This window comes from Alosa pseudoharengus, unplaced genomic scaffold (assembly GCF_046254945.1).
Source record: "Alosa pseudoharengus isolate Yale_2024_CS ecotype anadromous, Long Island Sound unplaced genomic scaffold, YU_APseudo_1.1 YU_APseudo_1.1_scf_15, whole genome shotgun sequence".
Taxonomy (NCBI): Eukaryota; Metazoa; Chordata; class Actinopteri; order Clupeiformes; family Clupeidae; genus Alosa; species Alosa pseudoharengus.
In genome coordinates this window covers 15,942,550-16,014,638 of record NW_027468620.1, presented here as the reverse complement: position 1 = coordinate 16,014,638, position 72,089 = coordinate 15,942,550, and the positions used below count along the sequence as shown (strand labels likewise).

The following is a 72,089-nucleotide window of genomic DNA, read 5'->3' as shown; positions in this document are numbered from 1 at the left end:
GATCCACTTGCACCACACTTCTTTTTGTCGTGTCGCATAGATGTCGCGCTGCCTCCCACGGTACCGATCCACTTGCACGACACTTCTTTTTGTCGTGTCGCATTCCACTCTAGTCCTATGGGTGACGTCAAGCGACTTTAACGCGCCCGCAAAGCATTCCGGGAAGGCAGCGCCGCATTTGAAATAATGTCGCGCGTCAAAAAGCTGGCCGATGCCCAGCTTTATGCAAATGAATCCGTTGAACGCGAGGCGACTCTCCAATGAAAGGACGAGTTTGTAGGTCCTTAGTTCTACCACAACGGTGCCTGTGAAACTTTGGTTCCGCTTACAAGACAAATAATGTTTTAACGATCTCTTCCACGACCACCTAGTAGTCCATAAAACAAACGAAACTAGGATTTGGATGAATATATTGACTGTTGGTGTTTCTGGTGAGGATTTGAGATTGCTTTGAGTAGTTTAAATAAAACAAGATTTCGAAATGGCTTGCATAGTTTGTTTAGGCTATTAATGTGTTGTATAAGGAATAAACGTGGATTACTAACACAGCCATTAATGTTGTGCATGAAATTCCTGATTACCATTACAATTCAATGAATTGCCACTAGATGGCGCCAGTGTATAAGGAATGACCAGACTGCTAGTACACTCGTGAACACAAGGTATTAAGTGATTAACTTGCCATTGCTACGTTATAAAGCATATTAATGCAACACAGTTAATGTCAATGTTAACAGACATTACTAGGATACTTCACACATGGAAAATGATGATTAATTAGATGAAGTGGTAAGCTAACATGTTAGTTAACTAGACTAGCTAGACTAGCCACAAGAACACAGGATATGGCTTTACTAATATTGTATGCAAACGTACAAATACAACAAGATAACAAGCTAACGGGTTCACATTCCGGTGACCTAATGATAAAAAGAGTAGGTAACTTACATTCTGCATTTACGCACACAGGAAATAGGTACATTGTTATTCACGGTTTTAGAGACAACTGCAACGACGGCAAAACGAGGGAAAGTAAAATGGGGGGAGGGGTGAAAGTCGATACTTGATGATGTCATCACTTCGTCTCTCCTATCACAGGCTTTCTCACACCATGGCTACGAGCACGTTTCGATTTTCCCCGCTCTTTGACTGGCAGTGGGCCCATGATATCGATGGCTACCCGCCCCATGGGAGCCCCGACTGCGTATTGCTGCAGCGGAGCGTGCGAGCGGCGCGTGGGTCCCTTCTTCTCTGTGCAGGCGTCACAGCAGTGAACATGCAGTTCAACGTCCAGCCTGCATCCTGGCCAATAGAAGTGGCTTCTGTGGTGATTTTATTTGATCATATACATGTGTATGCTGATTTGATTTACCAGAAAATTGATGTAATACTGTTTGTACAATGTCATGCAACATTTGCTGAAAAATTATGAGACTAAGTCATAAGACTGGACTGTCTGGAAGTCGTAAGATTGAAATGTCAAGGCAGGTAAAAAGAGGAAGTAAAATTAGGTGAAAGTGACACACAGAGCCAAAATGAATACAGGCCCTACCTAGCAACAAGTAATTACACAATATAACCTGGCTAAGTGCATTCTGCTGATTTTATTTGATCATAAATACATGTGTGTGTATACTGATTGATTTACCAGAAAATGTATGTAATACTGTTTGTGCAATGTGTGGTGATTTTATTTGATCATATACATGTGTGTGTATGCTGATTGATTCACCAGAAAATTGATGTAATACTGTCTGTGCAATGTGTGGTGATTTTATTTGATCATATACATGTGTGTGTATGCTGATTTGATTTACCAGAAAATTTATGTAATACTGTTTGTACAATGCCATGCAACATTTGCTGAAAAATTATGAGACTAAGTCATAAGACTGGACTGTCTGGAAGTCATAAGATTGAAATGTCAAGGCAGGTAAAAAGAGGAAGTAAAATTAGGTGACAGTGCTTCACAGAGCCAAAATGAATACAGGCCCTACCTAGCAACAAGTAATTACACATAGAACCTGGCCAATACATATTTTTAATGTCTAAATGAGGAGGAGTTTCCACCAATATCCCAAGTTCGTGAAACGTTCTGATTGGCTAAAAAGGGGCCTGGGTTCTTAGGAGAAAGAGACATCTCCCAGGCCCCTAGAAGCATAAAAGGTAGAGCGCAGGCACATTCAGATCAGATCTCATCGGGGAAGCAGCTGTTATCCATCGCTCTCTTGCCTGACGGTCCAGTCCTGACGCTGTTAGAATTGTATCTTCACTGCAAGACGGCAAATAAAGAATCAACAGTCTTCAGCATCTCTCGTCTTGGTGTTCTCCTTCGGGTCCTTTGACATCAGAGTGCTTATTGAGATTGGAGGTTCGAGAAAGTGGTTAATTTTCCACGACAGATCTGGAGGTTCTACCGAGATTTGAATGGATTCAACAAGGGAAGCGGTTCCGTCCTGGGTGAAGCAGACTTCTCCAGTGCAGCGTTCCAAAGGGCCCAAAGGTAGGCGTTTTGCTTGCAGTAGGGAAGGCTGTACTGGTGGAGTCGGTGGGTAGGCCGGGAAGGGCTGTTTTGCCTGAGTCCTCAAAAGAATAGTGGAGACACAGGACGGAGATTGGGTTGTACTGTTGATCCTAAAAGCGTTTTTCTTTTCTTTTATTATTTTAAAACCGGTAAAAAGTAATTGAAAACTGAAAAGGGGTGGCACGGTGTTTTATAAAAAAGGGTGGCATTCATGTCACTGAGTCAACAAGCCACGGCGTTGATTAAGTTACCGCTTTCAGACACGAAGTTGCAACACAAAGTTGAAAGTCACCTTTACCTTTTCCCATTAGCCAATGTTACAAGTAAAATTCGTGATATAAAGTAAGATAGATAACTGGCTGTTATTTCATGCATTTCTCTTGTGTTTAAACCACTGGAAGTTAATGACAAGCTCCCTTTGCTATTGTAGTCAGCAAGTTAATGTTAGGCCATAATATTAACCAACCAGAAATAAAGTTTCTTTTTTATAATTAGCTCACCAATAAAATACAATCTTGGGTAAAAAGTCATCACAACTAATTGTGGATGATGCTACATGGCTTCACATCCCAGACATAATAAAGTCCTTAGAGAAATAACTGGGCAAGTTTACTCTGACATATGAAATGATAGAGGGGGGAGTCCCCCTTCCCCTTTTCGAAATTATACTGGCATAGAGACGTGTACAGTAGGTCAATTAACTTTAAGGTGTATGTAGATACTTAACGAATGCTAAATAAATTGCTATATATTATTTCATTATAAGTAGTCTGTTTAAGATTTCATATTTCTTACTCTTTATGGTATACTAAAGTCCTAATGTGTGGCACTGCCTAAGCTCCAGTGGGTGTGGCTCTTCCCCAAATTAATGGATGCCAGTGAAACTATGGCAAAGCCAAAGCTGTAGGGTCCTGTCATCAAAATTGGATACAATTTAATATGTTGTCCTCACATTGTAGCCTAATATAGTCTAGCCCAGTGGTTCTCAAATGGGGGTACGCGTACCCCTGGGGGTACGTGAAGGCACTCCAGGGGGTACGTGAGATTTTAAAATACACGTATATTTAAAAAGTAGAATCCATGCAAAAATACTTTAAAAACAATTATTTAATAAATATTAAATTAGAGATGCACCGATTGCAATTTTCTGGGCCGATACCGATTTCCGATTTTTCATAGAGTTTGACCTGCCGATACCGATTTTGGCCGATTCCGATTTCATTTCTTCTAACCATTTTACAGCACACACACAAATAGTTATTTTCTATCTTTTCTTTGATAGAACATGTTAATATAGACATGTAATCAACTTATCAATAATGAAATGGCTGTTAAAAAAAATGGAACCGGTGAGCAGACAGATTCTTCTTCAAGTCTAACTTCAGCTGCAGTATCAAATTATGGATTAAGTTAAGTTATGGAACACCCATTTTATTCTTCTCACATCCAATATCCAACTAAAGATATAAGAACAATTTTCATGATAGGCCTACATTTGAACATGCTACCATGTAACATATTTTCATATGCATTGATGAATTTATGGGAGGGCGAGGGAAAAGTGGTAGTAGCCTATGCCATCACGCAAACACAGGGGAGAAGTGCTAATAGCGATAGGTGCTCCACCATATATGAACAGTGCACGTCTGTTTTTGCGGTGAAAAATTAAATCCAAATTCCGGTTAAATGCATCAATTAGGCTATATAAACTTTCAGAGACGGCTGATTCAGTATTCAGAGCATCAATTTTCTTCATTGTAGGCTACTAAAAGCAACTTTAACGTTTGTTTGCCTTTCTAATAGGCTATCGTTTGTTCACTTTCACGACATCCACTTCTCAATCTGATAGACTAGGGTATTTTAAGGCATAGCCCTAGTCTACGTGCAGTAAATAGTTCGAGTATTTTTTTTTTAAGTGGAGTAGAACTACTAGGGCTCAGTGGCGTAACTATAGTAGGTGCAGCAAGTGCAGTCGCACCAGGGCCCGTGACCTCCCGGGGCCCGTCGCTACCCCCGCCCTGCCTCCTTTTTTTTTTTTTTTTTGAACTTTAGAATGTTAGAGCACGGAGAGTGAAGCGTCACTTTGACGATCTATCGGAAGATGAGCGCTTAACCGATGCAGAGAGATACTTCAAAGTGCAGGTATTTAATGCAACTCTGGACATCATAATCAGTCAGCTCTCCCAAAGATTTGCAAGTATGCGGGAAACTTGTCATGTGTTTGAGTCTTTACGTCCTATGACCCTTCAACTCGCAGGTGATGATGAACTGCTTGAAAAGGCAAGACGTTTGTCAGACCATTATAGCAGGGACATTGCACCGACATTCCCAACACAACTCCTCTCATTCAGGTGTTGCTTTAAAGCAGAGATTTCACAGAAGTCATCTATTTTTTAACTTGCCAAAATGCTGGTGGTAGATTATGACAGTGTAACATCCACATTCGGGGAAGTGTGTACTCATGTTGTTTCTGACATTGCCTGTGACTGTGGCAACAGCTAAGCGATATTTTTCCAAACTCAAACTTATTAAGACCTATACCTAAGGAGCAGCATGGGGCAGGAGAGGCTCCGTGGGTTAGCTATCCTGTCCATTGAAAATACGAGAGCCAGAGCATTAAATATTGGGAACATCGTTGACGATTTTGCACAACGAAAGGCTCGTAAGATGGCCTTCTTCTAATGGCCTAATTCACGCATATTGGGGATTGTATTTGAATGATTTTATTTGGTTTCTGGACGGTTAAATAAGTTAGGCTACATTAAGTTTTGTTTCTGCGCAGTGCGAGTTTATAAGCAAGCAATCTACGCTTGCAGTTTCAGCAGAGGGTTGAAGAGGCGCATTGAGTGTTCCCATAATTCCATGCGAGTTGATGTTAATGCAGTAATATTAGATTACCCTGGCCTGCAGGCTGTTAATAAAATTATTTTTTTTATGTTTTCACATGTAATGGATATGTAGTCGTGTGTTTTTTTATTTGAAATTGTAATCTGTAACTACTAAACTACTTCGGTGCCTCAGGCCCTTTGCATAAACAATTGAAGTCACCCTTAATGTGTATTGCATGTATCAGAGCTATTCATCCTGGGCCAAAGTTCGTCGGTGTGGGGCCCGCGCATCGCTCTCGCACCTGGGCCCACCATTGGATTGTTACGCCACTGCTAGGGCTACTGTATGTCGCTGCTTGTTGACATCTTATTATGTAGCCTGATTGCTAAACTTTTATTATTTTTAATGTCGCAATCGGTTATCTCCGTTCAGCAGCGCTTGCATGCAGCGGCAGTGACGGGCGGTGATGAGCGATGTTTATGTAGCCTAAAGTGACAGCTTAGTAAATTCCACACAGTATAGGCCAATGGCAAAGCACAGCGTTTGCTGCATAGAAAAACTCAGTAGCCTATTAGCGCTTTCTTTGTAGCCCTACATCCAGCCCTGAGTGTTGGTTGCTAGGTTCTTCAAACTTTGCAAACTCAGCTGGGTGTTGTTACAATTGCGGCGCACGAGTGCATTTGACCGGCATAAAATCGGCATGTCTCAGACTGACCGGCCGGTCGCCGGTCATGGCCGATCACGTGAAAATCGGCCGAATACCGGTCACCAGCCGATCTATCGGTGCATCTCTATATTAAATATTATTTATAGTTCAAGAGAGAACACTACAAATGAGTGTTTTGCATATTTATGGAGTTTTAAATGGTTCATTTTATATAGTTTTAAATTAAACTACATTAGTTTTATTTGCAATATATTTAGTCATGGACTATTCAAATTTAAAATGTTCAAAATAGTTTTTTTCCAAATGTTTGAATTTTGTATGTGTTCATCAGTTCCAAAGTTTAATAAATTAGACACTGATGGCACTGATTTTAGTTTCTCAACTAAAAATGCTTTGTGCTGGTTAGGGGGTACTTGGCTGAAAAAATATTTCACAGGGGGTACATCACTGAAAAAAGGTTGAGAACCACTGGTCTAGCCTACTACAGAAGTCAGAAAAGCAAAATCCACATTTGGGCCATTCTGACATACTGACTACATTCAGGCATTTTTGTTCTCTCTTTATTGTGATTTATTAAAGTTGACTTCAACCATGTTTATTCCTTCTGGAGTTAACAATAAACTTAGATGAATGTAGGACTTAAATAGTGATTGTGTGGCCTATGAGGGACACCCAGTGATACCCTTAGTACCATCAAATGGTAGCCAATAGCGATATAGTTAGGATACACACCGGTATACCGTGGTCCGCCTTACCGGTGACCGCGTCGTGGTCCGCTTGATCACAGAATTTATAGTACCCACCTCTTTTTTTACCACTACATCCCTGATGATAACCCAGCAGGTTCGTAGAACATGCTAGTTGCCATATGACTTGATAAGTAGCACTCATAGATGGCTTGATTAGTAGCACTCATAGAGATTCAAATTAATGCAAATACAGCTATTATGGGATGCAATCACCATCATTAGGCAACTTACTTTACTCTATAGCTTACTGTACATTCACTAGTTCACATTCCTGAATTTGCATAAAGACATAAAGACATAGAGTCGACTGCGCAGGCAGGAGTCGGGCAGGATTCCGCCATACACCCCCTTATTCTTTAACTATGGAAGACGGGAGGCGTAAGGGGAGGTGGTGGGTTGCGAGCGGAGTAACACCGATGCTGCAACTTCGGCAGGTAGACTGCGAATAAATAACCTGACTGATTGAAGGAGGCGTGGCAAATTCCGTCACGCTCCTCCCGAACTTCCGTTTGTAAAACGCCATTTCACTAGTTCACATTCCTGAATTTTCATAAAGACATAAAAGCATAATACATAAAAGCATAATAGAAAAGCATGTTTGGCGAGGTCTCTGGCCATGGTCCTGAAGGGCTTCGCGGAATCGTGCCGGAGTCAACTGTGCAGGCAGGAGTCGGGCAGGATTCCGCCATACACCCCAAAAATTGCATTTGAAGATGAAGGACCCTATGGCAAGAACCACGCTGAGCAAATTCAATGGGAGTGCGTGAGGTGCGCTTCCTCAGATCAGAGATTTGATCTGATATATGAGTGATAGGCGTCGGAGGACCACCGGCCGAGAGTTTTGAGGGCTTGATCGGACAGACCGTTATTTGCCGCAGTGGTGGCTGCACCAATCCTAAAGAATAAGTTGAGTAACGGTCTGCTGGGATTCCGACTCGCGTTAGAACAGCTTTGAGCTGCATTTGAAAACAGAAGCAAGTGACGGAGCTTCCGTCATCTGTATCAAATGGGGGATCTAATGGGGATGCGATAGAGGAACGAATTGAATTAAGACAGCCAGGGGCGCCTGTCGTCTATGGCAGATGGAGGTCTATGGCAGATGGAGGTCTAAGATGATGCAAATGCCAATCTATGAGTTGACATGCAAAACAGCAAACTTGTTTGGCAAGATCCCTAACCAGGGTGAAGGAGTGCTTAGCGGATTGGTCAGACCACCAACCGCGGTGGTGGCTGTACCAATCCTGAAGTAATGGGAAGCTTGAGAGCTAACTTAACAGGCATGCACTTGCACACATACTGTAACATGCACTTAACATGACATGCAGGGCAATGAGCTAGCAGTTGCAGAGCTCGGGGTCAGTGCAGGGGAGTACAGCTTGCAGTTGCAGAGCTCGGGGTCAGTGTAGGGGAGTACAGCTTGCAGTAGCAGAGCTCGGGGTTAGTGTAGGGGAGTACAGCTTGCAGTAGCAGAGCTCGGGATCAGTGCAGGGGAGTACAGCTTGCAGTAGCAGAGCTCGGGACCAGTGCAGTGGGAATAGAGGACTGATGTAGTTGCTGATGCTCATGGCATGTGATTCGAAGATTTGTGAGTGATTCATAAAGTTAACATTCCAAATTACGATCTACAATTCTGCTGTTTGGCAAGATCCCTAGCCAGGGTCATGGAGTGCTTTGCAGGGATCTTGCAGGAGTGTACTGCGCTGGCAGGAATCAAGCAGGATCCATGTCATGTTATCACCCCAAAATATGCAACCCAATTGAAAAGACCCTGGCTAGGACCGTGTAGGCTATAGATAAGGTGATATGAAAGGTATCTAAGGCGCCTAGAGTATTCTACTACTCGGGTAGACCGTTATTTGCCTGAATGAAACCTAAACGGTCTGTGCCAATACCAATATGCGTTGGTAGATATCCGAGTTGCCCTTAAAACCAATGAGGGTTACATGTGCAAAAAATGTCAAATATATGCTATAAGGGGATCTTAGACATTACATAGCATACACATGGTCTGAATATAAGGATAGTTACTGAAAGGTGATAAATGGGTGTTACAGGTTTCTACTTTGCTGTATTAAGTTTGTAGAGAACACTGAGCTACCTAGCAATATGGTAGCCAATCTAGAGAGTAAATATGAACCTGTAGCAAACACTTAATAGAGGCAGTTCGCATTCAAGAGCATGAGAAGAAATTTAGAGAATGAGAGCAAGCGGCTAGGCTGGAGTAGGTTAGGCATTGACACGTAGATTAGTACAAGTGAAGAGCCTGAAGAGCCATCTTGAAGCGAAAACTGATTAATGGATGTTAAGAAACCCATGCTTGGCAGAGTCTATTGCTCAGCCAAATTGCTCTGGGGGGGATCGTGCAGGAGTCACTGTGCAGGCAGGAGTCAGCAGGATCCGTGTATACAGCCCAAAGATGAGGGAAACTAAGGCACCTTAAAAAATGAAGCAAAAGAGTTTGTAAAGAGCAAACATGAAGAGCGGAAAGAGAAGATTGTTAGAAGGATGCGGTGACCAGTGTTTCCCACAGAATTGAATTCCAATTGTGGTGGTTGGTTTGCAGAATTAACTTGAATGGAACAGTTTATCAAATTAGCACAGTGTGGTTATGATGCTAACCAAATTTAAGCACAATTTAATACAACCTGGAAAATCATTGTTTGGTGGTCAATGTTGATATTGTGGTAGGCCGCTACAAATAAGTCAATGTATGGGAAACACTGGGTGACCCCATGGGTGGTGGCACCAATCCAGGGAAAGAGGGGTGAGGGAGAACCAGGGACGCGGTCCCTGGCTGGGGAAGAGACACGGGCACGAACGCGGTTCACGCCGGTGGGAGATGATGGGGAATGGGAAAAGGTAGCGACGCGGTCGCTACAGGGGAGGGGGAGGAGGTTGCACAGCACCCTGGGTCTGCAAAGAGAAGAGGCTTGATTAGCTGGAAGAGAGAAAAGAGAACGCAGTAGTGGAAGGCAAGGTAGAGGGCTGCACGCGGGCACCCATAACTTGCTGGGTTGACAAAGCATGTTGCATGGACAAAGGGAGAGATGCCGGAGGAACGGAGCTCCACACTACGGCGCAGGTGCTTGGCTGATTGGCTAGCAGGAGGGAAAGAAAAAAGGATTGAGCTCAACACTCTGACTGAGGACAAGTTTCAGGAGAAAATCAGGAAAGTGTTGGCCTTGATTTGAATTGTTTAAGAATGTATGTTTCATTTTAGCCAACACCCATCAAGCAATTCAAAATGAGCAAATTACATTTAGCCACAAAGTACAATGGAGACGATAGTAGTCTAGTAGTTGTAGGCTGTTGCTTACAACATGCTTTGATGATACAGGCCTAACACCCCAGGATAGTGCATATAATTACATAGAGTTGTGATAATTGAGTTTGAGTAATCCAGGGATAGCAATAGCGCCAATTTAGCAATATGAGGTGCTATGGAAACCAGGATGTATTTAAAATACTGTAGCTAACAGCAAGAAAAGTGGTGAGCAGCACATTATTAGAGAGGATTCCAAGGAACAGCAGACCTACACGCTGGTGTACCTGTGCTCCCATGGTAAGCTAGGGAAGGCTTTAATATGCTGGCACTCTCAACACAGAGGAAGGCGAAAAAACTCAAACACTTTAAAGGAGAAAAAATTACTTCCTTGCCCTCTTAGCAATGAGCGACAGAGCAACAGCTCCTGTGTATCAGCTGCCTTACGGCCAAAGCCGGCATTGAGGTGGGGGTAAAAGCGGCAAAACTGACCTCAACTCCGCATCTCACACACACTGGGACTCCATATTTGTGCATGTCTGGATCAGAATGATACCAGATTGTTGCGGCACAGAATCTGGCCGAATGACAGTTCAGCTTGGTGTTCATTAAAGGTTAGCATCATGAACACCGCAGCGCAATGCGTTCAATACTAATGCATATTAAACTGTTCTTATCACAAATCAAACGCCGAGATAAGACTCTTTAAACAGGCAAAGTGGTAGCCGTCAGCAACATGTAGATGCGTTAGCTGTAGAACGCAGCTGAGTTTGTTAGCTGTTTGTTATGTAGGTCTACTACTGATCTTTAATGAGATAGAAACTCGTCACAGCAAGTGAGACTTTAAAGTTATTATTGAAATAATGTAGCAAGAATTAGCCTACAAACTAAGCTAGAACCCACTGCATTGGCTACTGAAGCAAATTTGAGTGACAAACAACTTAGGATAGACAACACGTTGGTTAACACAATTCCAAGCAAACTTTACCAAAGAACCACGAAGGACTGGAAGCCTGATTTATCAGAAATGTCACGTCTATATAACATGGCCGCTTGCAATGTTCAAGTGTTCAAGTGATTCACGGGATATTTAGCCTACACTGACTTCAGTTCACCCTATGCCTCTAGACAAGAACTCCCGTGAGCCTGTAACTATTAACACGGCCAATGTGACCGAAAGTTGTTAGCTAAAAACAAGTAAGGCAAATAGCTAAACAAGTGCCTTCATCTAGTAGGCTATAGCCTACATGTTTGTGACATGTATCTCAACATTCAGCAGGAACGAGTGGGCTTTACAAACAGCTCTAATACAAAGCAACAAGATAAGAACTAGCCTACCTCCCTGCAGTAGTTTCCCACGCAACCTAGACCATGAAAGTAACAGATAGTGAGCAGCAAGTTCTGCTTGAGACAGGCGAGCAAACCGGTAGTCACTGCGAGCGGAGTAACACCGATGCTGCAACTTCGGCAGGTAGACTGCGAATAAATAACCTGACTGATTGAAGAAGGAGGCGTGGCAAATTCCGTCACGCTCCTCCCGAACTTCCGTTTGTAAAACGCCATTTATTATTAACTGTATAATTAACCTGTCATTTTCTTTGCAGGACACTTTACCTGACTTATCACTGCATAAATTTAATTTTCATCATCCACACAACCCATAAACGCAGGCTACAGTCCTAAATTCTCGAAAATCTCTGTCTCAGAAATGATAAATCAGTTCTTACTGAGATCTTGCATGTATCTCCTATTTGGAAATGTGACATTAGACTTGGACAAGAAAGGGGCTATTCATCAGAATTTCATATAAAGAAATTAGGAGAACATTTTATATTGATGTTAATGAAGACTCTATATGCAATAGCAAAATTAGTGCTGCATAGATATTCATTGTTTACAGACGAATGACTTATAGCATTAGCTTGGCAAGCAGTCAAGTCCTCCAGATTCAGCTTGAGGTTAACTCCCTGACAAACACAGACCTATAGCCTAGTGTCTCCCATGAAGTGATGGCATGATTTTAAAATCCAATGGCGGAGGTGATGATGAAAAAAGACCCCTCCCAAATCCCCTCGATGAAATGAGTTATAAAGACACACCATACAAAGCAGCTCTTCACTCCACTGAGCAAGTGTCTTGAAGCTGTCTTTGGAGGTGAGTATCAGCTGTGCATCTGTCACAGGTGTATGTATTTCATTGGTGTTGTAATCATGTGGGTTTAGATAAGTTGGTGATTGTAGGGAATTAAATATGAGGTCTATGATTCTAAAGCCTGATTTGTCAAATTCAGCAAATTGTTCCTTATCTATCTGTTCGTTTAGTATTTACATTGAAAAAAAATGGTGTCTGAACACCTCCCAAGGAAAAATTGGAAAAACAGACCGAGCCATAATGTCCAAGACCATTAATATGGTGTGTCTGGAGCATATACAGAAGATGTCATTTCATGGCTGTTGGCTGTTGAGATTATAGCTAAAAATGAGTGGTCATGGTCAAATATAAATAAAGTTCAATATTTAATCATTCTTCTCAGACCTTATCAGACCTCCTCAAAAATGTCAATCATCTCTCTTTATCAGGGTGGAATGTTTAATTAATGTGTCTCTTCCTTTCAAGAGACAGCAACCTGAAGAATGGTCCGCAAACTGTTTCTGGTAATTGCGGTGAGTTGGTGTATTTTGTTGATCAAGTTTAATTTAGTGTTAACAGAATACCACGCTCTCTTCAGAACTGATTGCTGTGGCACCACCATACATTAGAGATTACGCCAGCAGATATCTTTGCCATGAAAATATTCATACAACAGCTGAGTGATTCTTTTTCACAGAATCATTTGCATCACTTCAAATTACTTTATTGTTGTGTAATTTCAAGGTCATTAGCATTAAGTAAATTGTATGACATATATTTTTATGCATATTTTAACTTCTATGTATAGTGATATGCAATCTAAATTTAATCGCTATTTTTCTCACAGCTCTTTCTCTTGGTGGGGGAACTTACTGGGCAACTGTCAGATGAAGATGGTATCATGCTGTCCGAACTTAACAATGTCCCAGCAGGTGAGAGTTTCAGAGATTTAATACAAAGAATAGACATTTTATATTTATAGTATGAATACAATAAGTACAAACAAATTTTTATATAAAGAAATCATCCAGTTTGTATTTCAATCTAATTTGTATTTCAGGTTAGTTAATCCAAACAAACCATCATATCATAGCACTAAATTAATGTGCAACAGTGCTTTTAAAAATGAGTGAATCATTCTCTTATTCAAGAAAATGTTGGCTGATACCTTTGAGTTTTTTTCAATACGAATTAACAATAACAATTTTCAATACAAAATAACTGGAGGATGTGTAATGAAATGAAAACAACATTGAGTATGGTGTAAAAGCATTTATTTCTTAGTGTTCTCATGTCATCATTTTAAAAACATTCTTTGCTTTCCTGCATCTGCCTCTGCTTTTGACCTCCTACTTCTGTAGGCTAACACTACAGCGATGTTAGCTGGACGATCACCATTTATATAATAGCTATCTGCCTGCCAATATAGTGGTGGACCTCAAAGTCAAACTCTTAAACAATAGTCATTAACAGGTTATTTTTAATGGTCTGAATTCTTGATCATAGAATATCCCCCGTTTTTTTTTATTGTTTTTATCATAATGTCGAACTTTGACAGTGTTGTCACTGTTAGTGTGAAGAGGTTAGTGAGGAACAGTACACCCAAACCACCTATGATGGGTCACATAGATTATAATACTGTAATTGACTCTATTCCCTTACACCCACAGGAAATACAAGGGTTTTACATACTGTAGCTTTACTCACATTTCACTGTAGAAATGTTGACTTCTGCTGACCCTTGGTCCTAAGTTTGTTGTTTAAAAAGTGTATTGTGGAGTTGTCAGTGAAGAAAGTAGGAACATTTTGAAAAAACAACCCCTTAAATGAGGACTTGTGAGTTTTGTGGAAAGAAATTTACATTGAGATAGATAGCGTAACGTTATTTATCTGAGAGGCCTTTCCAGATATAAGGGGTGAATAACATAATAATAATAATAATAATAATAATAATAATAATAATAATAATAATAATCAATTTTATTTGTTGAGTGCTTTATCACATACTCAAAGTACTGGCCATTGTTGAATAAAAAAAAATAGTGAAAGAAAGACAACATACAGTATTAGGGGTAAAAAAAAAACAAATAGAGGAACATTCCAAAGCTACACCAGCATGTTGATTTTCCAACAAGAGGAGATAACATCCTGGACCTGGTCTACACTACACACAAAGGAGCATACAAAGCCACCCCCCTCCCCCACATTGGACTTTCAGACCATATCACTGTTATGCTAATGCCCGCATACAGACAAAGGGTAAAAGTGAACAAACCGGTTCGCAAGCAGGTAAAAGTGTGGCCTGAGGGAGCCTCCGATGCTCTTCAAGACTGCTTTGACACAACAGACTGGGAAATGTTTAAGCAGGCAGCCACTTACAACAACCAGACAGACATAGAGGAGTATACAGACACTGTAACCTCTTACATCACCAAGTGCATCGATGATGTGACCCACACAAAAGACATCATCACTCGGGCTAACTGGAAGCCATGGCTGACAGGGGATGTCCTCAGGCTGCTGAGGGCCAGAGACAAAGCCTACAGAGCTGGGGATGAAACTGGCATGAGAACAGCGAGAGCCAACCTGTCCCGTGGCATCAAGGAAGCAAAAAAGGAATACACTCACAAGATAACCACCCACTTCAAAGACAGCAGGAACGCACAAAGCCTATGGCAGGGCATTCAGGCCCTCACGGACTACAAGCCCGCGCCACAGAGCTGCGAGAGCAACATCCCTCTGCTCAACAACCTGAACCGCTTCTTTGCTCGCTTTGAAGCACAAAACAGCACCTGCCCACAGAAGACCCATCCCCCTCTACATGAGCAGCCCCTGTGCCTCTCTGCCGACAGCGTGAAGAGGACACTTGCTGCTATCAACACCCGTAAGGCAACAGGTCCAGACAACATCCCTGGTCGTGCGCTGAAGGACTGCGCAGGGGAGCTTAAGGATGTCTTCACAGACATCTTTAACACTTCCCTGAAGCAAGCCATCGTCCCATCTTGTTTCAAAGCTGCCACCATCATACCTGTGCCGAAGAAAACTGCTCCATCCTGCTTCAATGACTACCGCCCTGTGGCACTGACACCCATCATCATGAAGTGCTTTGAGCGGCTTGTCATGTCACATATCAAATCCATTCTCCCCCCCACCCTGGACCCCTTCCAGTTTGCATACCGAGCCAAACGGTCTACAGAGGATGCAATCTGCTCTGCCCTCCACCCAGCCCTCACCCACCTGGAAAAAAGAGACTCATATGTGAGATTGCTGTTTATAGACTTCAGTTCTGCATTCAACACCATAATACCACAACAACTCATCTGCAAACTTGACAAACTGGGACTCAGTACCTACCTCTGCAACTGGCTACTGGACTTCCTCTGTCAGAGGCCTCAAGTAGTACGTGTTGGCAACAATACCTCAAGCAGCATCACACTGAGCACAGGGGCCCCCCAAGGCTGCGTGCTCAGTCCGCTGCTCTTCACCCTGCTGACGCATGACTGCACTGCAACCTACAGCAACAATCACATAGTGAAATTTGCTGACGACACAACTCTGGTGGGTCTCATCACCAAGGGCGACGAGACTCAATACAGGTTGGAGGTCGACCATCTGACCACGTGGTGCAGGGACAACAACCTCCTGCTGAACGTCAGCAAGACCAAAGAGATTGTTGTTGACTTCCAGAGAGGTCACACCCAACACCTGCCACTGACCATCGACGGTGCTGTGGTGGAGAGAGCGAGCAGCACCAAATTCCTGGGGGTGCACATCAGTGAAGACCTCTCCTGGACCACCAACACAGCATCACTGGCGAAGAGAGCTCAGCGCCGCCTGTACTTCCTGCGGAAACTCAGGCGAGCAAGTGCTCCACCAGCCATCATGACCACATTCTACCGAGGCACCATTGAGAGCATCCTCTCCAGCTGTATCGCTGTGTGGGGCGGAAGCTGCACTGAATACAACAGGAAAGCCCTGCAGCGCATAGTGAACACAGCTGGAAGGATTATTGGTGCTTCACTCCCCTCCCTGAAGGACATTTACACCACCCACCTCACCCGCAAGGCGACCAAAATTGTGAGTGATGCAAGTCACCCCGCTCACAATCTGTTTGATCTACTGCCCTCTGGGAAGAGGTACAGAAGCCTGCGCTCCCGCACTACCAGACTCACCAACAGCTTCATACACCAAGCTGTTAGGATGCTGAACTCTCTCCCTCCTCTCCCCCCTCCACCCTCAGCTACATAACATCCTGGACATTGGACCCACAAATGGCCGCCTGCACCACTCCACTTGCACACTTGTACACTTTGCAACTTGTTGTTGTTGTCCTGGAAACACAACACTTCTGCTGCTCTTACATAACTTGCACCACTATGCCACTTTATTTCTTACTTAGGTCAAACAGAACTACCTCAGCCTCTTATTGGCCTGACTTTGCACTAGTATTTTATTTTATTGACTGTCTATGCACAATTTCAACCAAATTTTGCTGCTCTTATTTTTTCATTATATGTGCCCTCTTATTTACTTATTTACTTACTTTTTTGTTTACTTGAATGTTATGTTTGTCTGTGGACTTAAAATTGTTAAAATATGTCTTGTCTCCACCGTGGGATAGTGAGAAACGTAATTTCGATCTCTTTGTATGTCTGGAACATGTGAAGAAATTGACAATAAAGCTGACTTTGACTTTGACTTTGACTTTGACTTGACTTTGAACATAAACACATAAATGAAACACACATAAAAACAGTGTGGTAATGCAGACATATGCCAATGCAATTAAAAGAGGGCCATTATAGAGTTACAGTTATAGAGCAGTGACTTAAAGCAGTCCACACTGGCAGAAGATGTTGTAGGACAGTATGGGTGAAGGAGTTCAGACAGGTATGCTGCGGCAGAGCCATGTAGGGCCTTGATGGTGAGAAGGAGGACTTTAAAGTCGATGGATATAACCCATAGTATATGATTGAGGAGCCCTATAAAGCAATATCATACTGTATAACATATCAGGGGTGGAGAACATAGCAGTGACCTTACACAGGAGCTTGGGCTTCAGGGCCCCCTGAATCCTTGGTCCCCTGGGCCTAGGCCTGGTAGGCCTGTTCAGTAATCCCCCTGTGGGCCCCCTCCCACATATAAGACAATAAGTAGGGGGCCCTTAATACATCTGGGCCCAGGGGCCCGAAAGTTCATAATCCGCCCATGTGTATTAGACATTCTTATTAGACATTCTCTGGTTCAATGTTCTTGCTTTTGCTAACGCCATAACATAGTGTTAACCTACGCTCATTGTTAAAAAAAAATAATTCAATCGAAAGTCACATCTAATGAGACAGCTCTCTATCAAGGTAGCAAGCTCCTGCCTTCCGTTACAAACAGAGCCAATTTTTCTATAAGTAAAAAACATCCATGTGGATCCTGATTGACATCTAGGGGTACTGAAACAGTGACCCTCTATCTTGTATGAAAATGTAATGGAAATCAGACCAGTACCCTAGTTTTTAAGAGTAGAACCCTGACAGACAGATAGACAGACAGAGAGGCACAGAGATCCAATTACAATACCCTCGGCCCTCTTCCAGGGGCAAGGATAGATAGATTAGGGTAGTTATATAACTATTTTCTTATATTCGGTCCCTTGACTTAGGGTGCTTTGTCATTTGGCTCATTTGGATCTGGAGCAGTTGAATGGAGTGTTTCCCACTAAAGATCAGTTTGTTTGGGTGTATGTGAACACAGCAATCACACTTTGTTGTGGAACAAAGGGATCAAGACTGCCTAGGAGGTGCTGAACATTACATGTACATCTGGAACATCATGTCAAAATCGAAGTATCAATCAAGCTTTGTTACATTCTAAATTTTACAGTGTGAATATGAAATGAACCCTGGGACAACCTCAAAATTGGTATCGATTTAGCCCGTGATATGGAACAATATACCCTTAGCCACAGAAGTCCCTTTGAGGAAAGTCATGGGAGATATCAATCAAAATATGTTTGAAATTGATGGAAACACCCTGACATAGTGGCAGAAGGTCAAACTGAAGGCTGAGAAAAGAGGAAGGATCAGACAGCAACAGTGGCTGTCTTGTAGGTCTAGATGATGATCATCTGTGAGACGCATCCTGCTACTCATGCAACCATTTCATCATGCCGTGTTATTCTCACGATAAATCCACATTACAGCCATACCTGCTTTCTTACTTCTGTACAATAACATTTAACTTCAATTTCAATGGTCCATTATGTGGCAAGTGAATATTATGGCAAGAAAGTTGTTTCTATTCTATTTATTCTTATTTTTCTTAATATATATATATATATATATATATATATTTAGAGAGAGAGAGAGAGAGAGAGAGAGAGAGTTAAAATTATTCATACCCCTGGAAATATTGAATTAATGTGGATTTTTCTCTTTATCAATATGAAAATGCCTGAGTTTTTTTTTTTTAGAGTGGCCCAGCCAGAGTCCAGACCTCAATTCATAAAAAAGTGAGCACAAGGCCAGAGTGATGGCAAATAATCGTTCCTGCCTCAAAACCCGGACTGCTGCTAAAAAGGTGCGGTCTAGAATCGTTGTGGAGACATGGAGAGGCTTGGTAGGTATTATAAGAACCATTTTAAGAGCTGTGATGGCAAATAAAGATGTTTCCATTGATTATTTAAAAAGGGTATGAATAATTTGGAAACACCATTAAATCAATATTTGCCCAAATGTGGACCAGTGTAACAACATAGGCCTAATGCATACAGTTCCATCAAAATGTTTCTAGATTCGTCACTGTAAGGAAGACAAGTTACCCATGTAACCGCCCACAATGAGATGAGCTTTAAAGACACCAACAAACCAGCTCACTCAAGCATACAAGCTTGTGAGGTGAGTATTTTAAACTGTACAAATGATGACTATTGTTTGTATATTGTTTGTACATTTTTTATGTTATTTCAGTCAAATGATAATGTCTTGTTTGTTCTTTCAAGGTCTCTTTCTTTCTAGAGATAAAATCCTAAAGCAGAGCATGGCTCACAAGCTGTTTCTAGTCATTGTGGTGAGTCACTGTTTTTTGTTAATAATGATGAACTAACTTCATTTCATTGGTATGACATCATCCAATTCTGTCTTTAGAACTGATTGGTATGACATCGCCTTACACCATATTTTACAACTAGTCGGGATTTTACTTTGGATAAACTAAAATCATGCAAATTAGCTGTGTTAGCTGAAAGCAAAGAGCACTAACTTTGACAGAATATCTTTCTCTGAATCATTTTAAATTTTATCTTTCTTTTTAGATAACAATGACATAAAACTCCACTAGCCATGTTCCATGTGTAACCTAAATACAGATTCTTCCATTATCACAGCTCTTTGTTCTGGTGGGGCAATTAAGTGGGCAGATGTCAAAGGAAGACGGGATCATCCTGTCTGAGCTGTACGATATCCCACCAGGTGAGAGTGTGGCCGGCAATGGGGATTCCAAAGTCACAATATGACAGAAAGAAAATGAATTGAAATGAAGAACATAACATGGTATGTGATACATAACATCACCTGTCCTTTATTTTATACACAGAGGAACTGCAAGATGCCAATGCACCGGTGCGTGACAAGCGTTTCTTGTCATTCCTAAAACTGGGCGGCCGTGTCATAAAAAAGATCGTCCACAAGATTCGCAATCGCCATCGTGGCTAACAGAGCCAAAAGAGAATTCTGTACACATTCAGATGAGAGTCTGTGAAATGATCACAATATATTTCTCCTGTGTGTGAAGAAATAAAAAAATTCAGAAGCCTTTCCCTTTTTGTGCTCATGGTTGTCTTCAGTAACTTGCTTACAGTATGCTACAGATATTTCAAAAAAATACAGAAAGGGTCATTGTTTTAAGTGTGGTGTATGCATATTTTTCATTTGGTTATCTAATCATGTGGACTACATGAAACCAATACTGTAACTTCCAGGTCAAGGAATTCAGGACATTGTCTTACATCAACAATTCATCTTAAAAGCTACATTGTGTACTTTTTTGAGTTAATTCTTAGCAAAAACCCATTTGTTCTTTCAAAAATATGTGCTCATTCATGTGTAATTATTTCCACTTACTAATCAAAGTATTCTCGTAAGTGTAGAATCTGCTATTCCAAATACATACGCGCGAGTCGCGCAAATGGCTGAATCCATGTTGCTCCTCCATCTTTGAAATACATTCGCCAACTAGGGACATTCCTGGAAATTCAGCTCCGCCTTTCGCGCTTGTAGGCAACACTCATTGCATGATCAGTCTACTCGCGACTGCCGGCAGATTTGAAAGTCTGTTGAAAATGGAGGATTACAACTATTCTCGAGGACATGAAAAGGAGTCGCCAAGGAAGCGAAAAAGAGAATTAAAACGCCAACGCGACCGGAAAAACAACAGACCAAAGTCAATATTGGAGTGGCTTTTCTAAGATGGAAAGAGCTCGTGAGGAGCAAGGATTTTAAAAGGGACGCCGAAATTGCCTGCTTTCTCCTCGACAGGTAATTTGGCCTATTCGTGTAAACATACAGTCTATGGTGTAAATTCGAAGTTTTATAGTTGCTTGGCTTAGTATAGCATGGTTGTCCATAACGCTAGAATGACGTCTGGGATACTTTTCCTCGCGTCGATGAAAAAGGATTGTAACATAAATCTGCTATGACGGATCACAGGCAAAGGGCACTAAATTGTAGTTATTTTTCATTGCTTTTGCTTTGTAGCCTAAATATTATATCCTAATCTGATAATGCTAGTGTAGCCAATTCCAAGGGTGACGTTCACATCCTGAGGCCTGTCCTGTAGTCTTATTAATTGTAGACGTAGCCTACTAAATTGTCTGAACGTTTTTCACTGCATGAAAACAATTGTTGATTCTATGTGATTGTTGTTTGATAATAACTGAAAGTATATTTTTAATATCTTGGTGTTTACCATTTTATGTACTGTTATATGTTGTGAAACGCTCTGCTTATTCATTTCAGATGAGCATCTTGGCGCAATTGCAGAAGCCCCTGAAATTGAGAACCTTGAACAGAGGTAACCCATCAATGCTCATAATGTCTATACCCGATGACATTCTCTATTGTATATTTTCATGATATAAGCATTTATATATATTTTTTACAAAGCCTACATGACATGAGCATCGTGGAGGAGGATGTGGACGAAATTCAATGGTCTTGTTATGTGATGCACGTGCATGCCTTCATTGTAACCTTGCCTGTAACTCAGTCTAGGCAAAATAGCACTATACAGATTAGTAACAATATGTTGAACTATATAAAATGGCGTGTATGTCTAACGACACTGCATGTCTTCCACAGGATCAGCTTTCCAGGAGACTGCAAATTTAGAATGATGGCCCATGTTGCTTCAAAGGCACCATACAAAAAGGAAGGGTTCATGTGTAAATACCATAATTTGTTAATTTCTGTAAATAAATATATTGCAAATAACATTGTTGACCATGTTACTGTCATTTGGTGTTTCAAAATGGTAAATTACCACAACTCCTTTTTTAATTATAAGTTTGTGGATGTAATGTATGAGGTACAGCATGAACAGTCTCTTATCAATTCTAAAAGTTTTTATTTTCATGAAAGCAAAATATAGCGATGTACCGGTGTAAAATAAATTAAATACAGTTTTAAAAGGAACAGGCAGTACAAGAACACTAATACAAAACTATTTACAATAACACAACATTACAACATTATAGGAAGGTGAAATAAATTCCAGAGATGTCCCTGAGGGTCAGGGAATTTATCCCTTATCCTACACACACAGCTTGGGATCACTCTTCTATTACCCTGTCCTAGAGACCCATGCTGCCAGAAAATGAAATGTCTGTAGGTAGCATATCTGAACTCTATTGTCATCACCTGGCTCTCTTACATGGCCTAATGCTGTGATGTCTGTGATGTACTGCCTGTGAATCTGGAGAAAACCTTCATCTAGGCAGTGCTGTGTGTAGTGAGGCAGAAGGCTCACACAGGTGGCAGGGTTTTGTCCACAGCATTTTCTCTTCTGATCGATTGGCATGTCTCTGCAGTGTGTACAACTACACCAAGGCATCCCTGGCACAGGTGGGGGGACGACATGTCTGCACTGATGCATCAAACACCAGACCTGGCTGCCTCACTATAGCAACTGTGTGGTGAGGTTCCTGTGCTCTTGCAGGCTCATTCCATCCACAAGTCTGAAGAAATAAGACACAAGAAATAAGATCAGATAGGCTTGTTTAGGTAGCAAAGTTAGATTGTTAGCAGAGTAGTAGTAATAGTAGCCTACTCTGTGTCATTTTTCAAGTGTTCACACAAAATGATGAATACTATGTATGTGTATGGACAATGAAAAGGTGAAAATGTTGTGTAACATTTTCTATAGACCATAACGTAATTATGTGTCGTGATTTCACTGGGAGACAACTCTCATCATGCAGTTGACTGGCAACAGCTAGAAATTGCTACAAACAATTGAGATACAAACAGGCAGGGAAGCTACACCAAGCGCGTGACTGAAGCGTTCCGTTCACAACGCGTAAAATCAATTTTAGATGAATGGTCTATTTTTTTTCTGCAGCAGACGCAACGCAAACGAACGTGCCTGGTGCAGCTTCCGAGCTAATTTCGGTGTCATTGACATTGATACTGTTCAGAGAAATATATTAAAAACACAAACCTCCGTTGCTTCTCTCCTTTGTCTTTGAAGTTCTTCCAGTCTCTCCTCGTCATCTTTTGGAGTCTTACTTTTTCTTTGCCTAGGAGGTCTCATCGATCCTCTGCTACCGGCTCTTGGCTTTTCTTTACCTTTCCCTCTTCCTTTACCTTTCCCTTGCACCTCCGTTGCATCGACTGATCTCTGACTCTGCTCACTGAGAAAAATAGTAGGCTACGCTGTAAACATTGCCTTTACACTATTAATCTCGCACATACAGAATAACGATAGCACTGAATCTACTGTACTATAACATTAGCATGCATTCGTTTGGGAACCTGATAGCTGATGCTAGCAATGAAATAGTAGCCTACCAAAATAATGAAAACGTAAAACTAGGCTATTCACTTTACATAGAGGTCATACCCAACATGTTTACTGGCTATATAACTAAATGCAATGTGTAATTGTTTTCTAAAGTAACCTTATAACTGTAAGGAACACCGGACGAAGTCGTAGTACTGGAAGCAATGTTAACTTTGGCATGAAACGGCCACCGTAGGAGTTAAAATGCGCTCGGAATGGGAGGGGCTAGAAAGTAATATTCAGTTGGTTGTCATATAGAATTTCACCGCTAGATGGGAGAAGTTCTTACACAAGGTAGCTTTAAGGCTATAAACTAAAATATTATTAGCGCTTAATTTGCACCTGTCTAAGAACACCTGAGTCAGGCTTCCCAAAACCTTCTTAATGCTACATAGTTATACCTTAAGCTCTACCTTAAAGTTTTGATGTGTTCTCTGAAATGCTTCTGTCAGTCAAATGTGTGAGCATGGTCTGGACCACCTTTAACCCTTTCAAATAGGAATGATAGATTCAGATATCCTTGATAAAGTATCACATTTTGAGTTATTCAAAGCTTTGGCCCAAACCCAAGAACTACTAGTCATAATTTATATGTTAGGGATAATGTATAGGATGCCGGATATTATCTGAAAATAAGTCCTGACAGGGCGAACAGGGCCGCAACGCACCAGCGGAGAACGTTTGGAAATCCCATTCAAGTCATTCTACTAGCATTGTGAAGAGCCGTGTAATAAAGACAACATAAGCTCAACATCTCTCTAGGGCTCTGGCTCATTGTGATCACACCAGACAACACTCAGATGTAGAAGTTACTGTTGGTGTTGACTAAGGAGGTAGGCCTAAGTAAGCTATATAAAAGCGTATCAGTGATGCTTCTGATCAAGTCAAGTCAAGTTTATTTATATAGCACATTTCATACACAGAGGTCATTCAATGTGCTTTACATAAACAAAACCAAACAATAACAAATAAAAGCATAAATAACAAATAACAAATAAAAGCATAGTAGGGCAATATAGTCAAAGAATAGTTCAAAAGGTAAAGATCATAATAAAAAAAAACATAAAACACACAAGTTAAAATTATTTAAAAATAGAGAATGATTAAAAAGACAAAATAAATGACACAAGGTAGAATAATTTTCAAGACAGATTCAGAAATTATAACTCAGTGCAGTTAGCAGAAAGCATCTGAGAACAGTTTGGTCTTAAGTCTAGATTTAAAACTGGCTACAGTTGGGGCCTTTTTAATGTCATCCGAAAGTTGGTTCCAGAGCTGAGCCGCATAGCAGTTAAAAGCTGCTTCACCATGTTTAGTTCTAACAGCAGGTTTTACTAACAGGTCTTTCTCTTGAGGTCTGGAGGGTGTGTACTGCTGAAGCATGTCTGGGTCCTGCTCCATTAAGTGATTTATAAACAAGCAGTAGTGCTTTAAAGTCAATTCTGTGACTTACTGGAAGCCAGTGCAGGGACTTATGAATTGGAGTAATGTGGTCAGTTCTTTTAGTTTTTGTGAGAACCCAAGCTGCTGCATTTTGTATCACCTGAAGCTGTTTGATAGTCTTTTTAGGAAGGCCTGTGAAAAGTCCATTGCAGCAATCAACCCTGCTGGAGATAAATGCATGAATGAGTTTTTCTAAATCATCTTTTGACATCAGCCCTCTAAGTTTGGCAATATTTTTGAGGTGGTAAAAAGCTGATTTAATTATCACTTTCACATGGCTGTTGAAATTTAGATCACTGTCAATTAATACACCACGATTTTTAACAGTATCCTTTGCTTTCAACCCTTTTGTGTCAAGGACAGTGCCAACCCTAAGTATTTTTTCCTTTTTACCAAATACTTTTTTTTAATACGTTTTTTCTTTGTTCAGCTGAAGAAACGTTTGAGACATCCAGGTGTTGATTTGTTCTATACACTGACACAGAGATTCAAGGGGACCATAGTCGTTTGGTGACAGAGCTAAGTAAATATGTGTGTCATCTGCATAGCTATGATATGAAATCAAATTATTTTGGATGATTTGTCCAAGTGTGAGAGCATATAGAGGTTGAATACTCTAGTATTGGCCCCAAGATCGACCCCTGGGGAACACAACAGGTCAAGGACATTGGTGTTGAGGTACAGTTTCCAATGATGTATAATTGATGTATAATTAGGAATCAGTAGTCTTATTTCCATGGCCCTCATGCAAATAATCTGTGTATAAGCACTTGGAAATGTTGTGTTTTGTTCCTCTATTTAGTGAAAAACAAAACATAAAACATGGCTCAAAAAACTTGCTCTGGTCATTGTGATAAGTAATTCTAGAATACTGTAGCTATGGCCATGAAATTAAATATGTTTCACTGTTATGCACATCTTCCTTTACAACTTCATTTTCATTTCAACTGATAGCCTTGGTGAACCCCCCAAAAATTAGAATTTGCTCTGCAGGTTGGTCTGGAAAGATGCCCATCAATGTCCCTTTCTGAATCACTAAAAACCCAGGAATATGTATTTTCTTTGGAATTGAGTAATCAACTTCATTTAAAACCTTAATTTACGGGAAAGCTATGTTTGCTGCACTTTTGAGATAATTTGATAAGATTTTAATTTCACTTCTGGTTAAGCCTGTGGAAGCAGTAAAATAGCAAGTTCTGAAACAGTTGTCAATGAGCTCTTTTCCAGACGGACATGCAGAGCAAATTCTAATTTGCTTACACGTTCTTCTGGGTTCACCCTGGCTCAAGGATTTGGGTAAAACATTAGGGCAATTAAATGTGTGTGAATTTGGACGTATTTAGCGTCTGTCAACCTAGCATTAAATCAATCACTTCTTCATGTTCTACAGTATAACAGTTAATGTTTATGATTATTGGGAGGTTATTGGATGGTTTTGATTATTGAAGGGGTTACAACCCCCCTACCCCCATAAATTACACCCTTGCCCAGGCTAGCCAACTGATGTATTTCCTTTAAAATGTGCTTGTGTCTCACTTTCACATGACTATTAATAAAATAGCTCTAAGGATGTAATAAAACCATAGTACCTACAACATACAAATACAAATTGTGTACATATTAATGTATATTTATAACCATGTTCATTGCACTGTGTGACTTTTCAGCTTTTTCTAGTGGTTGATAAGTTGGTTGGGAAAACATCTGCAGATAAGGATGTTGTCCTGTCCGATGCCCCAGAAGTGAAAGAGAAATATGCACACAGTGTGACCTTTAATTTTAATTTCACTTCATACAACACATAAAACGTAATTTTTGTTATTGATTTCCTTAATTTGTATTACATGAGTATGGAGACTGTATTCACCTGCTTGTTCTCATCTCACATCCCACCCCAGAAGACCTGGCCTATGAGGAGCACCCATGTGCAAAGCATGGTGGGAAATGGAACAGGTGAGATAATTTCCAAATAGAGCAAAGACTTATTTAAAGGAGCACTAAGAGGAGTTGCAGCAGGGGCGTCACTAGACCTTATTCACTGGGGCACGTGCCTTAGTAAAAGTCTCCAGTGCCCCAGTAAAATTCTAGCGCGGCTCTAGCTGGAAACGGCATTCATGAGCGCATCTCCGTGCCTGCTTTAATCATGGCTCGAGCCTGTCATTTACCACAAAAACAAGGAATAAAGAAAGGGGCCATAATAGCCAATCAGGAAATAGCACCTCTGTAGCTGGGTAAGATTGAACGCAACAACCAATGAAAATTGTTCACATGATTCTTCCGAGTGTTTCGTTGTACTGCACACACATACACTTTGAAATCCGCTGGAGCTCGTTACATCACTTTGAGCACAAGTAAGTCGTTCCCTGTTTAATGTTACAACAAATTCACAACTTGTTTGACAGAAAAAATGACAAGTTGATCGCTGTTAGTGTTACCCACATAACTAGCATCTGTTTTTCAATGCTTAGCGTCATTGTAGCCAAAATTTAGCAACAGTTTACCAGCTTGTGCTAGGCTGCATGCACACATGCGGACAATTAATAAGAATTTATACGTATACTGTAGAGAGAGTCCTGTAAAAGTAGCCTACAGTATACTGTTTGTGAAGCTGTTCTACTGTAAAACTAAACATAGCCTTCTGATAAACTATTCAGAGATGGACATCAGAAAATTCTTCCTGAACAGAGGCAGAGGGAGAGGAACAGTGAGGAGGATGAGGGAGGTATGATAATTTTGCCCACATTAACGGTAACATTAACATTTATGCTGGTAATAGCCAGTGCTGTGATTTGATCAATGGTTTAATGGCAAACTTAAATAAGTTTGCTGCATTTGCAAATGTGGCCTATAATAATATACACAGAATCAGAGTAGCCATCTGTGTAGATTATTATAGGCTACATTTGCAAATTATCACCAAAAGTCAGTATGAAGGCTTTAGTAGGCTATTTAAGCTACAAAGAACTGCAGTATTCCCAGGATGTCTATAGGACCCTTGCCTGGGAGGGAAGTATATCTCAATTTTGACTAAAAATAAGATTCCCTTGTGTTAGTAGGAAAGCCTATTAAATTCATGCAGTGAGTGTAGGCCTACTTATGCCTATGTGTTTGGATGTTGCTGGATAGTGGCTGCTACAACAATTGAGGGAGAGAGTGCTGGAGGAGGAGGAGAAGAAGGTCGAAGAGAGGGAGAAGAGAGGGGAGAAAGAGCACAGGCTGGGCAGTCCAGTACCAGGCAGGGGGAGGAGGAGGAGGAGGAGGAGAGAGACAGGCAAGAGACGGATGAGGACATGATGGGGGCTAGATGTAAAACTATTCAGAGTATGGAGGAGGATGTCTGTGACCTAGGGGAGATATGTGATGGTCCAAATCAGGCTAGCCATTTATTTCATATGCACAGTTAATTTTTTTTTTTTTTATGTATTGGGAGTTGGGGGGCTGTGCCCCAGCAAAGCTCTAGGTCTAGAATCGCCCCTGAGTTGCAGCAGAAAAAGTAGATGCAACATATTGGGTACTGAAATATTCACAAGAATCCATAGAAATTGAATCTTCATGTTGTATTATCCAATATTAGTTGTACAGATGTATAGTCTATCTTATACACACTCATTGAACCAACAAAGTAAATGCAAAAATAGAGACTTTTTTGTAATTATTCCATATTTTGTGTAGTCAGTCTATATCCGAACACCTGACATACAATCTAAATAGTCCACAAGAAACCTCAAAGTGTTACCTTTCATTTAAGACCAGGATTATGCTTCTACACTAAGGGGTTCATGTGCAGCATTTGATGGTTGGCCCAAAGAGGTGGGAACAATGCCCTTGTAAATACAGTGGGCACAGTGCAATTTCAGGCAAAAACTGGACATTTTTATTGAGATCAATGTTAATGAAGGATACCGCTATCAAAGAAATACAACAAAAAAGAAAACTAATTTCACTTGTAATGTTTTATTCAGATTTTAGATTATGGGAGGTGATCCACAAAAGCCTATATGGTCGAAACAATGGGATGTCGGAGCAGAGGGATTATTTTTATTTCGAAACAAAGGGACGTCGGACTAGTGGGCTGTAGGACCAAAGGGAATTTTTGGGGTTATTGAGAGTTCGGAACAATGGAGCGTTGAAGAAATTGGCAGTCCCCTAATAATATTTATTTATTTTCCCTGATAGAGGTTCCAGCATACAAAACAAGTAAGCAACAATGACAAAAGTAGATCACTCCCATAAAACAACAACAACAACAACAACAACAACAACAACAACAAAAATCAACGAGGCTGACTGAACTAGCCATAACTAACCAAAGAACATCACGTCACCATCATTTTTGACTCAGACTGGAATATTAGGGCTTGTTGGCAGTAGTGATGCAGGCAGTTAAATTCTGTGACGTTTGAACACTGAGTGAGCCATATCGGAGATGTGTGCAAATATAGCTATGTGCTAGCCTGGAAGCCAGCCGAACTTAGCCCCACCCACAAAATTGGAGGTTCGGGAAGTTAATTCTGGACTTGTTCCGTTGTGGAGCAACTATGCAGCAGTTTGAAGTCACGGTTCGGACCAGAACTCCTGAACGGATTTGTTCAGAGCTGAAAATGCAACTGTGTTTGATAGAGTGTGCAAGTGACGCCACTTCCACTTGCCTCCATGGGACCTATCTTTCAAAAAAATTTGAACGCCAGTCTATGGCGAAAAAGAAATTATTTTCTGGTCCCGGTTGACTTGTGCCTTGAATTACCCATATGATGTTTGTCAATTTTAAAGACAATTTTTCATGTAAAGACATTTGCAGTTTGTTTCGTAACTATTGAATTACAACATTGTGAAAGATCGTAATTCCAACGACTACAAACCCATCAGTCGCGCTAGTGACGTTAGCTCATTCACAGCCACACTAGATTGTACAAGCATACCAGCAACAGGTCTTAATTGGGCTTTCCTTGCCGATGAAAATACCATGAGTCAGAGGATTAAACACATCAGGTAAGTTGTATTCGTCCATAGACTGTACATTACATACTGTTAAGTGACAGCAGGCAGCAAGATGCAACCGTTAACTAGCATAACAGCTATCAGCTAGCTTCTAATCTTATCGTTTTATGACGTTGGTGACGTACATCGTTCGAGACGAGAGATGTAGTCCACTGAGCGGATTCGTACAAAACCAACATAACGTTTGAAGTCTATCGAACAACAGTACTTTCTTGACGTGAAAAATTATCTTTTAAATTCACACACATCATATGTGAAATTCGTGGCACAATTCAAACTGGACCAAAAAATAATTGTTATCGCTCCATTAACTCCCGTTCATATTTTTTTTGAAGACAGGTCCCTTGTAGCGGAAGTAAAACGGAAGTCACCTGCACACTCTATAGAGGACAGATGTAGGTTGCTAGTGACAAAACATTAGCTTTCAGTATGATACGATGTCTTTGTAAGTGACATTTAATTAAAAAGTGTTTCATTCTTCCCGTTTGTTCCTAACAAAAATGTTGTTGCTAAAGGAAGACATTTAGATTTCGCTATCACATCTGTTGTACAAGATATTGACAGCGCAATAACTAGAAAACAATGTTAAGGCATTTGTGGAGAAGAAGAATCCCTGTGTCGGTTGAAACACACAGGATAATCACATCCCAATGGAGCAGTATCAGACAGATGTCAGGCTAGCTATGTGCATAACATCTTTCAAAGTGTAGTTAAGCATCCCTATTATGTACATAATTGTATTATATTTTACATGCAGTCAAAGGTTGTGGTAGGCTACTGATGCAGCATCTCACATATTCCGAAATTTGAAGATAAGGGATAATGTATAGCACGCCGGTCATTATTGATAGATATTGTCTAGTTGTGCAGTGAAGTGATTTTCTGGATGGTGCTACTGAACTAATGAGATGTAATGAGTTTGAGTCCTGTGCCTCCTAGGCAGTACTATGTTATATCAAAGACAAATAATAGATCTGAAATTATGGGGCTGACTTAATTCATTAAGACATTTTGGTCAGTCGGTACCACTGGAGGGGAATAAGTCTCATGGTGATTTTTGTCAAGGACAGGTGTACCTAGAGTTATACACAAACTATGTGATAGCATTGCATTAAGTGCTAGATTTTTGTGTTTTTTTCACAGTCTATGTCTATTATATCTCTATGCAGGGATATATTTATCTGCTGCCTTTTTAGTTTTAGTCAGAATGATGGGGTACCTTAGATGTAAAGAGTTAACAAAATATTCAAAGAATAGAAAAAGTCAACCATATGCATGTGTTTTAATTAGGGATGTCCGATATTGGCTTTTTTGCCGATATCCGATATGCCGATATTGTCCAACTCTCAAATTTCGATTCCGATATCAGCCGATACCGATGTCGATATGTGGGTTATTTTTCCTCAAAACTAATTTAGGTAACATCACATATCTCCTGTTATGGAATTAACACAACATGCTTAATGTTATTGTGATGCCCCACTGGATGCATTCTTGAATGCAACAAGGCTTTCCAAATGTTAACATTGTCTGTGCAAAATAAGAAAAATACTTCAACTTAATTTAGGGAAAAAGTGCCATGTTTATTTTTTTTTTTAAATTGTCTCAAACAACAGTTTGGATTACACTCTCCCTGAGATAATCTTGACAATGCCCACAACAAATAGGGCAAATTTGACTTCTTCACAAATGATAAAACATTGTACCTGAACAACTATGTGCAACATAGCAGAATGTAAAGCCAACTAAAATAACAGGCATAGTGTATGACAGGCTACCCTTTTTCTGTGTTAAATGAGCCTGCATTTGTAGGATGCTTCATGAACTGTTTCTTTAACTAAAACTCAATCACCTTAATTGAATGAATGCACAAATATGAGTCACGGGTGTCTGTTTTTACAGACAAGACAGACCCTCACTCTAAACCCGTCCTTCCTCATATACAGATATCTAAGCTATATTTAACATTTATTTTATATTGGGCCTGTTATGAAATCATGTATTGAACAATTTAAGCACAGCTCAGCTTTAAGAAACTCAAATAGCCTAGATGCATGCTTAGCATTTTGTGATCATGAAGGCTACTTTCACAAACTCTTATAGTCAGCTGTCCTCTGATTTACCGATATCTAGGCGACATTTGTAATATTTGTTTTGTATTTGGCCCGTTATGAAATAATGTGGAACAATTTAAACACAATGTAAAACTTAAATCCCAAATTTGGAGACATCCATGTATGTTGAAATTTACTGCAAATTCAAAACGGGATTAGTCTGGAACGGCTAACTGTACAGGGGACTGCTTTACACCTTTCTGTTCGGTAAGGTCTGCTGTTTATTCTGATATATGGTTTGTCATGTGTTAAACGAAGGGTTCTGAAGTATTCCACCGAGATGAATGGGTAGGGAGATGGACGCAAAACCTTCGGTAGAATTTATGATTAAATTTAATGATATTTACTTTTCTCGCGAACCGTTCACCACAGCAATTAGCGGCTAACATCGATTAAAAGCTGAGAAAAAGCTCTTTCGAGTGATACTTGTGATGTCTATGTGATGAGTAGGATGGGTTAATTTGGACGCACTTTCTTTCTTGCGCTGTCACTTTCTCCACTGCGTAATTTGGTCATAGGCTAAATATATATCGCTATTAGTAGGACGCAAACCGTGGCCTGTAAACCTCTGATTTTCAAAGGGGCGTCACGGCCAACGCAAGGGGCTACTACGGCCACGAGCAAGTTTGTTACTGCAGCCATCCACGCTTGTTTGTATGCTTCAAGACGCAGATTGATGAGGTCATCATCTGTGCGCCGGTAAACGCTTCAGGAGCGCATAGGCACTATTTGTGTGTAACGCAAGCATTATGTTATCGGTTTTAAGGCAAAAAAAATCCGATAACGATATTAACAGATATTACATTTTTATGCTAATATCGGTTGGCCGATATTATCGGACATCTCTAGTTTTAATGCTCACATTTTGAAAGTGAAAGAAACTGTGGGTTAGTAGGCTAGGCTAACATATTTTGAAGGGTCATGAGACCTGGCAACACTGTGACCAACCCCTCTGGCTCAAGGACTAGTGAGATACTGTACAGTCAGGACTGTTGTACACAGTACATGTGACACTGCTATGAAGTAAAATTAAACAGTCAGGCCTGTGGGATTTAATTACCAACGTTTATTTTTTTTTATATTCCATTCCACTTTATTGCTTCTAATTGTTAAATAAAACAAAAAGGAAAAGCAGATAATGTTTTGTAGATTCTCCATGCATATTGCTTGGTATGTATACAACAGGTTTTGTGATGCAGTTTACACTCCTGAATATGAACATTTTATTCAGCATACAAACATTTCAAATCGAAGTCATAGAATGACTTTAAAATTATGCTTAGGCCTATATATGGTTCAACGATTTAGCTTAATCACAGTTTGTATGAGGTCAAAGCCAGGGAAGTCCATAGCAATGACTCCAAAACAAGATTCCTCTCGCAAAATATTCTTCTTCAGATAGTTACAGAGCCAAGGATTAACTTCCCTGGCTACACATTTAGGTGATAATAACATACCCTTTAATGTGCCAACCCCTGTGCCACTTGAGTAAGACAGTATTACTTTATCCCTACCACATTGATTCATGGCCTCTTTCAAATGAATCAGAATTTTGTCCTTTTTGTTACCAATATCAACAACCTTGTAATCCCCTGCCTTATCAGTACTGTGAATTGGAATGCCAAGGTCAAACTGGCCCTTCTGTACAAACACAATTTTGCCTCTAGCTTCTCCCATTGTTGGTATGTTTGACGTAACAATGATGTTGTCATAACCTTGAATGACTCTTTGAACTTTCTCTTTAACCCTTCCTTTAAATAAAAGGTTCTCTGGTTTTACCCTTAGGAGAACAGTTTCTCTCTTGTGGTCTTTTAGGAAGTCCTGGACAATGTTTATCACATCAGCGAAAGTGGCTTTCTGATACATCGGTCCGTGCACACAGAAAAGGCCTCCAAAACATGCTTTCGTTCTGATATCAAGATAGCGTATGCCGGCCATGAGCTGATCTTTCAGAGTCCAGGCCTGGCATATCGCCGCTGGACCTCCGTAAAGGGCCATGGTGTCATGGCTACCAGGGATGGTGATGTGAGAGATCATCTTACTGTCGTCAATGGATGCCATCCAGTCAGGGGCGTTAGATTGGGGTGGGTTGAAATCTGCCCTGTCATTGAAGTCTAGTGCAGCATTGCAGCAGCAATCATTCTGAAATGCACTGTCAGATTTTTTCAAAAGATTTTTTTCAAATGTTTTTTTTTTTTAAAGAGATGGTTTGGTAAAGAAATGTAAAATGCTATTGATAAACAATTACCAATGCATAGAGTACAACTCTCTCGTTCAATTAAAACACAGATGACAAGCTTCAACCTTGATTAAACACATACAGGTGAGTGGAATTTCTTACATCTTTTATTTAATACTTACATGAACAGTGAGGCAAGTAGGGCTGTCCAAATGAGGATGTTTCTCATTTTCTGGGCTTTGCTAAATTCACACATACGTCCATAATGATGGACATAAAGTAGCTGTTAAATCTTGTCATGTCAGTATATTATCTGTTTTGGCTCAATGAATGTTGCGTTAATGCAGATAACTTTTGATCTGTGTGCCCGATTTTCAAAAATGAGATACTGTTGCAATCATTTTGCCGAACTGCACCTGATCAAGCCCATTCTTGCAGTTACTCAGAAATGCAATTCTAGTTATTATTATTATTATTATTATTATATATTTTTTGTCTTAAAGCCTGCATACCTCAAACAATAATAATGGTAAAACTGCATATAAATTATTATTTGTATTACTTTGAGTTATAAAATTATATAAGAAATTACTAATTACTTAATTTGAGGAAACAACTTACCTTGTCTTGGTGATAAAATCTTTTTAGATGTGCAATTCTGCTCAGTAGCAAGCACAATCTTTATATTTTCTTGAAAAGGGGTGTGTCTAGCTGTTATCAGCTGGGTGGTGGTTGCGTAGTTTGCGAAGTGACTAATGAGCAAGGCACTTAACCCTAAGTTTCTCCGGGGAAAATGTATAAGTATACTCTTTTGATCCTGTGAAGGAAATTTGGTCTCTGCATTTATCCCAATCCGTGAATTAGTGAAACACACTCAGCACACAGTGAACACACAGTGAGGTGAAGCACACACTAATCCCGGCGCAGTGAGCTGCCTGCAAAAAGGCACTCGGGAGCAGTGAGGGGTTAGGTGCCTTGCTCAAGGGCACTTCAGCCGTGCCTACTGATCGGGGTTTGAACCGGCAATCCTCCGGTTACAAGTCCGAAGCGCTAACCAGTAGGCCAAGACTGTCCAAATGGCCCTTGTATAATTGACATATGTAGGTCGCTTTGGATAAAAGCATCTGCTAAATTAATAAATGTAAATGTAATCAACTTTATTTTAAAAAAAGTGTTTAGTTGACAGCAAAAAAAAGGCAGTCACTTATCTGCATGTGCTGTAAGATGGGGCAATTTTAAGTTTATTTAGTTCCCTTTAGAAACATTTTTTTTTCTTTTCACACAGATTTGTCCATGTCATTTCATATCTATTGTACCTCTTGGCTCAGAGGTCTGATTTTTTTAATAAACATCTTTTTGTTCCACTGAAAGTGCATGACTTCAAAACATACAAAGTGCAATTTGACAAGCCTTTGGTGACTGTCCGATATCAAGCTTCAATCTAACACAGAATCTTATCTCAGGTCTCTCATGGTTAGGCAACTGACTAAAGATATTTCCACTATGATTTTCTTGGTCATGCCCACGGTTCCATGGTGACAAACCAAAGAGCAGGGGGCAGGTATGGGGAGTGTGACTTCCATGACACTGTGTGTTCCCATGACATTTTTGCCAATTCACAGATGAGGGGCCACTTGCAATTCCCCAAAGTGATATCATATGTATTCTCCCAGGCTGATACTTCTGCTTTTCTCACACTATGCCTCAACCTCTCTCAGTCAGATCTCCTGATATCTCATGTGTGTGCGTGTTTAACCTAGTAAATAGATTTGTTTTGTTTTGTATATGAGAAAGACATTTAATAATCGTGACATTTTGGACACAGTGGTTAAGTAATATGTACTTCACTGTAAAGCATTTTGCTTGTGATCAAATGTTACTAAGTTACTGTAACAAAGTCAGAATCATTCTTACATCCACTGTTGTATATACTGTGTATTTTAATAAACTTAGATTCAACTGAGTGGACCTCAGCAAGAATATGAAAATATGTAAGCTCCAATCAAATGTCAGAATGACTTGTCTCTCATTCAACTTTTGTTTAGAAAAACAATGGTTTTACTTGATCTTAAATATTATTGTCATAGTGATCATAATATAATGATTATTGAAAACCATGAAACAAAGTGATGACATGCAACATTTCTTTTTTTATTATTTAATTCTCAAATCTCCAGCAACTGGCTTTCTCAGTTCCCAAACATTTACAGAATGCTGTTAAAAGAAGAGGTGAAGCAACACAGTGGCAAACTGTGGCCTGTTTCCTCATCATTCCATAGGACTCACACTCACTTACAATAAAGAGAATGGAGTCTCTGACGTTGCCAGTGTACGCCCAGAACTATGCAACGTTGTAGGAGCATGCCCTTTTTTTTCTGGACGAATTTGGTACCACCTTTGAGACGAATGGGCACCCAACTGACAAAAATGGGAATTTCTACATTGTGTTATGGCTTCTTTGATTTACTAGGGCTATACCACGGTTGAAAAGGAATGTCAGCTTTCCTGCCACTGCGGAACTTGAGGGACAAAGGGAACTGATACTTGAATTGTCGGTCATGTATAAAATTCTTAACATGATGTCATCTTATTTCACCCTCTTGCCTCAATGTGATTCAGTTTGGGGACATGTTGACATGTCAGTATGTACTGTAATTAGTGTTTTATAAATTATAAACCTCTAAAACATTAAAAGCACTATTTAACATATTTAACAAAAATGGAGCTTCATTCAAATGTGAGGCCTAAAGTTGAGCTCTCCTTTCCATTTTTTCTGCATTAAAGTATTGGTGTAATAATAAAATAAACTGTACAACTGTGCCCTTAGCAAGTATCTTCAAGCAAAGATTTGTGATCATTTGTGATGATAAACTTTCTTTTTTGCCATTTTTTTGAGGAGGGAGATCAAACAACATATCAACATTTGTTCCATGTCTGTCTAACAGTTTTAAAATTATTAAATGCTCAATGTTACCACATTACACATTTTGTGTAGGGCACAGTGTTATTATATTTGTGACAACAAGAGGAGAGCATTGTACCAAGACAGAATCCTCAGCAGAGCTCCATCACAGGATGGTCACAGAATTGAGGTGAATAAGCACTGGCCTAGTTAATTGAATCTGTTGTCTGTAAGCACAAAGGTCACCTGTTTAGGAATCATTCCATTTTCAAAGGCAGATTAGGAGCAAAAATAGTAGCCCAAAGTAAACAGCACCTCAGCCATTGAAATCAGCATAACTTGAACCAGCTAAGGGCTATAATCCTGTGTCTGTGTCCCGCGCACACGATTCTGGCGTGTGTGTGTGTCTGTGTCTGAGAATGAGGGTGTGCTGAGGAAAGACTTGCAGTCCAAAGAGGAGTAGGATTAGCATGCAGGAGATGACAGGCTGGCTGTGAAATTACTCTTATGAACTAGAGCGCTCTCTTTCCCCTATGCTCTCTAGTTTCTCATACTTTCTGTCAGTTTCACCTCCAAACAACACAGACCCACTAAACTCTGAGTATGTTCTTTTAGCCTCGTCTCCCTCTAGCTTTCTCTTGCCTCCCTCTGCATCCTCCAATTTGCTACTAAGAGAGAACATGTTTGTTGAATTAAACACTAATTGCAGTTGAAAGATTGAGTGATGTCCGATTCAACACTGCATTTATTGTCAAGGATTTTTTTGCTATACCGCTATACCAAATCTGTCTCTCTCTCTCTCTTTCTCTCTCTCTCTATCTTTCTCTCTCTCTCTCTATCTTTCCGGGCCTTGTTATGGACGTCACCCACTCATATTGGGACCAAGTGTTATATCTTCTTCTACTAATAAAGAGAGATGATAAAGAGAAACAAAATGGTACATTCATGATTTCAAGTCCTTTACCATCACTCAAATCTATTGATCAAATCAATCAAGACTACAGACATATATTCAAATAAAACTCTACACTGGACTGTAAAGTTGTGGCAGAAGGAAGGGTCGAAGCTCAGTGTTAGTCACACTGGTGGACTTTGTCCCATCTTTAGACACACTGGGAAACAGTATCCATTGGTCCATGTGACTGCACTTCCTCAGTGCTTCTCTAGAGGTGCAGAATGGTCGAGAACACATACATAAACAAAACCTGATAAAGGGGTTATCCTCAGCACATCACTACAAGTCCTGCTGAGTCATATTGCCAGGAGGTTCTCTGATAGGCTTATTGTCTGATACTTCCTCTTTTCTCACGCTCTCCCTTACCATCAGGGCCGGTTCTAACCTTGCCGTTTTCGCCTATTTCTTATGCACTTTTTGCAGAATTTGGCTCATTATGTCAAAAACTCTACACACAACCAAATAAGACTTGGAGATAAACAACTCACATGCCAAACTGCAATCGAAACTCAAAAGTCCTTTCTAAAAATGTAATTATTGCAACAAAACCATACAAACATGCACCATTTGAATTACTCTTTCAAATTAGTGTTAATTTTGTCACCTATTTTTAATTTAGTCTTAGTCTTAGTCTTGTGACAAAATGTCCTTTTTAGTCTATGTCATATTTAGTCATACAAATATAATTTTTGTTTTTGTCAAGTTTTAGTCGACTAAAAGTCTCATCATTTTAGTCTAGTTTTACTCAAAAGAAAACTAAAGGTATTTTATTCTTAGTCAGCTTTAGTCAAAACATTTTAGTCTTCTTTTTTTATAACAAATTATTTCTGATTACCATTTGAGTCAAATAGTGTTTTACACATCTCAATTTTCCAACAATATTGTGTGTCCACAGGGCTACTCGTCTGTTATAATTACTCATTCTGATTTTTTTGTCCATAGACTTGACTGGACCACTGTCATGATATTCGTAGACCAGTGTTTTTCAATGAAAGAGGTCCGAAAGCTATCCCACGTGGTCTGCGAGCAGACGTGGTAAAATATAATATAGATGAGTTGTTTGCAATATTGAACCAACTGTAAATCCAAACAGTTCTGCAACACTGTCTATGTAAGATATGCCAGTTTAAATCATACAGTATGAATCCTCTGACACAATAAGCAAAGTGCAAAGACAATAAGCAAGGTGGTTCAGTGAGTGAGTCTATTGTGTAGACTAATATACTGTTGAAGTAGGTCTAATTGTTTTTTTTTTTTGTTAGCTAGGGTAAGTTAAGTAGTCCTTCGTCTGAAAAGGTTTGAGCTAACATTAGCTAACATTACATGCTGAACATTTTCGTATGGACCATGTCCATTTCCATTGTGGGGGTGAGAAAATTATTCCTTTGGGATGTTTTTCAACCAGGGGGACCTGGTGACTTTCTCAAAGTAAACGGTAACACTAAAACAAGAGGCTACATTAAGATTAGGAGGAAAAGATCAGATAGATCAGATAGAGCCTAGATCAGATTAGGTGCCTTACTCAAGGGCACTTCAGCCGTGGATGTGGGCATGGGAGAGCAGTGCTCAACCACTTCCCCCGCCCACATTTTTTCTACTGATCGGGGATCGAACCGGCAAGCCCGAAGCTTGTCGAATTAAAAGATAACTAGGCTATCATTAAAAAGTTGCATTGCTTGCATGATAAAATGTAATCAGGTAATCCCCAACAATGTAACTGTAATCTGATTACACAATTTTTTTATTGTAATCTGGTCTGATTATAGTTACTTGATTTTTGTAATCTGATTACGTAATCCAGATTACATGTAATCCGTTACTACCCAACTCTGAGCATTGTGGCATAAAGCTTAGGTAGTTAGCTTGCTAACTCTGGCAGAAATCTCCAGTGTTCTTGTTCCATGTAGTTTTGTGTTGCAGCCACAGGGTTGCAGCAACAGCACGTAGACTAGCCTACAGGAAAGCTGTTGCGTATGAACTCATTCGGAATATTTTGAAAACGTAACAGCTAGATATTCTGTCTTCTCATTTTGTAGACGAACATGAAGGGAGATTTTATCTTAGTTTTTATTTCATGCAAAACATGTTAGTCTCGTCTTTTTTCGTCAACAATAATGCATCTTAAGATAGTCTTAGTCAGTGTCTCAGGACATTAATGGCGTCTCGTCAGTGTCTCGTCTTAGTCATGAAAAAAAAGGTTGTTGACGAACATATTTCCTCTCGTCTCGTCTGACGAAATTAACACTATTTCAAATAGTCATGTCAAGTCACTTTATTTATAAAGCACATTTTTTGTATGCACAGAGTGCAACCCAAAGCCCTACAATGACCTAGGTCAGCTGTTTCTAATAAACCTCACTTAAGTATGAGCATCTGATAATGATATATTCAATGTGTCTGTATGTCCATCTGTCTTGTATGTCTGCTGAGCCAAAGACAAATGCTCACCATGTTGTAGGCAAGCTACATTAAAGATTTATTTTATTCTATTCTATTCTAATTGATCCACGATGCGTAACGTTAGAAATGTAGGGATGGAAATGTAAGGATTCCACTGAAAAACGGTAGCGATCTCGCAAAAACTTGTTTGGAAAAGAAAGGATATCATGTCGTGGTCTCATCACTCGCTCACGGTGAATAGTACAGATTATTTTTGCTTTTTTGTCAATCGGACCTTCGTCAAGACAAGTATGAAAACAGCGGCCTGGCTGAACGTGGACTGAAATAACCGAACATAACCTGAACAAAACCTACCCCCTACCAGTTTAAGTTCAGAGCCTATGTTACCATAGTTACTTACATAGCCTGATCATTTTTGAATGTTTTGTAACTGAAATCCCAGGTTTACCGCTTACTCTGGGTTAACATGCCCAGATAAGTTCCGAGCCTATGTTACTATAGTGACTTACATAGCCTGATCATTTTGGAACAGAAATCCCAGGTTTAAAGCTTACTCTACATTGACATACCCAGTAAACCTGCTTTGTGGAATACCCCCATGGTCTGTTATTTCAGAATGACCATAACACTTCAGTCAGGGATTTCGCAGGAAGTCACGTTTGTTTGTTTTGTTTTCAGTATTCCCAGAGGAATTCCACATAGGGTTTCGTTTTTGTTTGGGGGACAGGCAGCCCCCACTTTTTTTGTTTCCAGTTTTCGGAGCCTGGGCTGTCTACAGAGATCAGGTTTACTCACGGAGTGGGTAGCTAGCGGTCGTGAGGAGATGATTGCTGAATGTGACAAAAAAATTATGGGCTTGAAATCGAGTATAAATCCCTGAATGCACCTTTAACAAGCAAAACTCCATTTATGGTATGTTGATTGCAGTGACATAGACCCTCCTTTTGAACGAAGACACAAACCTAAGATTCACAGATCCACCCACTTTAACTCCGTATTTATACAGAGAGCACCAGCCCATCATGGCCATATCAAACATCACTGAGCTGTAAAAGTTGCTTGTGTTGTTGAATTAGGAGGTAAGTACATAATATATCCATTCATCTTGGCCTTCAAGCCATTGAACATTGCAAACAATTTGTGTGTAGTCATTGCATATTTGCTTGAGCAATCACTGACAGAGACATTATGTTTGATAATGATCATTTCTCTTTATAGCTTTTTAAAGTGATCTGTGATCAGTGGCTGTTTTTGTGAAAAATATCTACAACATGACACACAAACTCTTTCTGGTCATTGTGGTAAGTCATTTTAGAATGTCCATAGACAACCTATTTTTCCTTGTAACAACTTAAGCATGAAGTCTTTCTTTTGGGTTTTCAACTAGAGCTATGTGAATGTGCACAAATCTATTTCAGTTCTACTGAAAACACACTGAGTTGTTTTGTCTATACAGAAATGAGCAAACAAACTTGTACATTTGTAAACTTGTGTATATATTGACACAAGTCAGATACTAAGTTGATACTAACAGAATAATGTCAACTAAACTGACTTTCTCAGCTCTTTCTGGTGGTTGGTGAACTGGTTGGGCAATCATCTGCTGATGATGGTGTTGTCCTGTCTGAACTATCCGGTGCCCCAGCAGGTGAGAGAGAGAGAGACAGAGATAGAGCGAGAGAATTGTTGGTTCTTTTAGTTACTCCACGACCTCCAGAATTGTTATGTGTTATTCTTTGATTTATTTTTTAATTCTTCTATTCATGCATTTATTTCAAAATGTACACACATTGCTGTCAGCTAAAGTCCAAATGTTTATTAACTTTACTATCAAACCCACTGATTCTTCTTTTCATTCCACATGCAGAGGCACTGGAGGACTTAGCCTATGAGGGACACCTACGTGTAAAGCGGCGTGGTGGAAGAGGTGGTGGAAGAGGACGTGGAAGGGGACGTGGAAGGGGACGTGGAAGGGGAGGGAAACCAAGTGGAGGAGGAGGTTCTTCAGAGGACTGTTCTACAGAGGACTGCTAATAAACAGAGAGAAAAGCACCTGGCAAAGTCATAATAATTGCATGTCCACTTATAAGGTTGTACACTTGCAGCGTTATGACAGAAACACTCAGGGATTTTTAGCTGATCTGTAAAGTGATCATCCTGCCTCCTAAGCTTGCCTCTCTTAAATAACTGGAAAATAAAGATATTCAACAGCACAAACATGGGTTGTCATGTCGTATATTTCCCTGTCAATCTTCTCTCTCTTGAAATACTATTTTATAGAATGTATAAAGGAGGGTTATATTTTGGACACATACACACACACACACACACACGCATACACACTCTTTCTCTCTCTCTCTCTCTCTCTCTCTCTCTCTCTCTCTCTCTCACACACACACACACACACATCCCAATATAGAGGACACTGATTATCAATTTAATCATATTCATGTTCATAAACAGCAAACGTGAAAATAAAAATGGACCTATGCTGGGTATAATACGAATCGAAACAATGTGAAGAATGCTTTTGGTCTTCGAAATGCATGATCTGTCCTCTCTAAATTACTGCGCTATCTATCAGGGTTACAAGTTTTTTTTTTTTTTTTTTTTGCCTGCCTGCCTGTAGTTTTATGTGTTTTTTTGTTTGTAATACAATTTGTGTTATCCCAGATATTCCTTTCATCATGGTATACCAACATTACCATCGATACCGTGGCTCTCAAAACACACTTGATGCCCTGGTCACAGATGTGCAAGCAAGACACGCACCAACAATTTGTCCTCATTTCAACTCTGATATTTTGAAATGGGTAGATTTCAGCATTTTATACAGCTATGCATTTGCTCTGCTAGTGCAACCTTCACACTCTTCTCTTACTGATAGGATGTGAAATCTGTATATTGGCCAAATCATTGTGGTGCTGTTGAATATTGAAAAGCAGAACTGCACTAGATCAAAACACAGAGAGACATGGACTTAGCTATAGCAAAAGGGGAGCGTGAGAAAGGGGGAAGTTTCAGACAGTAGTAGTAGTAGTAGTATCAGAGAACAGCCTGGTATGACTCGGCAGGACGGCCAGGGACAGGGATTGTAGATGACCATATGAAATTTTCTTTGTGAGAGTTTTGGAACTTGTAGGTGTCCAGATGATAACCCATTATAATGTTGATGATTTCTTTCTTTTTTACATTACTCATCCTGCTTATACAGTCATATGAAAAAGTTTGGCCACCCATGCTAAAGTTGACTAAGAAATAAAAAATAATCTTTTGGAAATTAATTTTAAAGCCTTGCCTTAATTAAAAACATTAGTAAAAATCCAACCTTTAAGGACACCAATTTTCTTTGTGAATGAATAATGTTTCATTAGTTCACATTCCAGAATTTGCTTAAAGACATAGTAGCTCATAAGTATACATACCCCTATGTTAAATTCCCATAGAGGCAGGCAGATTTTTATTTTTAAAGACCAGTTATTTCATGGACCCAGGATACTATGCATTCTGATAAAGTTCCCTTGGCCTTTGGAATTAAAATAGCCCCACATCATCACACACCATATATCACGACTGGCATGGGCTAATTTCCACAAGCTCATCTCTCAATGCAAATCAAAGCTAATAGGGTAACTGAAATAAAACCATGCCAATCTCTAGGTATGGTGAAGGGTATATGATGATGTGGGGCTATTTTAATTCCAGAGGCCAAGGGAACTTTATCAGGATGCATTCTGGATCCATGAAATAACTGGCCTTTTAAAAATAAAAATCTGCCTGCCTCTATGCAATTTAACATAGGGGTATACCTATGAGCCCCCGTATTTTAAGGAAGAACATTTATTTATTTACAATACATTATTCATTACCAAAGATTTTTTTTATTCCTCTTTTTGAAAGTGCAACTGTATATATACAGATAGAGCCTGTGGTCCTTCATCTTAGTTGTGAGAACAGACATGAGATGGATATTTGCCTATAGGGTCGTATTGCAACACTGCCCTCTTATGGTCAAAGTTTAAATCTATCTCATTAGTATAATATACTCATAGCCTTTGTTCTCATGTCTGAGAAGTTACACAATCAGCGACATGTGTTTTTTGTTCCTCATTGTTATTTCAGGAAAACCTACACAATGCCCTGTAGTTTCATTTTAGAAGTACAGAAGTACACTCCCAGTCATGTGGATGATTTTTACTGTATGGGCAGTGAAAATGAATGAGGATACTGAGGCATGCTTGGATGTATAGTAATGTATCATTCAGTTTGCATAATATGCCTAATTTTGTGTTAGTTCTGCGTATGCATTAACTTCAAAAACTCTCTCTTGTTTTCAGGTCATCCCCAGTTTCCAATACTCATGCTTCAGGAGAAATCTGAGCTACATACCAACCAGTATCCCTCCCTCCACACAACATTTGGACTTCAGTTTTAATTACCTCACAAAATTGCAGAGACACGTGTTCCCGAGATTACCATTACTACAACATCTTGATCTCACAAGGTAAAAGGAAGGGTTTTTTGTTTTACTTCATTTATAGATATGATTATCTAAACTGACACTGTAAGGACAATATGCACAATGTGAAGATTATGTGACACTGTCCTGTGTTTTTGTGTCTCTTTTTCAAACAGATGTCACATCCAACACATTGACAATGAGGCGTTCTTTAATGTAAGAAATTTGTCTGTTTTGATTCTCACTGGAAATCCAGTGAAATATTTTGGAAGAAGCAGCATTAATGTTTTGGAAAAAATACACAAGCTTGTTCTAGTCGACATTGATCTGCTCTCCATGGACAGTCTTAATTTACAGAATTTAACAAGCCTAAAGGAATTAAAAGTTGGAACAAACAGATTATTGTATTTGGCCCTTCCAACGTATGCTGTTAGTTTCAAGGACTTCTCAATATTGGACCTTCATACAAACAACATATCTGTCATCAGAGCTGTTCACACTTCTGTTTTGCGTCAGATGAGTAGAAACGTAACTTTAATATTGTCCAGAAACGCAATATCCTTCATAGAAACTGGAGCATTTAATGGCCTTTATCTGGGAGAGATCAATCTCCTTGACACAATCTCATTCACAACTGCAAGAGAAGCTCTTGGGGGTCTTAGTGGATTGAATGTGAAGAAGTTGAAAATAGGACATTTCACAGAGGCAGGAAGGATCCAAATGAATCCAGATTCTTTGGACAGCCTTTGTTTCATAAACTTCGAGGAGATATATTTTCATCAGTCCTACTATTTCAACCTACCTAGTCACATCTTTCTTTGCATGAGGAATTCTACAAAAATTGTTCTGACCAAAGTTGGAATAGTTAACAGGGAACATGTGTATTTTCCAAACCTTAAAGAGATTGTTGTTGTTAAAGGCAAAATGACCAGACTACCAGACCTTCTTCTATCTCATCAACACAATTTAAAGAAACTGGTCATCAGTAACAATCTACAGCCCCCAGAATTTAAAAGCTTTGCTGATTTGCCTAGTCTAGACTACATTGATCTAAGTCATAATAATTTCATAATGAATTGCTGCGATGATGAATTTATTGGCGTCCCTAAACTCAGGTATCTAAATCTGAGTGAGAATGCAAAGGTTAAAATCAGGGCCTTTGGTCTTTTAAATCATCCATCTCTAGAAATATTGGATCTTCATGGCACAGAAGTAGAAGTTGAACATGATTCGGCTGTTATGCAAAACCTTAAGAGTTTAAAAACTCTCGACCTTTCCAACTCAAAAATTACCTTTAAAAGCATAGTTTTTTTTAAAGGTTTGAGTGGACTGAACGAATTGAAAATTGCTGGCAACAGCTTTGCAAAAGGCATTTTTGGCCAATTGTTTTTAAATCTCACAGTTTTGGAGCTCCTTGACATGTCAAATTGTGCCATTGAAGACATACCCTTGACTTCATTCCAGGATCTACATCATTTAAAACATTTGATTCTTAGTGGGAACAAACTGACCACAATGGACTTTCTCACAGGTCTTAGTTTATCAAAACTAAAGTCTTTGCATACCGACAATAACCACATAGCCAGCATCTCTCCAAACATTCTTCAGAATCTCCCTGCGGATATGTTGGTATTTGATTTATCCTTCAATCCCATAGAATGTTCCTGTTCTCAGATTGTATTTATTTCCTGGATCATTAATCATCAGTCAGTTCTAAAAGATCCTCAACTAATGTCATGCAAATCCTCATCCATGAACTCCAGAGTGATTAACTTTGACCCCACACACTGTGTTCACACGAACAGAGTGATAATAATTGCATCCTTATTTGCAGCTGTAATTGTATTCTTATTCTCTGCATTGTTGTATAAGTACCAGTTCTATATACATTACTGCTTCATATTGCTAAGAGGCTACAGAATGTCTAGACAACAAGAATGTTCTTATGATGCCTTTGTGATCTACTCAAGCAAGGATGAAGCCTGGGTGTTGGATGAGCTTGTGGAAAACCTTGAGAAAGGACATCCTCCAATTCAGCTTTGCCTGCATGATCGAGATTTCCAAGCAGGAAAGTCGATTACCTCCAATATAGTGGATGAAGGCATCATGGGTAGCCGGAAAGTCATTGTGGTGGTGTCTCAGCACTTCCTAGACAGCTCCTGGTGTCAGTTTGAGTTTGAACTGGCACAATCCTGGTTTGTGTTGAGGCGAAATTCCAGCATCATCATCATCATTCTGGAAGATTTGGAAGATAAGAAAATAAGGAGACTGTTTGGACTTCATAAGTATCTGAAAAAGAACACCTACCTCAAGTGGAAGGGAAACGTTCTAAGCAATATCCGGTTCTGGGGTCGTCTCAGAAAAGCCATTATTGCTAGGAACTGAAATTTGTTCTAACTTTTACACATGCTAGACATATTAATCTTGCCGAACTATAGAACTTACATAGTTCAGAGAGAGGTTGATGATAGGTGTGGATCTAAGGGTGTGATTGTGTTGATCGATCTCTTTTTGAACTGATTAATACCTCATTCAAAAGACTTCCATAAATCTGCAAAAACCACCTGCCATCTAAAATGATGCTTTTTTTTCACTGTTTGTTTTTGCCATGATTATTTGCAAGACTGAAAGGGACATTTTACACTGATGCCTTATTTGTCATGAGAAGAGGTTGAGGTAGACTAGTAATGGGTCAGTCCTTTTGAAATGTGGACATAGAACAGTATAATTCAGTACAATATAAAATGCAAGACTCTATGTAAATTCCTGCTACTGACTGATTTCTGTTACTGCCCAGGCTTATACATATCCACACTGTTAACAGTTTCCTCAGCCATATAGCACACTGTAAAATCCAATAAGTAAACCTTACTTAAAAAAACCATGGAAACCGATTGCCTTGAAAAATCAGACTAAAGTGGACTGGGATTCTAAAACTGAGCTTACAAGCAATTCCTTAGTGTAGTGAATTAACACTACAGCAAATTCCTCTTTAACCTACCTAGGTATTGCAAGTGAAGTGTACTTTAGTTTTCATTCATAAAACTCATGTTCTGAAGTTGAGGTAACTAATCAACCAATTCCTCATATCTGGAATATGTAGTAACAGTTACTTGAACAGCAAGTTAATCTTACTTGGTGAAACCATGGAAACCGATTGCCTTCAATTTAGCAAGTAAATATTACTCATATACACAAGTTTGAATAAAAATAGGCTCTATTCTAAAATAATGACATTTACAACTGCATCAGGTACAAATACGGCTTTGAATTATTTATTATTCTTGTAAAAACAACAAAATTGTGTTGTTTTAATAAAAAAAAAACATCTTAAAATGTCTTAAATGGCACAATTTAGCTGTAGCAACAACCTACATCTTCCTTTTTTCTCCTTGAACATTTTATAAAAATCTTTAAGTATCTCAGTAGCCTGTACCATATAAAAATCAACACAGTAGTCTAACGTAAATTAACACAATACATGAAAAATACTGTCTTCTTAAAGGGATATTCCACCATTTGGAGAATTACACTCATTTTCCACCTCTCCTTGAGTTAAACAATTGATTTTTACCTTTCTCCAGTTCATCCAGCCGTTCTCTGAGACTGGCGATACCACTTTTAGCTCCAGCCTAGCATAGATCATTGAATCGAATTAGTCCATTAGCATCTCGCCTGCTAGCATCACGTTTAAAAGTGACTAAGATTCCCGGTAATTTTCCTATTTAAAACTTGTCTCCTTTCAAGTAAGAAAGTGTAATAAGACCAATGGAAAATCAAATGTAGAGATTTTCTAGGCTGATTTGACATGGAACTATACTCTCATTCAGGCGTAATAATCCAGTCACTAACCGATTCGTCTGCTGCAGCTCAACTTTGTTGCTGGAAGTTAGCCTACAGTGACTATTTTCAGGTGCTGCATGATATCATTGTGCTGCTGTGCCCATGGTGTTCCTTGATTATTACGCTGGAATGAGAGTATAGTTCCATGTCAAATCAGCCTAGAAAATCGGCACGTTTAATTTTCCGTTGGTCTTATTACACTTTCTAACTTGAAAGGAGACAAGTTTTAAATAGGAAAATTCCTGGAAATCTTAGTCACTTTTAAACGTGATAAGCTAATGGTCTAGTCAGATTCAATGATCTATGCTAGGATGGAGCTAAAACTAGTATCTCCAGACTCGGAGAACGGCTGGATGAACTGGAGAAAGGTAAAAATCAATCGTTTAACTCAAGGGGAAATGGAAAAAATGAGTGTAATTCCTAAAATGGTGGAATATCCCTTTAAACATCTCTTAAAACTTAATCGGGCCACCAATTTATAGGGCCAAATTGTAAATGACTTACCACCACAGACTTAAAGGGGAATTCCGGTATGATATTGACCTAAAGTGTGTTGAAACATGATGCAGAATATGAACGTATGTCTCATAGCTCATCTCGGCTTGTCCCCTGCACTCCGAAATCTGGCACTAGTTAGCCGATGCTACCAACAGCTTTTTCAATGGGGTTGCCTCGGCATCGGCCTAGCCATGCAAATAAATCACTGTTTCACAGCATTTACGAGGCTCAAAATATCTCCACACTTCATTGGTAGACTTCCGAGGGCCCTGACATTTAAAACGAGACATTGAGAACTTGGAAAAAGCACTGGTAGTTTATTTACAAGACGATTTATACAGACAGTACCTTAAGGAAGTTTACCGTTCGCAGCCATCTTGAATTTAGTCACGATAAGTCGAGCGACGAGTACGAATGAACAGGTATGATAAGGGATCAGATTCCAAAAATAATTCCGTGGAAATGCATGTATTCCAGTTGCTTCCAGTAGCAGCAACTGGAATCCATGCATTTCCACAGAATTAAGTTTACCAATTAAGTGTGGAGATACTTTGAGCATCGTAAATGGTGTAAAACAGTGATTTATTTGCTTGGCTAGACCGATGCTGAGGCACCCCCATTGAAAAAGCTGTTGGTAGCATCGGTTAGCTAGCGCCAGATTTCGGAGTGCAGGGGACAAGCCGAAATGAGCTATGAGACACACTTTGAGACACACTTTAGGTCAATATCACACCAGAATTCTCCTTTCAGTTTAGAACCATATAAGCTCAAAAAATAGAAAACATCTCAGCAGAAGATTTTTAAGACTTTGCCATTTTGGTGGTAGCTTGTTCTGACCCAAACCAAGCATCACCTTTTGAATGAAATTCAATGTATTTTTCATTGACTTGGGGTAATCAAGGTGTAAGGCATATGATAACCCAAACAAGATGCAGAGGGCCTCAGGCAAACTTTTGAGACCATCCATTACCAGCCTCCCCTCAATGATGATGGCTGTAGACACTGGCTCCAGGTGGATAAGAGTTGGATCAACCAGTGTGTCATCATCAATGACCGTCAACAGCCCAAAGGAGACTTGTGCCCACACATCCTCACCATCAGTAACCTGTAAAACAAATAGAAACACAAAGACAACAGTTAAATATATGACTAATTAGTTATTAGCGTCCAAACTGTACCTTGCTGAAATATAAAATAAATTAACGGTAATGCTGCTGCAAGTAATCCAAGCTTTGTGTTGATCTCTTGAGGATGTCATCAGCATGAAATGATACAAAAGATTTAGAAACATACAAGCAATTTTCAGCATTGTATTACATCCATGGAAACTTACCACTTACCGTAAATGGTGTAAACCAGTGATTTATTTGCATAGCTAGGCCGATGCCCGAGGCACCCCCATCGGAAACCTGTTGGTAGCATCGGCTAATAGCGCCAGATTTCGGAGTGCAGGGGACAAGCCGAGATGAGCTATGAGACAAAAGTTCAAGGTATCATGTTTCAACACACTTTAGATCAATATCATACCGAACTTCTCCTTTAAATGTTGAATACACACTAGTATGAAAATCACAGCCTTCATATGGGCATGGAATGTTCATTTCAAATGACTACGCACATGTGTGAAAAAATCTGCTTCAGTGCAGGGCTCCCCATATGACTGAAAAGTGCATAAACAATCCATATGAAGACAAGGTATTGGTTGTTGCCGAATACCCGCCATGTCTTAGACGATAATGCTTAAATAACTGACCTCTTTTGTCTGCCGAAAAAATGCAATGCTTACATTTCCACTGCATGCTTACACTACCATCTTCTAACCTGCTAACCTTAACTTTGATTCTGTATTCACTACCTCCTGCTTTAAAATTCTAAATTAGCTGCCAACTTTGAATTGGACAGTAATTTACTAGTAGTTAAAGTTACACATTCATTTATCCAACTGTTAATGCAAAACATCTGTGGTGTGGTGGGGGGAAGGGGGGCCATCGATCTAATGTTAGCTCCTTCGAACCAAAAACATGCCTGGGCAAAATAAAAACAGTTCACCAACATGTATATCCTTACAGCTTACCACAAAGTCTTCCGAAAGGAAAAGGTCTGATGTTTATTTTTTATCTTCTGAATGCTTTCAACAACGACTCTTCGGAAGAGCAAACTGAGAGGGCGAAAATTCAAATCACTCCAGCACAGTAACGTTAACGTCTTCCTTGCATGCTCCCACTTCTTCTTCTTCTTCTTCCCTGCAGAAATACGCGCAAGGGCGCCTCCTAATGGTAGAAATTTGTCACTGTTGAGGTTACTTGTCTCAGACAAGTTGACCTCAGTCTTATTATGAAGTAACATGCTTTTTTCAACATGGAAGTAACTGTTACTTTACTCAAATCATTAAGATGCACACATTTGTTGCTGAAAGTAAAGGAAACAAGGTTAATGCAAGTTTACACAAGTGTTAGATTTTACAGTGCATGGAGTAGAGTTCCCTCTTTCAGTGGCATGTCCCCTGATACTGTAGCTGTAGACGCTGAGGAAATAGCGTGACCTGACCATACTGCAGAAGCATAACATACGACACAAATACAAACTCCAAATAACTTAAACCTTGAAGAGGATGTAAAATAAATTTATACTCAACTCCATACCCAACAAACATACTGAAGGTTTATTTGTTTGAAGTATCATCTTTTTTTCTTAGAGTGTTGAGATGTTCTACGAAAGCCTACCCTTTTTCATCTTTTGAATCATTCCTCTTGTTTGCATGAAAATTCTTTATACGAGATTTGGAATAATGGAAAGATCAATTACAACTGAAATCAGACAAAGGTCATATAGGCTTGCCTTTAAAAATGCTCTTTCCATCTTTGCCACAAGATTTAATGCTTTTGGTAATTGACCAACGGCAAATGCTGTCGTTTAGCAGACAAAGTCAATAGATCTCACTAAGATATCAGAATAAATGCTCAATCGGCTTGCCATACACCTCAGCACTGTGAACCTCATTAGATGGAGCTCAGATGAAGGTCCTGTTAGTGCAACACCAAAACACGTAGATAAAGTATTATCTAGACAGAATTAAAGGTTGTAGCAGCGATTTCAGGCCCAAAAAAGGCCCAAACATAAATTATCACATTCATCTAATCTTTCCTAAAAATCTGCTAGCTGCCTGCCCCATAAGCAGGCCTTCAAAAAAACGCATCTCTGTAGGCAGCCTAGGCTCTGAGATCTGTACACGAAAACAATTGCTACCAACAAGTGTTGGCAACCACTCAAAGGCAAAAATAAAGTGTTCCAACCAATAACCGACGAGATGCGCGTTTAGGAGAGTTTCAATTGCACGGGAGGGAGGGGTGAGGGAGTAGCGAACTAGCTCTCTGTTTTGTTTGAACATCAACAGAAGTGACAGTACCCTGCCATCGCTGATACAACCGTTAACATGGATGAATAGATTTAAAACAGAGAGTTCCCAATAAACATCAGCGTGAAATTGTGATCATAGACAAGTTTCGATAAGTGTTGTTTGTTCCCTGTTCTAGTCTGTACTAGAGGAAGTTTGACTTCAAGGAAGATTGACGTCACATGGGGGTGAGGTCACAGAGGATGGGGGTGTGTGTGCCAGCTTTAGACTTCCAGTAGTCCACAATGAGCTCTTTGGTCTTTTTGGTGTTGAGAGCCAGGTTGTTGTCGGTGCACCACGTTGTTAGGTGTTCGACCCCATCCTTGTAGGCCATCTCATCGTTGTTGCTGATGAGACCATTCACCGTTGTGTCGTCTGCAAACTTTACAATGGTGTTAGAGCCATGTGCAGTTGTAGGTGAAGAGGGAGTAAAGGGTGAGGGTTGAGGAGGTGTGGTTATCAAAGACTGCGGTCTGTTGGTTAGGACGTCCAGAACCCAGTTACAAAGGGAGGTAATGATGCCCAGATCACTGAGTTTGGTGATCAGTTTGGAGGGGATGATGGTGTTGAATGCTGAACTGAAGTCAATGAACAGAATGGAGTTGTTTTTGTCGAGATGGTAAAGCGTTTCTGAGTAATCTGACTCTGAAATTGCAGCACATTTCTACATGGTCTGCAACTTTGGACTTAAATTCTAACGTAATAGCACCCCAAAAATAATGAATTTGCATTCCATACCTAAAAATTAAACGTTGGTCAAAGCATGCACAGATCAGCTTTGCCTTGGGCTACATGACATCTGAACATGCAAGCACAAGTTAATTCAGGTCACAAATGCAGAGGAGAATGAGGCACATTCTTCATCCAATGGTTTAGTGAGAAGAATTAAGCAAACCATAATGAATAACATATTTACGCACGCTATTGTAATAGAGTGAAGTAAGGTGATGTTCAATGAAGTTTTCACAAACTGATTGACTTTCAGAGAGCTGTTGAAATGTGACTTCATTAAATGAGTTGATAATTTAGGAATGACAGAAAATTAGAAATTGCAGTAAAATAGTCACAGTTTCTTCATGGCAAGTCTGAGAAGTTCCGAAGTGGCACATTCTTTTTGTTTCTGATTGGTTCTCAAGAAATCCTCCATTCTGCTTGATAACTGAAGGGTTTTATGTTGTCAGTGCTCAATGGCAGTGCTCTTATGGTAGTAGACTGTTACTTACTGGTGATGCATTTATAGCTTAATTTGTACTTACAATATAATATATCTGGGTTTACCATTTCCCCTGTTAGCAAGGATAGCTAGTCTAATTAATAAACATGAACTGATGATGAAACATAATCACTCATAAAACTATATTCAATCTGGACAGACTTGATACAGCCACAAGAGATCTCACCGAAATAAAAGTAAAAAACGGATAACAACTTGAAGTTAATATATTGAAAATTACATTAACATTAAATCATTGCTCATCAGCTACATTGGATGGTTTTATTACAGTAAATGTTTCAAGAAAAAAAATCAAAGAATGATGAGAAGTAGCCAACACAGAGAACAATGTTGCTTTGCTTTGGAAGTAGACTACCAATCACAGTCAGAGTGGAAGTAGTATAACAGAGTACTTTGGTTCCTGCGTTTGAGAGATCTCAGTGAAGTGACACATCATTTAGTTCCTCATCAGTTCTCATGAAAGCCTGCCTTCTGCCTGTTTAACAATAGCACAGACACAACCCTGATACATGAAGCTTTTGTCAGGTGTCCCTCTGCTTATTTGCAAATGGCTGCCTTGACAGTATACCGGTTTACACTGTCAGTCTTGTGGATGATTCTTACGTCTTAAGTCTAATGTGCAGTCAAGATAATAAAAGACCTAGGAGATTGCTTAGAGATATAGTAACGTCTGGTAACATGCACGTCCCTGGTAATATGTTTATTATCAGCTGCACAACCCTAGTTCAACCTAAACATAGCACTTATCAAATGCTACAGAAAAGGAAGGGCGGAGAGTGAGGGCAGTGTGTAATTTCTCAGAAATAATGACGCATCTGCACTTTTTTCAACTGTTTGGCTAAACAGCCCAAATATATAACTTAAAAAAAGTTCATTAGCAACTAAACAAATATAGAGAAAGATGTCATCAACCACACAAGCCACATGAGCCCCAATGCAGAGTTTGTGGCAGAATCTGCTGTGCCGAGTGTGGCACGCTACTTCTCAGCATTTTCTAAAACTGTTCACATTTGCATTTGGATATACTCTAAAAAGTACACTGTTGACAAACAATTCCAAATTCAATTCAGTGCTAGTTACATTTTGTCATCTTTGTGGAAACTTTAACTAGAACTGTATATTGTTTTGTGTGGCGTGCCCATTTGGAAAATGTCTGTAGAATATATATCCACTGTAGGCCTATATGTTTTGTAACGACCCTGGCAGGTCTCCTGTTGCCCCGCCTACTTTTATGCCTGTGCTTTCTCTCTCTTTGTGGCAGGTGATTGAGGCAGGTGATACAGTACCCTCCAGAATTATTGGCACCTCTAAAGCTAAAGTTGACTTAAAAAACGGTATAAAAAATAATCTGTTGGTGATTTATTGCAATCTCACAATGAAAAAAACCTTGAAGGGAAGCAAATTTATTTTGAGAAAAAGGAAAATCTCATAAAGAAATAAATCTTTTTTAACAAAAACATGTTGCTCACAATTATTGGCACCCCTGAAAAATATTTTATACAAAACCTAACAGAAGCATTTTCCTATCTAGTTTCAATGTATTTAAGTTAATCAGAGTGTCTGTGAACTTTCAGAAGTAGTTCATGACTTTTTTTTCACTATGGTATGAAAATAAAGTCACACAGAGGGTAAATCCTCTAGTCATCGGAAAGACAAGATAATACATTAAACTTAAATAAAAAGAAAGTGTGTTGACATTTGTATGTCAGAGAATGTCTATGAAAACTAGATACTTTGTTGAAAATGCCTATATTTACAGTTAAAACAATGATTAAAAGGTTCTAATCATCTGGAAATGTGAGAAACATGCTTGGACAAAGACCCATGGTTATCTTGCCCCCACGTACAGTATAGAACCACTGTTGGAGAGTTACAGACAAATGTATCATCTTGGGGTCACCAAGTCCCCAAAAAAATCTTCAAAAGTGACCTCACTGCTAATTATTTAGAGGGCATGCCAGGTAAAAGCCTGTCCAGTCATTTAATTATCAATGTAAACAGCAGGAGTTACTGAATGGTACAGTGACTTTGTCCGGAGGTGTGGTCTATTGTTAGATAAAAGACTTTAGGTGTGTTTGGCATACATAGAAGAATGACTATACTGAAAAGAACCCCATGCCTAATGAGAATTATGGTGGAGGGGCTGTGCTATTGTGGGGCTGCTTTTATTCCCAAAAGGCTTTGGGAACCTAATTAAGGTGCATGGTATCATGAACACCAAGAAAAACCTAAACATTTTCAAAGGAAATCTGCAATCTCTGCCAAGACACTAAAGGTTGGTCAAGATTAGATCATTCATCAGGTCAATGAACCAAAACAAACGTCCAGATCAAAACAAATATGGTTTGCTGAACACAAATTCAAGCTTCGGACATTGCCATCTCAGTCCCCTGATCTAAACTCCATAGAAAAACAGTGGGGTGAGTCAAAGAGGAAAATGCACAAGTTTGGACCTAGGAATCTGGACGACCTGGGGAGATTTTGTAAAGACGAACGGTCTTAAATCCCTTGCTTTGTATTCTCCAACCTTTATGGGGTGTCATAGGAGAATATTACAAGCTGTTTTATTGGCCAAGGGAGGCTTAAGAAGGTATTACAAGCAGAGGTGCCAATAATTGTGAGCGATGTGTTTTTGTTAAAAATATTTATTTCTTTATGAGATTTTCCTTTTTTTCAAAATAAATTTGCTTCCCTTCAAGGTTGGATTTTTCCTATTGTTTTTCATTGTGAGATTACAATAAATCACCAAAAGATTATTTTCATACCGTTTTTAGTCAACTTTAGCAGAGGTGCCAATAATTCTGAAGTGTACTGTAGGTGTGCAAAATGGATAAAAAACCTGCTCTGCCCATGCGCGGGGTTCTCCCCATAAATAGAAAGCTAGATACTGCATTGGGGAATGTATGTAAATAGCGCCGCCATATTGGTGGGGGCAACAATCACTGGAGGCCAATGTATCTCTGATTGGAAATCAGACAGGTGTCTCTCTGCTGGCAAGTGTTGCCCATAGACAGTAAGGTGTTTGCCCCGAGCAATATGGCGGCATTCACAAATGCCACAGAACTCAGAGGACAATGCGGTATCTAGCTTTCTAATGTCTATGGTTCTCCCTTCCTCTCACCTTTTGGCTTTTGATTTCTGTTATGCCTGACACCCCTAGACACTGATTTGCATTACACTTTTATTTGAGCTTTCACCATACTGACTTTCTTGATTATACTCTTTAATAAATTACTTGTTCCTCCCACTCTATGTCTCATGCTTGAGCTGGCATGTTACAGTTTACTGTATATGTCCACTTTTATCATACATGCAATAACAGCATGTTAACACATACTTCATATACTTAAAAAATGTTTAAATACGGGCCTGGCCGTGACGCAACTGGCTGGGGCACCTGCACCGTACGCCGGCGACCCGGGTTCGATTCCCGCCCTGTGGTCCCTTTCGGATCCCTCCCGACTCTCTCCCACTCACTTCCTCTCATTCTCCACTATCCTCTCGCATTAAAGCCCAAAAAATATACAAAAAAAAAATGTTTAAGCTGACTTTCTATGTTTACTGTAATACGTTATGTGGCCGTATCAATACTGCATCAGTATTTTTGTGACCTATAAAACCGTTAAGACATACAGAGAGAGAAGCCTGTTCTGGGTGCAGGCTGGCTTTTTGTGTGACACTATTTTCAGTTTTGGTCTCAAGTTCTGTTTAATGCATGCTGTACGACCCTTTCAAAGTATGTTCTCATATCCTTTCACTCTAAAAAATGCTGGGTTATTTCTGCACCCAATTACTGGGCTGTGGCAGTTTGACCATTTAGTGGGTTATGTTAGCCCATGCTGGGTTATTTTCCATAACCCAGCCACAGGGTTGGTGGTTTGGAACTCAATCTCCAACAGATACATGGTATTCTACCCACTGTCTGGGTCACTTAACTACCAGTAGCCTAAGTAATGGGTTAACTCACTGAGCATTTTAAGGTCATCATCTCAAGACAGAGAAAAATAAAAATGTCATGCACATTAAGTCACCTTTCTTTTGTATAGGCCTACTGAAAATTGTGAACTGAACAAATTCTTTGAGAGTTAAATACCATTCTAAGGAATGAGCATGTGTGTGCAGTGTCTAGTTGTAAAGAAATAGTTTTGGCTTTGTCTAGCTTTCATTTGGTGAATTTTGCTGATAAAAAGACACTTTCAACAAGTTGTTGACTGTTTGTGTGGGTACCTGATCTGCATGGGTTACCAGATCTGCATGATACGTCATAATAGATGATGTGTCGCCACCTCATTCGTCCAAAGTCGAGAGTAGAATTCGGCTGGGTTAGATGCGTAGCTGACAAGCGATGCCTGAGGTTAAAGTTTTAATATTTAAAGTGGACCCTTTCACAGCAACAGTGGTGTGATTGGCTGGTTTGTGTGATGTCACCTACGGCTGCAAACAACGCTGTCTGATTAACCCTGCTGTAATCGAGGGAAAATAAGCTAACTTTAGGTTATACTTTGATCTATTTTTATGTTTCTTAAGTGTAACGCTATTGCATTGCTGTTTGACAGTTGTGAAATCAACCGTAAACTAGCTCATATTTGCGAGTTATTTAGCTAATGCTATTGTATTGCTGTTTGACAGTAGTGAAATCAACCGTAAACTAGCTCATATGCTAGTGCAGGGGTCGGGAACCTATGGCTCGCGAGCCACATGTGGCTCTTTTGGGAACTGCATCTGGCTCTCGGACAAACCTGCCATTTGTTTACTCAATAAGTCATGAATAAATTTGGTACTGTATTAAATTAAAAATGGACCTACTGAAATCAAAATGTTAAAATAGTGTTCGAAATATAATATATGTTCATGTAGTTTAATCCATTACATGTCTGTTCTCTACCGCTGAAGTTCACGGTTACGTCGATGTAGCCTGCTACAGATATGAAAAAGGCGTTTTTTTATTGGACAATGCTGTGCCGAGATAACATTCCATCCGCTGATGCTTTACTTAAAAATTCAGCTAGCTAACGGTTGTATCAGAGAATGTCTAATAGACGGGCTCTGGTTGTATCCAAAACAAAGAAAATGTGTTCCCCTTTAATTTTTATGTGTGCGCTTGCTGTAGGGTAGATAACGCGAATTGAACTGCCCGTATATCGCACACTGCAACGTTCGGTTCCACTTGCATATGAGAAATCTTTCTCACATATGAAAAATATAAAGACAAACCTGCGCTCACGTTTAAGGGCAATTCCGCGCAAAACTGTCACATCTGTAACGCCAACACAATTAGTTGGCATTATGGATATATGACAGTTTTGCGTGGAGTTGCCCTTAAATGATGACAGCCTCAATTCTTGCATGAAACTTCACCTCACTGAATATGAGCCAGCCATGCAGACTCCAAGGCCATCACCAAATCTAATCTCTGGTACAGTAGGCCTAATGTTCAATTTCGCCAAATGACTTGTCATGTCATGAAAATTGAGTGTTGTGTTGTTGACTATGATGTTACTTTGCATACCAAAAGAACACTGGGAAAATAGGGGGTGGTGTTTAGCCTACATGGGAAGCCTAAGGCCTTTAGTTCTGTCATTCCACTTTACATTTCAAGTTACTTGCACATTACTTTTAAAACTAGTAGAAAATGTACGTTAAATATCTAAACTTTTTCTTGTAACCGTCTTTATGTGGCTCTTCTGAGATTAAAAAAAAAAAAATTGGTAAAAGTGGCTCTCCAGGCAAAAAAGGTTCCCGACCCCTGTGCTAGTGGAACATCATAACGAAGTAACTGCAGCAGAAGTTTATTCTTCCTGCCGCTCTCAGAGTAGCACTTGCATTGTCAAAAGCAATCCTCAGCCAAAAGCTATATTTTCTGAAAGACGACTCTTGGATATCACCTTGAATTTTTGTCATGGGAAACAGCAGATCACCACCCTCCAGCTAACAACAACTCTCCACTGATCAAGGTAAGTGTCATTGAAGTACTTGAATTTACCATAACAATTGCTTGATAACATTTTGAAGTTACACAACTGTCACTTCCCCTCATGAAAACAACGTTAATCAGTCCTTTGGTCTTTAACATAAAGTAATGTTACCCTAGCATATTTCAGGAGAAGAAATGTAAGTCTAACAGTGGCTAACAGTCTGCGCGTAACGTACATTTATGAATGGGTTTCCAACTCTCGGTCAGAGTGATGGCCATTTTATGTTCTGTGTGTTTTCAACTTATTAGTTGTAGTCTCCCTCTGTTTGCAGACATTGTGTTGTGAGGACTGCTGCCCTGAGCACGCTGAGTGCATTGTCGAATATTCAAATGTGTGCCACTTCCATATGGAAGAAGTTCCCAGCTTGCAAAAGAGTTCACTCACCAGGTAGACACACACACACATACGGGGCCGGTTCTGGAAGGGTAGCAACGTGAGCAACTGCACTGGGCCCAGTCTGGAGGGAGACCCAGAACAATTTTTAAAAATTCAAAATGACACCTTATGCGTGATGTCGCTCCCCGACCCAGAATAGCGTACTGTAGGACCGGCCCTGCACACATACACATAAACACAAAAAATGCACAAGTAGAATCACATATAGCTTTATGTGTACATTGTGTCTGTAACTGTTTAGTTTATCGCCTCTTTTCATGTGTCTGTTTGATTGTGTAGTGGGCTCCATCAACCGTCCATGGCAAAGTCGGTCTGTCCTGATGGCACTATCTATGATGGCTAATACCGACAGGACCCCCGTCATGGCCCCCTCAGACCTGTGGCCATCTTTGCCTCGGAGATGAAGACAGTGTCCCAGGCATTTGTGATTTTGGTCGGAAAAGCTCTGGAAGAGTAGTAAGTCTCCTCCATGCTATTGATGTTTGTTTTAAGTCTTGTTTTTGATGTTAATTTCCCCCACCCATGTTCTTCTATTTGAGTTGCTCCAAATGTGCCATCTATGAATTGGGTACAAAAGCCCCAACTCCCTTCATAGTATTTGTCATGGCCACTTTGGAGGCTGAAAAAGTTTCGTTTTTGCGTGTTATATAAGAAAGCGACTGGGAGATGATAGCAATAATTTTAGTTGTGTTTCAAGACTAGTTTTAGCCATGTGGCCCCTCTTGGCATTAAAACAAAGACACCCTCCCCTCCCCCAATGAAATGCTAATGTACTGGTTCCATGGGCTATCAGATCCACAAGACAAAGGCTGTTACCTTGCTATACTGAATCCATGTGTCATGAAATGTAAATATATTCATGTTTGGTATCATTGTAATAGTCTCAGTATAAGGATTGTAATGATTTAATTGTAAGAATGTTTGGAACGTTCTATAAGTGATATTTCTGATGTATAGGATATCTCTCCTCATGCTATTCAGACTGGGTAGGTGTGAGTAGGTGTGTCTGATGCCAAGTGGAGAACCAACCACGTGGGATTGTTTTGCTGCCAATTTCTTCCTTTGTTTAACCCATACAAAAGTGACTAACTTGCATTGTAAGACTAAGACTAACGAGAACTAGATGGAGAACTGAAGAAGAGAGAGAGAGGTTGATCCACAGAGGCCATGGCCTACAGAGACCATAGACCATTTTCTTACCCTCTCTGCTTGTAACAGAATAAACCTGATTTCTGAGTGTTCCTGAAGTTTGCCAGTCTAAGTTAATATTAAGTAATTATTCACCACAATTACTTTCATGGAGGTTCCAACCGTGAGATTAAAATTTTGGATTTAATTGGATTCAAATTTTGCTAAGATCTTCATCATCCTGGTTGACAGCACTCTTAAGGTGAGCATTTGTGTTTTCTGGTGGTGAGATTCTGGTAAGTAAGTCCCATAGTCATCCTGATGAGGATTGACAGTTGACCTCTTGGAGGATATTGGGCTCCCACTCTGGAAGCCATATTGGGCGTTAGAGCACTCTGCTCTGTAAATGGCCATACGTACTGACGAGTGGTCTCAGTGAGATCTAGTTGGGCTTTTCTGAAGCCATATTTTGGGCGTTAGAGCAGTCATGCTCTGTAAATGGCCATAGTACTGACAAGTATACAAGTGGTCTCAGTGAGATCTAGTTTTGGGTAGTTGGAGAAAAGGGCCACTCTCCTGTAAATGCTACTATATTGGGGAATGCTTGCCTAGGGTCTCTCACCTGAAACAATAGGATAAGAATGTGTTGCTGGTCATAATGGATGTATGAAAAGGATCTTTAGATTACAAATTTATATATATATATATATATACATATATATATATATATATATTTTTTTTAAATCACAGTTTGAAGTAGCCTATAAAGATGTTGAACCGAAAGCATAATATTAATAGTTGGCCGTCGAATGACGTTTTCCACCGTTTAAAGTAAGACATTGGAGTTGTATACTGTGTTGTTCAAATTGATAAATTACAACTAGTTTGAAATTGGATTGATAATGCAACTTTTTAAATTATGGAGACTTATGATGGATGATCAGGATCAAGGACTTCAATACCTTTATTTTATGTTCCATAGTATCAAGTAGTTTTTCTTTTTCCTGTAACTTTTATTTCCCAGCTGAAATGGATTGCTGTTTAAAATGTTTTAGGTCTACTTGATGAGATACAATTTATTTTAAGTCTGATCTAATGATTCCTATTTTTTTCTTCAGAAAGACCATTGTTTTGGTTTCAACCATTTTTCTTTCCTTTATTACCTTTTGGGGTTTAACATTTTTAAGACATATTTTTATTTTTGCTTGTATGCCAATGGGAAATGTTTGCTACATGTTTACGCCTTGTTTGATGTGGGCAAATGTTCAATTGAGTGGATGCATACCCACAACTTGAATTCTTTATGTTTGGAATTACCTTTTATTTGTTTTTAGTTTTGTATTTTCTTTTTTCTTCATTCATATTGGGATCAGAATTTGTTATAGTTAAGAAACTATAAAAAGGGGGAGATAGATGGTATTGACTTGAAATACTTTCTTCCCTAAGTTTACTGGTTTTATTCCTTAAATTGTCATTTTTAAATGCTTAATGTTTTGTTTTACTGACCCTCACTTCTAATGCAAAATCTCTTTAAAAGACAGAGATACCCTACCCACGTGAGTCTGTGGATTTTTCTTTTAAACATCTAAACTTAACCAAAAGTTTATTTATTTTCTTTATATTGGCCTTTTGCCAATAGATGCAAACCTATTCATTCTCTGTTTGGAGGTAAATAGCCCGGAAGTGTTAAAAAAAAAAATTGACCAGGTGCTGCTATGTTAGAAGACCCATAGGTGTGACTGTCTCCAATTGAGAAACTGAAAACATTAGCATACTTGTGTTGACTTGTGAAACTGCATTCACAAGACACTGCTTGACTCTGTTTACACTCATGCTAATGTCTCTCCAAGTTGTTGTGAAACCACTCTCCAGTATCTCCAGATCTCTTTCATGCCAGAAGAGACAAAGGGAGGTGTGACATGCCTTTGTCTTCGACCACAGACCACTAAGCAAACATCTCAGAAGATCCTTTCATGGACCAGACAACTCCGCCCTGGGCTTAGGTACAGCCCAGAGCAGCAGCAGTGGCCAGTCATTGGACGAGACGTGACTGGACGACGCTCAGGAACAACAGGTCCAACGGAGCCTGTGGCAGAACCAACTGCCATGACTCTGGAAGCAACAAAACTGGACTGACTGGAAGCAACGAAAGGGGGTGCCGAAACGTCTGGTAACATGCACGTCCCTGGTAATATGTTTATTATCAGCTGCACAACCCTAGTTCAACTTAAAAATAGCACTTATCAAATGCTACAGAAAAGGAAGGACGGAGAGTGAGGGCAGTGTGTAATTTCTCAGAAATAATGACGCATCTGCACTTTTTTCAATTGTTTGGCTAAACAGCCCAAATATATAACTTAAAAAAAGTTCATTTGCAACTAAACAAATATAGAGAAAGATGTCATCAACCACACAAGCCACATGAGCCCCATTGCTCTTGTCAGTGGCTGGAGATGTGTTGCATTTGCAGCTGTAGCCTTTCACACTGTTTTGCAGGGTTAGTGTGCAGAGTTTGTGGCAGAATCTGCTGTGCCGAGTGTGGCACGCTACTTCTCAGCATTTTCTAAAACTGTTCACATTTGCATTTGGATATACTCTAAAAAGTACACTGTTGACAAACAATTCCAAATTCAATTCAGTGCTAGTTTCATTTTTTCATGTTTGTGGAAACTTTAACTAGAACTGTATATTGTTTTGTGTGGCGTGCCCATTTGGAAAATGTCTGTAGAATATATATCCACTGTAGGCCTATATGTTTTGTAACGACCCTGGCAGGTCTCCTGTTGCCCCGCCTACTTTTATGCCTGTGCTTTCTCTCTCTTTGTGGCAGGTGATTTAGGCCCGGGTGTGCATACAGTACCCTCCAGAATTTTTGGCACCTCTAAAGCTAAAGTTGACTTAAAAAACGGTATAACAAATAATCTGTTGGTGATTTATTGCAATCTCACAATGAAAAAACGTGCCTCCTGCCAGGAAGTGTCCTGTTCGCTTGGACAAAAACGACTCATAAAAGACCAATGCGAAATAGAGGGAGAGAGGTCAGTTAGTGAAAATTGTTTCACACGTCTCCTAATGTCATGTTTAACCTAGGTCTGTCACAAAGAGTTGATTTATTCAGTTGTGCAAGAACTAATGTTTTATTATTACATACACAGCAATGAACCTGCTGGAGAGACAGAAGATGCCAGTGTAAGCTTAGACCTGGCTGGAGTTGACACTGGGTAAGACACTTATAAAGTATTTCCTATGTCCATCTTGCAAAATATCACACAGCTGCTGCATAAGACATAGGCTATGTGTAGCAGCAGGGTATAACATGTAATCTCCATTAATGAAACAAATTCACTGTAGTAGGTTACATGGTATACTATACAACTTACGTGATACACATGCAGTTGGAACTGAACGTTTTTGATTTGTTATTGTCTCCTATAGTGCAGACCAAGTTGTTAAGCCAGCACCCCACTCTGACCATGACTATGCTGAACTCTCGGTCACTGGAAGAGCAGCTAGAAGCAGCACGGAAGGAGATCGCCCGCCTTACGCAGGAGAATACCATCCTCAAGGCATCCCGTTTCAGCTTGAAGCAAAAATGATTCAAAGTTCTTGACATTCTACACTGGATTTCGGGTGAATAATTATCCAACATGAAGTCTTTTTCTACAGTGTTGTATAGTACTTTCTACAGTACAATACTTTGGACACAAACTCATACAGTAATTTATTTTCCTTGTGCATTAACATTGTGCTGATCTCTGTATTGTACAGTAAAAAATAAAAGGCGTCGATTTTCTATTTTCTTCTATTCTATACTTATAGACTATGAGACACAGATCATTGTTCTTGTCCCTTCAGCCAATGGCAGAGGGCATGTTTTTTGCATCTTTTAGGCATGGAGTTATGTCAGTCATGACATTTCACATTCTTAACTGGAAATTAAATAAACTGAATAGATTCTAAAGCAACACAATGTAGTTATTTTACTTGTAATGCATTTAAACTTTGGCTTTAATGTTGATGCTACATTAGCTTACAACATGGACATCAATAAGGTGAACACAGTAGCTAAAGTTTATGTACATAACAATGGGGCTGTGGCCACTTAAGACAGCATCAAAGTGCACTCTCTCCAGATAGTAATCCTCCTGGCACATTACAAAAAAAAATGAAACAATTTTGCTCCTGTAAGAGCCATCTGTCCCATGACTTGTGAGTGATATTCATGGTCATGCTTGAAGGAAAAGGTTCTATCCACTGTTCTTCTCAGGTATGAGCAGTTTGACTCTTGGTTTGGGCATTTGATTTCAAGTAGGCCATGGCCATAATCTTTTTTTACTTAAGTGTGACAACTGTAGGTCTTGTTGGATTTGACCTTGTTCATTTTTAAGAGTGACAGGTTTGGGCCCTAGGCCTAATTCTCAAGAAGGGATGTGCCAAGTTTGGGGTAAGGAGGTCTTACATTTGGTTAGGGGGACTGATTTGTATCCTAATTTAGAGTAATGAGCAAGAGTATACAGGAGGCCAACAAGGTGTGAGCAGTGCCCGAGACGTGCTTCACAGGCACAGCTGGTTTGTTGAATCCGCTGATCAATTCAACCTGAAAAAAAAAAGAAAATATGTAAAACTAGTTCATGGCTAAGTATTTATGCAAAGCCTGTTGCTCAGACCACACACAAAGTGTTAAGTTCATCTTGGGAAAAAATATATAGTTGACATCATTAGCCTGTACCCTGTAAGCTGGCTCATTTTTAAACATACTGGGGTATGCCTTCGCCCTGACCCTGACAATATTGGCATTAGTCCCACCCTCCTTAACCCTGACTGAAAGCAGAACATAACTTGCATTAGTAGACAACTTTGCCTTTGTTAAATCTCCGCGAAAATAAGCCAATAAAATGAAAGGATAAACAGGGAGATAAATAAGCTACGACGTGGGTTGCACACAAAAAAACAAACTATAGCCTAGTTTGGTTAGGAAGACAGCCTGACCGGCTAACAGAGTATTCTACTGTGATACAAGAAGTTTACATCTTGAATCTGTCGGCAGTTTAAGGCTAACGATAACACTAGAAGCTACGTTACCTAGAGCTCAAAATTCAATAGTAGGCTATATCCACGTGAAACGGTCTCATGGCTACTAAAATCAGGCTGGTTTAAATGCAAGCCTGAGTTGTTCTGAACAGAAATTATAGACAAGGCCGTGCCTTTATACAGGTTTATCGGTGCAACCCAGTTAATAAAGTGGTATTAAGTTAGCAGTTAGCCATATCGTCTTACCTTTAACATCGTGGATATAACGTTCAATCCAGTTGCTGTATCCTTTTTTCTTAATTCATTTAGAGGTGCTGACCTGTTCATCTGTCCATGTTTCGATTTCTTGGGATGTCAAGGCTGGTAGATAGGTTACGTTTTTGGACCATCTTGCCATACGTAATTGGGCTAATCACAAACACCGGACAGCTGACAGTTTTTGAGCTATTATGTTTGGACTTCCCCAGAGGATTCCCACCCTGAGCATGACGTCATAGAAAGATGGCCGCCGTGTGAATATGGTGAATTCGTCCAAAGTCGAGAGTAGAATTCGGCTGGGTTAGTATGAAGGTATATTGGGTGCAAAAGTGGCGAGCACATTTAACTGCAGATTTTGCATGTGCACACTAAAGTCGTAAATGTGTAACAGTAAAGTTGAAGTTGTACATATTTTTTTATATCTTGTTAACACAAAATAGGGGCTACGGGTTCACAAATCCTTTTTACAGGTACACAAATCCTTTTTACAGGTACACAAATCCTATCCTGTGAGTCACAACTTTCAAGAGTCACGCACTCGACACTTTTGCTCCAATCGTTGCAGCGCAGTAGGTGCGAAACACATTTGCACATCCGTGTTTCATAATCTGAGAACATGCACAACATTCGTGCATTTGTAAACCCAAATGTGAACTAATGCATCCGAAGTTGTGCATCTGTGAAATAATTTCTCATTAATACAATTCTACAGATCGCTTTGATTTTCTTGCACGACTACAAGTCAATTGATACAAGTGCTCGAATCTGCTTCTACGAGTGACGATACTTTTGCTCCTGGCTAGGTGATATAATAGGAGCAAAACGATTTGTATGTGTGCACGTCGAGCGAATCGATCAAGAAAACAAGGCGGCCGGATCTGGATCGCGCTCAGACTACCATTGCCTGCTCATAAGGTAAGTAACATGATAATAATATGAAGAAAGTTATCTTGTTTGTTGGTTTACATTATCATGACAGCTATGTTTAGCTTAGTTTACCTGCTTGCTAAATCCTCCAGTGCCAGATCAAGCTAGCTATCGCTAGATAAATAACTAGTTTAGAAGTACAGAAATATATGCCCGTCCAAAATCGTTAGGACACACAATCTGACACAATCGTTCTGCAATTTTCGAACAGCTGACTTGTATCTTGCACGAAGACTATTGGATAGTGCAAGGCAAGTTAGCAATTGTTTGCTGTGCAGACATTATGAATAATAAGGTCGTAGAACTTAACACCGCACACCGCAACATTTTTTTCCTCGCTTTGTGCAAAGAAAAACTATAAATCGTGTGTCCTTCATTGATAAGGAAACATGCTGAGGTTACTTACTTTATGAGCAGGCAATGGTAGTCTGAGCGTGATCCAGGATCCAGATCCGGCCGCCTTGTTTTCTCGATCGATTGCTCGACGTGCACACATACAAATCTTTTTGCACCTATTATATCACCTAGCTAGGAGCAAAAGTCACTCGTCACTCGTAGAAGCAGATTCGAGCACTTGTATCAATTGACTTGTAGTCGTGCAAGAAAATCAAAGCGATCTGTAGAATTTTATTAATGAGAAATTATTTCACAGATGCACAACTTTGGATGCATTAGTTCACATTTGGGTTTACAAATGCATGAATGTTGTGCATGTTCTCAGATTATGAAACACGGATGTGCAAATGTGTTTCGCACCTACTGCGCTGCAATGATTGGAGCAAAAGTGTCGAGTGCGTGACTCTTGAAAGTTGTGACTCACAGGATAGGATTTGTGTACCTGTAAAAAGGATTTGTGAACCCGTAGCCCCTATTTTGTGTTAACAAGATATAAAAAAATATGTACAACTTCAACTTTACTGTTACACATTTACGACTTTAGTGTGCACATGCAAAATCTGCAGTTAAATGTGCTCGCCACTTTTGCACCCAATATACCTTCATAGGTTAGATGCGTAGATGCTCAAGCGATGCCTGAGGTAAAAGTTTTAATATTTAAAGTGGACCCTTTCACAGCAACAGTGGTGTGATTGGCTGGTTTGTGTGACGTCACCTACGGCTGCAAACAACGCTGTCTGATTAACCCTGCTTTAATCGCGAGAAAATAAGCTCACTTTAAGTTATACTTACTTTGATCTATTTTTATGTTTCTTAAGTGTAACACTATTGCATTGCTGTTTGACAGTAGTGAAATCAACCGTAAAATAGCTCATATGCTAGTGGAACATCATAACGAAGTAACTGCAGCAGAAGTTTATTCTTCCTGCCGCTCTCAGAGTAGCACTTGCATTGTCAAAAGCAATCCTCAGCCAAAAGCTATATTTTCTGAAAGACGACTCTTGGATATCACCTTGAATTTTTGTCACAGCAGATCACCACCCTCCAGCTAACAACAACTCTCCACCGATCAAGGTAAGTGAATTACTTGAATTTATCATAACAATTGCTTGATAACATTTTGAAGTTACACAACTGTCACTTCCCCTCATGAAAACAACGTTAATCAGTTGGTCTTTAACATAAAGTAATGTTACCCTAGCATATTTCGGGAGAAGAAATGTAAGTCTAACATTGGCTAACACTAACAGTCTGCGCGTAACGTACATTTATGAATGGGTTTTCCAACTCTCGGTCAGAGTGATGGCCTTTTTATGTTCTGTTTTGCAACTTATTATGACCGCCACTAGCGAAGCTAGCGAAGCGGTCATATAGGGATTGTCAAAGTTTTTTTTTGTTTTTTTTTCGTCATCTACTTCCTGAATTTTTGGTCAACGATACCCGGGACACCGAACCACCGGGGCACATGAAATTTGGTGGGTATGTAGCCTCACTAGACTTTTACGGAAAAAATTGGTTTCGTCCCCGGAGGCCACTCCCCCCCGTGCTGGGCCCCCGAACTGCAAAAAAAGCAGTTTTTCCTAAATAACTACCTGAACCGTGGCACTGAGGATGAAGAATATTTTATGGTATGTTGGTCTCAAGGGCCCACATCAATCTGGCCCATAATCACTCATTTGTGATTTGCACCCCCCCCACGTAAAAAATGAAAATGCAATATTATTCTGCTTTAATCGCCCCTATCTTCAGTTAAGATGTTCAGAACTGCACCAAATTGTATGTGTATGATTGACCTGGCATTCCCAGGGGGTATGCCAAGTTTCGTAGAATTTCATCCATGGGGGGGTCTAAAAAAAATTAGGTTATGTGTACATTTAGTGACTGTACACTCATTGGCCTGTAGATGGCGGTGCACACATATACACATGCACACACACACAGGCACCCACATACTATCGGTATTAGAACGGCCGATACATAATTACAAATTCAGTAGGATTAAAAGAAAGCCAAAATAAATATTCATCATCATCATCATCATGGCTGCATTTCCAGTATTGGCGATAAGTAGTCGTTTGTCCACTGGATGGTGCATCGTTGCAGTGAGACGTAATTTTGTTGGAAGTTAAAAGTGGGTTGGAAAAACAATGGAGTTTCCTACAAGGACTAGTTTACCGCAGAGAACGTCTAATAAGGATAGGATGATGTTTACATGAAATGTAATTCCCATTTCTTCTTGAAGCCGAAATAAATCTGAGGATGTTTATCGGACATGCTTGGTTTTTACTGCAGGTAGGCTACGTTAATCTTATAATATCAATAAGGACCTAGGTAATGTTACCTTTAGCGTTGGTTGAGTGATGGAGGCCAATTTGATTGATTGCATTTGTAGAAAACTATAAATGCGGTTATACCAAGCTAATTGATAGCAGCACTGTAATTGTATCTTTCGACTGTCATTTGTTGCACGTGCTACAAAAATCATTCTGTGCAATGGAAGATTTACCAACGTTACACACCGGTCTGATACAGTTTTGCCTATACATGCGTGAGACTGAGACGCCTGTTTATTTTGTTTTAAGTGCGTGCAGGGTGTGAGAGGGGAATCGATGTGCTTTGATTCCAGCTTGGTAGTTGTAGTCTGTGAACTTAAAAAGCACGTGTGTGTGTGTGAAGTATCCAAACATCCACCTTCATTTCATTATGGCTGCTTTAGCAACACACCTTAAGCTACTGTGTAGGCCTAGTGGGTCCCATTTAGAAGTAGCTACTTCATTCGCGCTTTCCTTGACTCATGGAGCTGCGTGAATTTTATTACAACTTTTCGCCATGATATGGCAGTTTAAGTCCGCTTGATACTGTAAGGCGTAAGCCATTGGTTTCCAAAGGAGATTTTATTTGTGTCGCCAGCATAGCCTATTGACAATTTATGTTGTAAATAGGCCTACCTTATAAGCCTACCTGTAGTTTAGGGAAGCTAACAGCTTTCTATTAGGATCTAGTTTGTTAGTCATAACTCCCTGATGCATTTTTGCATTTAGAATAGCCAGAGCGTGGATATCTCAATTAGCCCATTTCACAAGATGGGGCCGCTGTGCAACTTCCCGTGGAACAACACAGTCCCATAGACAGCAAAAGAAAAGTCCACAGGAAAGACAAAAGCAGGAAGATGTTTTACCCTGCCAATTAAGGCATCATTAACATCAACAAGGCCGGACACCTGGACACTGTGAAATAGGCATATCGGAAAATTAAACAATATCGGGTGCCTATGGACTAGGCTGGGTGAACCCAGCCTGATCTGCCTGCCCGCTATTTATTTTTTTATTTCTTAAAAGATTGAGCTTGGTCTGGTGAAAGGCAGACTAGCCATGGACCTCAGTTACACAATGCAAGGGAACATGAATCAGCCTATATTTGCACGAACAATAACGGACAACAGCTCTTCAACTTTGGCCCGTTAAAATGTGTATGAACAGTCTAGCGACGCATTTCATCAAGGCCCATTTGGACATGTCAGTTATTTGCACCACTGGTTAGATGTAAAACAGCATTTCATTTCAGACTACTGTTACTTAATTTGTGCATTAACAATAACGTTTCAGACTACTGTTACTTGATTTGTGCTTTGACAATAAAGTATTACATGAACTAAAGATGATTAAAATCTTATGTAGAAGAAAAAACATTCACAAAAAATCCATCCATCCAAAAATGACCTTTGTTTTTGATAGCTGTTGAAAACGGCATGGAACTGACAGAGATGTTTTTGTTTATAAATAAATAAATAAATAACATTATGCTGATACCTTTTGCTTTTCCCAAATACAATGTAGCTTACAGGTGTAAGTGACCTTTCATCAATCCAGTTGCAATGGATGAACTGTGATGAACTGCCCTACTTGTGATTTTTAAAGGTTTTATAACAATGCTACATCTGCTTTGGCTATTCTACAATCTATTCACCTTTTCAGCACCAGTAGGCTACTTTCTGTGCAGCCGCACACACACAATCAGGCATGCCAAACAAGCATACACAAAAGTTTCAAGAGTGGTGAATGGAGTAAAATATGGAGACAAATTGAAGTGTGCTTTATTTTCGCGGAACGGATGTGCAGGACTGAGCGGCGGTCATATTTTGTACCGCTATGTGGTACATCTAGTTAATTGTAGTCTCCCTCTGTTTGCAGCCGTTGTGTTGTGAGGACTGCTGCCCTGAGAACGCTGAGTGCATTGTCGAATATTCAAATGTGTGCCACTTCCATATGGAAGAAGTTCCCAGCCTGCAAAAGAGTTCACTCACCAGGTAGACACACACACACATACGGGGCCGGTTCTGGAGTAGAGATGCG

At 39.7% G+C, this 72,089-nt stretch overlaps 2 protein-coding genes and 1 long non-coding RNA gene across 3 annotated transcripts; 2 read left to right on the top strand and 1 right to left on the bottom strand.

Moving 5' to 3' along the window:
• Positions 1-32,880: 32,880 nt before the first annotated feature.
• On the bottom strand, positions 32,881-37,525 carry LOC143124773 (1-phosphatidylinositol phosphodiesterase-like). Its single transcript, XM_076286479.1, has 2 exons — positions 37,414-37,525; positions 32,881-33,876 (listed from the first exon to the last, which is right to left on the bottom strand). Exons 1-2 carry the CDS (start codon positions 37,523-37,525, stop codon positions 33,059-33,061), a joined length of 930 nt encoding a protein of 309 aa, XP_076142594.1. The 3' UTR covers positions 32,881-33,058.
• Positions 37,526-41,217: 3,692 nt separating this feature from the next.
• On the top strand, positions 41,218-42,388 carry LOC143123768 (uncharacterized). The gene is made up of 4 exons (XR_012986893.1): positions 41,218-41,277; positions 41,417-41,499; positions 41,762-41,846; positions 42,066-42,388. It is a non-coding gene; the product is annotated as an uncharacterized LOC143123768 (long non-coding RNA).
• A 2,690-nt stretch (positions 42,389-45,078) lies between these two features.
• LOC143124295 (toll-like receptor 4) lies at positions 45,079-47,135 on the top strand. Its single transcript, XM_076285722.1, has one exon. It carries the CDS (start codon positions 45,174-45,176, stop codon positions 47,040-47,042), a length of 1,869 nt encoding a protein of 622 aa, XP_076141837.1. The 5' UTR covers positions 45,079-45,173; the 3' UTR covers positions 47,043-47,135.
• Positions 47,136-72,089: the final 24,954 nt, after the last annotated feature.

Bases quoted from the DNA above. Each gene is read 5' to 3' on its own strand.
- LOC143124773 (XM_076286479.1), bottom strand. From the start codon at position 37,525: ATGTTCTCTCTTAGTAGCAAATTGGAGGATGCAGAGGGAGGCAAGAGA. The intron at 33,877-37,413 runs GTGAAACTGACA...ATGCTGCACTAG, and splicing joins TGGGTCTGTGTTGTTTGGAG to ACTTCAATGACAGGGCAGAT.
- LOC143124295 (XM_076285722.1), top strand. From the start codon at position 45,174: ATGAGTAGAAACGTAACTTTAATATTGTCCAGAAACGCAATATCCTTC.